The 72089-nt window shown below is 42.2% G+C and overlaps 1 protein-coding gene across 1 annotated transcript; it reads left to right on the forward strand.

Moving 5' to 3' along the window:
* The first annotated feature begins 15356 nt into the window (after nt 1–15356).
* aldh1a2 (aldehyde dehydrogenase 1 family, member A2) lies at nt 15357–41540 on the forward strand. Its single transcript, XM_061244839.1, has 13 exons — nt 15357–15514; nt 26403–26507; nt 27957–28097; nt 29063–29192; nt 30995–31056; nt 32059–32187; nt 32402–32515; nt 36610–36712; nt 38302–38486; nt 38717–38881; nt 39366–39523; nt 40008–40082; nt 40725–41540. The coding sequence occupies exons 1-13, from the start codon at nt 15395–15397 to the stop codon at nt 40795–40797; spliced, it is 1560 nt and encodes a 519-aa protein (XP_061100823.1). The 5' UTR covers nt 15357–15394; the 3' UTR covers nt 40798–41540.
* Nucleotides 41541–72089: the final 30549 nt, after the last annotated feature.

Below are 72089 nucleotides of genomic sequence, written 5' to 3' on the forward strand. Positions count from 1 at the left end.
GCTTGATTAGATATAGCCCTAAATTAAGAAGAAATGTATCCATATTTGCTAGAAACATTCATTTAAATTACATTTTCTGCAACTCCTAGCATTAGGGTGCAGCCATCTTGGACAAGCTAGATTTTAATGTTACTCGGTTGGTTCATCTCAACTGCTAAATATATTGCTATTACATGACTGCTGGTTTTCTAAATGCTTAACAATGAATTGTGAGGAAAAAAAACAAACAAAAAGAAAACCAAGGAGGGCAATTTTGTATCACCGTGGGAAGCTCAAATGAGCATTACTTTGAAGGCAGGGCCATATCTTATCTGAGGTAAAAACCAAATAAACCAATCACATTACTGAGTGCTTTACATCCCCTTTAAAGTTCAGTACGGCATCAGTATCAGTATCATCATTAGTATCAGTTAGCCTTTTAATTCAGTCTTGAAAAGTAATTTCATAATAAGGTTTTGTGTTAATAAGATTTTCAGTTAATTTTGGATTATAAAACTATCATTTTTATTGATTTATTACATAAAGCAGAGATATATACAATATACACAAATAACATACAGTACTGTGCAAAAGTTTTAGGCAGGTGTGAAAAAATGCTATAAAGTAAGAATGCTTTCAAAAATAGAAATGTTAATAGTTTATTTTTATCAATTAACAAAATGCAAAGGGAGTGAACAGAAGAAACATCAAAATCAAATTTTCAAACCAGCATCAATTCTTGTAGGTACACTTGCCAGGGATCAGGGATCTTGTGCGCATATAGTCAGGTGTGTGATTAACCAATTATACCAAACAGGAACTAATGATCATCAATTTAATATGTAGGTTGAAACACAATCATTAACTGAAACAGAAACAGCTGTGTAGGAGGGTTAAAACTGGGCGAGGAACAGCCAAACTCTGCTTCCAAGGTGAGGTTGCTGAAGACAGTTTAATGTCAGAAGTCATACACCATGGCAAGACTGAGCACAGCAACAAGACACAATGTAGTTGTACTGGATCAACAAGGTCTCTCCCAGGCAGGAATTTCAAGGCAGACAGGGGTTTCCAGATGTCCTGTCCAAGCTCTGTTGAAGAAGCACAAACTAACGAGCAACTTTGAGGACCGTAGACACAGTGGTCGGCCAAGGAAACGTAGTTCAGCAGATGAAGGATATATCATCCTTACTTCCCTTCACAATCCGAAAACGTCCAGCAGTGCCATCAGCTAAGAATTGGCAGAAACCAGTGGGACCCAGGTACACCCATCTACTGTGAAGTCAGAAGTCGTAGCCAAAAAGCCATAGTTCCGATGTGGAAACAAGGCCAAGCGACTCAACTATACACGAAAACACAGGAACTGGGGTGCCGAAAAATGGCAGCAGGTTCTCTGGACTGATGAGTCAAAATGGCAATATTTGGCTGTAGCAGAAGGCAGTTTGTTCGTTGAAGGGCTGGAGAGTGGTACAAGAATGAGTGTCTGTCCTTGCAGGCTTGGGGCTGCATTTCTGCAAATGGAGTCGGGGATTTGGTCCAAATTAATGGTCTCCTCAATGCTAAGAAGTACAGGCAGATACTTATCCATCATGCAATACCATCAGGGAGGCATCTGATTGGCCCCAAATTATTATGTAGACTACGACATCACACAACTTTAAAATTACAAATATATCAGTGATATTTTGATATACCCATAGGTACCGGAATGGCTGTAATCATGTTGAAACAATTACAGAATATTTCATTTTCAAAATGGGCTACATTTTTGAAAATGACTGTAAATAGATTATGAAAATGATCGGAAATGTTGTATTAAAAACTATGAAAAACAAATGCATGTTAAATTCTTATGGTCTAATGGATTTACAATTTGTTTTCAAAGGTTCTGGAAAACAATTGATTATGAAGTAGTTACACAATGTACCACATGGGGGCAGTGCAGAACAGTGTTTATTGTGGAGTGTGGCTTTCCTCTTCCAGTGTCACCCACTCACACATCTCTGAGTCAGTCAGAACAGAACTCTTTGTTCCGTATCCAGATGATGCTGAACTCTCTGGGTTTCTACTTTTCAGTCACCATGACACCTTCTCCCTGGACTCCCACACAGAGCTGCCTGCTTCAGAGGGGACTGGAGTCCCTCCACTAACTGTAATGCAACACGACCAACACTCAAACTCACCTGCGTTATATTCTGTTACATTTTTATTTTCAGTGACTGCTGCATCATAAATATTTTTCTGATCTTTTTAATTCATATAATTGAGATTTGAGTTCATGATGTGATGGAAGATCATTATGTGGTATATGGGTATGTTTCTCATTCGTATTCATACTGTATGTTAAATTGATCCAAATGAGAAAACTTATGTTTCTATGTGTCTCCAGATGGTTACTAAATACTTTGTTTTTAAAGGAGTACTTTAGGTTGCAAAATATAAAGCTAAGTATTAATTTGTGTTTTAACTGTTTGAAAGGGTGTAGAAGCTTTTTAACATAGAATTGTTAACTGGAAAATACATGACCTGTCATTGTTAACTCATTGTATTGTGTATGGGAGTGTTTGTTTGTGGACTTGAAGCTAAACTGTATTTGATGATTAATTAATTCTGTAGGAAGATGATGAATAAAACTCACATGAAGGAGGAAAATATTCATAGCTGCTTCTCCTCTGTCTGAACGGCAGTGTGGATCCCTCTTTCTCCGACAACCACTGACATCCTCTCTATCAGCTCCTCCTCTCTTCTTCTCCATTCCTCCTCAAACCTCCTCTTTATTCCTTCCATGTCTTTTACCTCAGTAAATGAATTAGTAAATAATAATAAAATAATTGAAATGCCAAGAGGACCAGCCTATTAAAAAAAAGAAGAAGGCATTTTTGCGATGGGGCTGCTGCGTGGCTCATCCTGGTAAGACTCTGTTCCAGTGTGTGCACCCTACAGTCTGCTGTCAAACCCTGACTGTGCAGAGCATACTGTGGCTGGCAGCTCCACAGGGCAGTGTGTAACTGGCAGCTCCACAGGGCAGTGTGTAACTGGCAGCTCCACAGGGCAGTGTGTAACTGGCAGCTCCACAGGGCAGTGTGTAACTGGCAGCTCCACAGGGCAGTGTGTAACTGGCAGCTCCACAGGGCAGTGTGTAACTGGCAGCTCCACAGGGCAGTGTGTAACTGGCAGCTCCACAGGGCAGTGTGTAACTGGCAGCAGCAGGGAGAGTTCACTCAGCAGGATTTTCTGTGTCTCATCACGCACTAGCAACTGTCTCTGGTCAACTGAGTTTCTGCAACCTAAACACACTCATGAAATGAGCTGCTCCTACACAACAACTGTGGAAGTAAAAGACGTTGGCGGCTAGAAGAACACATTTTAAATGAGAGTGTGCGCTTCTCGGCACACTGTAATTAAGGTGGTGGCAGTTATGAGACTGGATTATGAATGCAGCTGGGCATTCCCAACTGGGAGAAAAAAATCTAAGTGAAAATGATGTTAAGTAATGAGAACATTTCCCTTGACTGGTGCTTCTACACACAATAATCACATCAAATATTGCACATTTTTGTGATCTACAATTTGGCCTCTAGGCAACCAATCACACCTCAGTGTACACCACAATACAAAGTTAGGAGAAAATAAGTAGTTTTTTCTTACAGTACTGGCACAAATTATGGAAACACTGCATTTAGGAAAAAAAAGTTTTGATAATGAATGCAATATTTTGCAAATATGTCTCTTTTTGTAATAAAAAATGTTTCATATATGTAATATAAATAAATAAATAAAGCATTTATGTGAAACAACAATCATACACCTTTCAATATGTATTAGTCCACATCCACATCCTCATAATTGAACAGTCTAATGTATCTTACTGTTGGAAATTTCACAATCAGCTTGAACATGTATTTCTATGTCCAGTTGTGTTTGTACATGAATGGTAATATTCATGCAAATAATGAACCAAATTATTTTGGTTGTTTGCTTTATTTGAAATTACTGCTGGTCAAAAATGCCATTACTACTCATGGTCAAGGAGATAACTGTTTTGAATAAATTGTTTTCCAGAAGAAAATGGCTTCAAGAAACATAAAGAGAAGAAAGAGCTCAGATAAAAGTTTTATCAGTTTATTCATTGAGCAGATTTCTTTCATACTTTGTGCCACTACTGTACGTCATTATGGAGTAACACTTTTCATTGGTAAAATGTACCTCAATAGAAAATTATTGAACACAGGTATGATTCATCTTAATAATCTATTGTAATGAATGTAAAATTGATTTTAATGAAAATAACCAACCCTCAAAAAGTGCTCTGAGAGTCTTCCTCTGGTTCTGAACCTTCATCATCCCGTTCTTCCACTGCCCTCCTCTTCTCTTCCACCTCCTGTAGGAGCATTCTGTCTATTTCATAGTGAGAGCCTCCATGCCCTGCCATCACCTCCTCCATCTTCTCCAGCAGCTCTGTGACCTGAGTCCCATCAGCCCTGTTCACATTGTTGAGAACATGATACCTGTTCCCACATTTCTCTATGAGCTCTTGGAGGGCCCTCCCTTCAGTCTCAATGTGCTGCTCTATGGTTGTGTCTCCCAGCCAGTCTCCCCTGGTGAACAGCACTATAGTATGTCTCCAGACTCTCTCACGGAGAAGCTCCAGATGTTCCACCACTGATGTCCTCTGTGTATCTCTGAATGATGAGCCCATATCAATGACCAGGAAGAAAGCACTGGGTCCCGGGGGACACAGAAACACACTGCGCACAATCTCCTGTTTTATCCAGCTCTGCAGTGTCCTTCACAGGATAAGTACTCCACCAGCCTGGTGTGTCGACCACAGTGACCCGTCTCCCAGCTAATTCACCCTGTCTCTTCTCAAACTCCTCTCTGCCCAAAAAGGTGCCACATTACAATAGACTTGTATTCCTCTATTGGACAAGATTGATTGATAGTTCACTTTCTTGGCTTTTTAGACATTTTTTCAGTTGTTGTACCATTTTAGTTATTTTACATAGAGAGAACCTGTGAGCTTTACAATGAGCTTTAGATGCATCAGCGGATGTGTGGCTTAAAGGAAGGAAATACACTTAACTATCCCCTGAATGTCAATGTTCAATGTTTTATCTTTGCTATTTAAGTATCACATAAGTTCCCCTCCAAGACAAGACTGTGATCAGGTAAATTGGGCCACCTGTTCAGCTAAAATATGCCAGTGAAACTGGACAGCAAAAACATAATTTGTGTGTGAGAGTGAATGATGTGGAGGTGGACCTGTGGGTGTTTAACAATAGAAAATATTGAAATAACATTAAAACACAACAGCAATTACATGAAAACACAGAAATTACATTCAAAAACTAAACTCATTGTTTAAACTCAATGAACGTGTGTGCCTGTGTGTGAGAGGAGAGCGAATTTGTGTGTACATCTGTGCATGTGTGCCTATTTGTGCATGTGCATGATTGTGTGTGTATATGCATATATCTGGGTGTATGCATGTGACTGTGTGTGTATGTGTGCATGTCATGTCTTCTGAAAGTCAATGCTGAAGGCGGCCCATTTTAACTAAAATTACTGGTTCATTTTATCTAACACATTAAGCCAAAATGGGCCAGTAACTAAAATGCATTTAATAAAAGTGTCAGGTTCTGTGTTTTTCATTGTCTAGTCTTTTGTCTAAGTGCTTAGCGTTGTGTTTTGTTACCCTCTGTGCACACTGTAGTCTGTCTGTCAGTTCAGTTCACTGTCAGTTCAACCTATGACTTCGCCATCTGGATACCGATTCTGTCTGATTTGCCATTTTGTTTTCAACCCTTCGCCTGTGACTATGATTACGTTTTGGATTTTCTGTAGTGTACCTGTTTGCTGGAGAGTTGACCCATTGTCTGGACTTTTACATGTGAACTGCCTTATCCCTGATGATTTTGTTTGCTGGCTACTGACCTCTCCCTGTTTCACCCTCCATTCTAAAAACTAGGCCTTGGTCTCACATCTGGGTCTGGTGTTCTGATAGAACAATCTGGCCAGAATGGATCCACTGAGCCCAACCCCGGCTCTGGAGGCACTGAGACTACAGGGGCAATGCCTGGGAGTTCATGAGAACAAACTCCACTCCCTAAGCCAGAACATGGACGCCTTACTCTGCTTTCTGAGACTCTGGCGCCCCCAAATGCTACAACAAATTCTCCAGACAAGCGGCTTCCTTTGAGCTGTTCTGTATCCGCCAGGGTTCCCGGATCAGAATCAGCTGACCTGTGACCTGCCAGACTCCCTTGACCCTTATTGACTTGGCCATCAGAGTGGACACTTGGCTGAGGGATCAAAGCGCTGCCAGGCGGGCCCAGGAACCCGACCACCCACAGCCTTCCCCGGTCCTCCGTGCCAGGCATCCCATCCCCAGAAATCCACCTGATCTTGAGCCTGAGCCCATGCAGGAGGGGCGATCGGGTGGTGAGAGACAGGTGCGGGTGCTTGAGTGCCTCTGCTTGTACTGTGGTGGACCTGGCCACCGCATCTGTAACTGTCTGTTAAAAGACAACCCCCGTCAAACCAAAGAGGGGGTCCTGATGGGCGCCACGATGGATGCAACCCCCTCAAGCTCCTGGGAGGGGGCTCACCACCAGGTATGAGTCCTAATCGAGTCCAGGGCCAACGCCAACCTGATCTGCCCTACTCTGGTTGGCTGGGAGTTCCCACCTCCACACTCGCCCAAGCTCTCCACACCAATGTGATCACTGGCACCCCCTTGTCTGCAGTCGACACCATCACCTCCCCAGTTCAGCTGCAGATCTCTGGAAACCACCAGGAGGAGATCTCCTTCTACATTATGAAGTCTCCCCTGGTTCCTGTGCTGTTGAGCAGACCATGGCTCCTCCAACACAATCCCCAAGTAGACTGGGTCCGGGGAACCATCACGGGCTGGAGCCCCAACTGTCAGCAGTCCTGCCTCCAGTCTGCCTCCAACCAGTCCATTCCCGATGCTCCTGAGACACCTCCTGACCTGTCCTCCATCCCACCTGCCTACCGCGACGTTGGACAAGTCTTCAGTAAATCCCAAGCCTGCTCCCTGCCTCCTCACCACTCCTGTGATTGTGCCATCAAGCTGCTTCCTGGCACCACTCCCCCAAGAGGTTGTCTCTTCTCCCTGTCAGTCATAGAGACCCTCTCCATGGAAAAGTACATTGGGGACTCCCTGGCTGCCAGTCTGATCCATCATCCCTCATCCTCTCCAGCCGGAGCCAGGTTCTTCTTTGTGGAGACGAAGGACAAGTCCCTATGGCCCTGTATTGACTACCATGGGCTCAACAACATCACCATTAAAAACCCCATCCCACTCATCTCCTCAGCCTTCTCATCTCTACAGAAATGCCAATTCTTCACCAAGCTGGATCTCCAAAATGCCTACCACCTGGTCCGCGATGAGTGGAAGACGGCTTTCAACACCCCGAGCGGCCACTACGAACACCTCATAATGCCATTCGGGCTCACCGATGCTCCGTCTTCCAGAACCTTACCAACAATGTCCTCCGGGACATGATCACCCACTTCATATTCGTTTACCTGGACAATATCCTCATCTTTTCTGCTACCCTGGAGGAACACGTCAATCATGTCCGCCAAGTACTCCATCGCCTCCAGCAGGGTCACCTTCTGCTGAACACCTGCCGCCATCTCCGCCTTCAGGGAGCTGAAGAAGCACTTCTCCTGCACTCCTGTCCTGACCATGCTCGACCCAGAGAAGCAGTTCACCCTCCAGGTGGACACTGTGCTGTCCCCGCGGTCCCTGGACAACAAGGTCCACCCTTGTGCCTTCTTCTCTCGCTGCCTATCTCCCACAGAGAGAAACTATAGCATTGGTGACTAGGAACTCCTGGCAGTAAAGTTGAGGGGGCCACCAATCCATTCATCCTCTGGGCCGACCACTGTAACCTGGAGTACCTGAGGTTGGCCAAACAACTCAACCCCCACCAGGCCCAATCGATTCTTCAATCACTTCAACTTCTCGCCACACAACTTACACTGATGATGACCAGCAATGGTTAAATGGAGACACGTCTTAAGATTTCTTAAAAGTGAACCTGTTTAAGTTTATGTTCATCAGTGCCTACATGTATGTTAATTAGTGCCAATTTGGCAGTAACAAATATTTTGAAATATAAGTGCTACTTAACAGTAAGTGTTATTTAAATAAACTTATTTTAAATTTATCTTAATCAATGCCAACATTTATATGGATTACTGACAATTCATGGTGTTTTGAGTGATGTTGACTTCACTCAATTGTAATTAATGAAGAGGGTGATCCTGACGAGAGTAAGAGAGTAGGTGGAGGTACTCACTGAGGCCCATTCTGGCCATTTTGGAGAAAGATGGATGCAGGAGAAAATCAGGTCATGCTTCTACTGCCGTGGCATTACGCAGGATACTCTGGACTGTTGTAAAACATTTTAATTATTTTGCATATATAATCTAGCCAATTTTTCCTAAAGTCACAGAATATAAGGTATTCTACATTGATATCTCGCACCTAACCACGTTCTGGAATTGGACAAGAACGGCGTGTGGATCTTCTGAGTTCTGGGTCCAGTGTTTGTTGCACAAACTGAGAAGGTGTCTGTGTTTATAGCAAACTTTGTTTAACTACGTGTTTTATGGAATTCATATTCAACTCCACTTAAGCTTAATCAGGATTACCGGAATGAAACATCACCCATTTTAATGTTGAATCCTGTTACGTTTATATATTAATAATTGAAGGAGTAACATAGTGGTTGGTCACACTTTGGTCACAGTAGGTTTTTATATGCAATTTGCACAAGAGAGCATTGAAGAAACACGATGAAAGTATTTAAAATGGCCGCACTTTAGTTTTGGAGAAGTAAGCGTTTTGAATGTATTGTCCTATGTTCTCCAGTAGAGCATCGCATGAGGATAACCACTACCCACACTGCATCTCCTATTATTCCTGACCCACAGCTGCTGGCCTAAAGGAAAGTACAGGCACATCATAGCTAGTTCTCATTACCACGCCCAGACAGTTCGGTTGAACTTTATAGTGGGAAATTTAGGCTTAGAAAAATATGTTTTAAAATACATTTAAATGACTGAATAAAAAAAGAGAAATATACACATTTGTTTTATTGTTGCTAAAGACAACTGGCAAGTGTCATATTCAACCACCATGTTATTCCTTTAAAGAACACTTAAATGCCTCACTGTGAAGTTAATTGTGGCATAATGTTGTGGAATAATGTTGATGAGGCAAAAATGATTTCACAGCAAACACATTTTCCAACACTAAACAGAATAACAAACATAACCAATAAACAAAAAAAACATGACAAATATAAGGCGTATGAAGGGAATTATGAGGAAAGATATCTGTTGAGGGAGGTCAGAGAGAGGGAGAGGGGGGCAAAGGGGCGCAGTGAAGGAGGAAGAAACAGAAAGAGAAAGAGAGAGATAGGTATGAGGGTGGGGAAAGGGGGTACGAGAACAAATAGGGAAATATAGATGGAGTAAGACTAAAGAGGAGCCCTACATACAGTACAGTACTACAGTACATACATACTAGGACTGCATGGGGAGTTGTGGGTGGGGAGGTGAGTGAATGTTGTGATAAAAGTAACATAAGTAATAGCAGAGTGTGGGGAAGGGCAAAATGGAGCTTTGGAATGTAGACCGCTGTGTGCACATGAACTCAACGATGAATTTCTCACAGAAAACGCACTTTGTCCACTTTTTGACTTCACAGCAGAGGTGGTCAAACTTACACAAGAAGTAAGTGCTAGTGAGTTGGTAACCTTTAATGGTCCCCGTATAGCATGATGTAGCTAGCGCAAGCGATTAATAATAACGCATAAAATGTGTTTCTTAACTGTACTTGGTCATTCGAACGATGAAAATGAAAGCATTCTGTTTCAGTCAACGGCACCGAACATTTCTGTCGCGTCGTCCATACGTGGCAAAAGTCCAACCATTTAAGTCTTTAAAAGTTATACATTTTCTGAATCGTCATTAATTTCTCTTGGCCTATGTAAATTACGTCAGAAGGATAAAGCGCCGTTATTTGCTACCTAAACATTGGCACACGCTCGAAAGCATCAACATGATTGGAGCCTGACATGTCTATTGTCAAAATCCGTTTAAACTATTCAAAAGTGACCAGGGACTTTGGACTTATAAGGCAGGACGTACCCACTGTCCAGAGAAAATATGCTATATTTGTCTAGAATCGAACGTTTAAGTTTAAGGCAATTTTAAAATGGAGAAATGACATTTATGAAATTGAAATTAGGTTCAATTCACTAACCGTCACAGACTGAACAGCTTGACGAAAGTAAAAGCAAAGGCGATCGACGTTGGAAAGCCAGTTATCTTTTTAGGCTATAAGCAAACAGGAGAAACCACTGTTTGTCTCGGAAATTATTTTAAATAATTTGGAGATTATTGCATTAGTATGAGAGCAGCCGTTTGGCCGCGGCTTTGCTAATTGGAGTGGCTACTATATTAATACATTTGGCTATGTAATATAATTATGTAGGTAGATTATATTTACATATATACTATTAATATATTGATATTGTTGAGAAAGCAGTGTTTTTATTAGGCCACTCAGCCCAGGAAAGCATTTTTTTTCTTCTGGCTATTGCCTCAGCAAGGTGTGTGAGTGAGCTGCGTGCTTTGTCGGCGTATGCAGCATGTTTACAGTTAGGAGGGGAAGGCTCGGCCTTACCCGGCATTCCAGCCGAAGGTGCTGTCTCGCTCCATTGTGGCAAGACCTTCGGCTTTGGGCCCCTTTCATCCTCCTCCACATGGGTCTCTGGAGGCCGCTAGGTTGCACCTAGTCTGCCAAATCCAGGCGCTGAGGAGTTACATTGCTCGCACCTGCTCAATTAGACGGACAGATCAGCTGTTTGGCTGTTTTAGGGAGTCGAGGCCAGGCTGTGTCTCAGCAGCCACAGGCTTGCTAGCTGGTCAGGGTGTGGCCTCTTGGGCGCTGTTCAGAGGTGCTTCCTTGGAGGATGGTTGGTTGGGCTTCCTCACTGACATTAGCCAGGCTCTATCACCTGAATGTCGCATCATTGGTGGCAGCCTCTGTTCTGCAAGCAGCAGAGCTCCCTTAATTGGTCCCCATTGCACCTTTCTGGGCTGTGGACGTCAGGCTGTTCTCATCTGGTGGCTATGTTATAGTATTTGAAACTTTGTTGGGGGAGTTTTTACATCAGTTCAGGATGTGATTTATTTGTTCCCAAGAAGGGTGGTCCTGGACTCCCTTGGGAGCTGTAGGAAAAATATATGACAGCTCTCATGAATGTTACAGGAAATAGAATAGGAATAATACCTTAATGTATTAACAGTCTATCAATATATCCATCCATCCATCCATCCATTATCTGAACCCGCTTATCCTGAACAGGGTCGCAGGGGGGCTGGAGCCTATCCCAGCATACATTGGGCGAAAGGCAGGAATACACCCTGGACAGGTCGCCAGTCCATCGCAGGGCTCTATCAATATAATTAAACATTTTTTAAACGTGCAAAGAAATGTATCACGTGTATGCAGTGTGTTTTCCCTGTTAAAATGAGGTTTCAATCAATCAATTTTGATTGGGAAATAAGAAGCAGCATAAACACTGCTAGAAGAGGCAAAAACACCCGTCTTCAATGAAAGGCAAAATACTCATCACCTCCCTGACCCTGGATCAGTTTTTGAGCCATAGGCACATATGTGACAAATAAGAGTGTGTTTAAGTAGTGCATGCATGCGTAAGTGTATGTGTTTTTTTAAATATAATACCCCATGTTACTATAATACCCCATGTTACTAAAATCAAACTGTAGCTCAGTAGTTCAGTTTGTCTCATTTATAAAAAAATATTAATAATACAGAATAAAATGATACAGAACATGAAAACATAAGGAATTTTGAAGCCCCAAATTCAGGGGGCTTATGTATCAAGCATGTCAGATTAGGAATGCTGATCTAGAATCTTATCATTACTTATAATGAAAGGTAAAAGGTCAGCACAACTCTATGCTGACATTTTGGTCCAGGTCTAGGCTTTTAATTTGTGTTTGGGATAAACATGTCAGTCATTCATTTTGACCATCTGCTCTGCTGGTTGCAAACAGTGCATGTTATGAACATTATGAGTGCGTGATTATGGAGGGTGGCGGTGTGGTAGTGTGGTAGCATCGAGGTGGGAACAGTATGTGTCCGTGGGGTGAATGGCCTTCTTCTTTTTTTTTGTTGCTTGAGCCCCTGCCCCCCAAAATGATAACTGATAAATGACGATAATGGAATGTTGATGACAATGTAGCGATATCCATCGTCCTATTTTACATGCCTAACTATAAACTGGCCTTACCGTGAAGCCACACATCCTGCGGTTAAATCGCATCCCATCGCTCTGCCCTCTTGGCCGTGGCGTACTGTCGAACGTAGAAAAAACATTCAATAACCAACACAGATGATTACACTCAATCTGTTTCCAATTACTTTTTGATTATCAGTCAAGCAATTAATGAACTGAATAACAAATATAAATTAATATAACCTACTAGACTATCGGTTTTCTTTGTCATAAAATTGTGTAACATTTCATATATTGGCCTATGTCTAGCCTTCAGTATACGTAGTGGCTGCCGGTGCGCAAAAATCTTAAAACAAAGTTACCTGCACTTAACCCGTTTTGTTTATTTTGCTGGATTAACAACTAAAACGCAAACAAATAATTAGGTACTTCATTTAAATTTTTTTTTTTCTACTTAACTAGGCACAGAGTGTTACCAATATTTAGCCTATTTTCATGTAGGCCTAGGGCTGAAAATATGTTTACATTCCGTTGTTTTCAAGAGAATGCCGTTTGCGCCCAGCGCCACGACAGAGATGTCTGATTGCACGCTGGCCAAATCCTTACCAGAAGTTGAGGAATTGTGTAAATATTACTCAACAGACAGGGAACAGTTTGCAGTGTAAATTCAAGCGTATATTATTAAAAAAATGTTTTTTAAATGTTATTCTCAGACCTAAAAAGGGACAGATTAAAAACGGATTGAAGAAATGTTTAATATCTATATCTGTAAAACGTGTGTATTTAAATGCATTTTGGGATGAAAATGGCTAGATCTGGAAATGACCAAAATATTATCTTCTGATGCTGAAAGAGTGCTATCAGATCCACGAACAGAAAGAGTCTTTAACGACTTGTTTTTCCGACAGAGGGAGCTCCATGAATATAGAATGAATTAAACACTCTTCTCGGCACGCACCCGCAAGGAAGACAGCTAAGCGCAGTGCAGTCTGAACAGGAAGGACAGGTATTGAATGAAATGTTTCGGTTGCATTAATCAGTGTCACTTTTTCAGGAGTGTCGTCTTTGATGTGAAACAGACACTATCCGAGAGTTATCCATGCTGTGAAGAAAGGAGTCGTGGTGATGGAGAAAATGCACCCTAGTGGGGTATTTCTTAAAATATCACACCCCGTGCACTTCATTATCTTGTCAGTGAATCTACATCTCTTACAGTTATCTTGGAATTAGTTTACCAGTCTCGTTTATTTTAAGTTTAGTGACACGCGTCCAGAATAGGCGATTTCATCTCATATTAAATAGGATGTTTTCCTTTGCACGTATGGATTATGTTACATTTACGGCAATAGTGTCAATAATAATAATAATAATTTATTAAATTATAGAATCAATTATATTATTAATTATATGACATTTTATTGAATTATTGCAAACTCAGATGTATTTATCTGAAAATAATCACACAGTTTGCTCTTATCGGTATAATATGTATACATATGCCACATGTTAGCATATTGTTACTGCGCAGTTCTAACTTCGATAGCCTGCGTACACATGTCCGAGAAGATCAATGCATGTCTTTATTGCACTGGAAAATATGTGAACTTCTAATCTAGTCTTTCCCGGTACTATAAAAACCCGCAATGTTACATTCTAAACACTATTAAAAACGGTGCAATGCAATTTTGCAGACGAGTGGGTTTGAAATAAACTAGCTAATTGTAAAACTAAATTTGCTCTCCAAAATGCACCTTCAAGTATTTAGGTGTTGTTCCTCTTGATTTTAAAATCCGAAGCCGTTTACAAGTCGGATAAGTCACCATTAAGGCCTAAAATGTGCGAATAGTTGCACTGCTCAAACACAATGTAAACCCGAATCGCTGAAGTGTGATTTTTAGTTGAATTCCAGAAGTCGAGGCGGCCGCTAAGTGCTGTAGTCGCCTCGCAAGCCTGAATGTTTATTGAAATTTCTTGGGTAAACGAAAAACGTAACACCGTGAGACGGATGTCTCTCTTCATCAAGCGATAAGAAATGTGAAGTGTGATCGCTTGATGTCAGCACTTGAATAACATCCTGAGGATGTATGGAGATGTTTCAGAGAAGTTATTGAAATGTGTAGCAAATGGATATCGGCAAAAGAAAATTCACACTTACAGAAGTGACGCCCACAGAGCAGGTTATCGGGCACAGTAAACAGATTAGTGACGTGGTGATATAAACAGGCATATAGCCTACTATAGAAATATGAATTATGGTAGCCTAATCTGTCGTTATCATCCGATAGTGACTTCCCATTTTAGTCCAAAGGGATATATCCTACAGACATTAGGGTGATGTATCAAAAGGTTACCCTTGGTATAGATTAGAACTTGAACCAACTGAAAAATGCACAGACCGAAAGTAACAAAATGAAACAACGAATGAAACGTGGTTTGCATCAAAAATATATTTGTAAGAAGTGTCTTATTGGCTGCACAAATGTTGCCTAAATGATTAGGCTACATGATAGAACCTCATATCTAACAGTGTGTATTAGCCTAGTGAGGGCCATGCGTGTGATTTTTTTAGCCTACAGTTTAAGCCTCAAGCACCTTGTTTTGATTAAAGGGCCAGACAGATTTGCGCTAGCGCTGTGGTGTTAGTTTTCTTGTAATTATAATGTGTAAATCCTACAGATTTCTCCACTTAAACACACATTCCAACACCTTTCACTTGTGTAGCATATCCTCTGCCAGTGATTTATGTACGCGGATGGATAGATAAATAAATAAATAAATAAATAAATAAATAAATAAATAAACATCTGGTTATAGGAATTTCTCGTGAAGGGTCCGTGGAAATAGTCTCGTCATTAGGCTATCTGTTCATTCCGTTTGTTTGGGATAGTGGGTGGGAGATTTGGGGTTCTCCTCTTTACGGTTGGCTAGAGCGGTGTATGTTAATGTTCAATTTTAATTATATCAGGAGGGCGGCCCTGTTCGCTGTCCAATAAAAACCGGCCTAAGCTGACACCTGGTTATAAACACAGGAAGGATTCCAAAGCCTAATCAGAAATCAGTAGGAAAAAAAAATCAACGGACACATCTGTAATAGACGAGACCCAAGCGAAATGACTTCAAGTGAAATTGAGCTCCCCGGTGAAGTGAAGACTGACGCCGCGACCGCACTCATGGCATCGCTCCATTTGATGCCCTCACCGGTCCCCAACCCGGAGATAAAATACACCAAGGTTTGTGAAGAAACTTGAAAGTTTAAAAATATATATATATTTCTCTTTGTGTTATTAACATATGTCGTTTCTTTAAATACTTGTGCATTTCACAGTTCTATTGTCAATATAATGTGAAGTAGTTATTTGAGTGCGCATCGATGCGCCTAAATGCTAAACTAAGCAAGGAACGCCAGAAAGAATTTGTTTAAACGGTCTGTTTTTGGACCGACTTCCACTTTTTTGTTTTAAGTTTGCTTTCGGTTTGTTTGACAAGCTCACATAACGTTCCCGTTACAATCTGTAAGTTAAACAGTTGGATTTCAATATTTATCTTTGCTATTTTTTTTTAAACTTTTTTTTTAATTCAAAAGTTTATATAAAGCAATATTTGATATTGTCACTTTAAGTAAATACAGAAGGCATTTTGAAATGTTTTTTTTAGATGACAATCCGCACAATTAATTGCATGAATAAAGTGCCTATAGGCTACATAATTCTTCAAAAGTGCGCACTGGCTAAAAATGTTTTATCGCTCATATACCATTGCTGAGTAGAACAATTAGCGGAATGCAGATGTAGCTATGCGGGCATTTATGTGTGTTTTTCATTTGAACCTCAATGGCTCCACATTTAGCAGAGGTAAGCAATCATTTGAGCAACTTGTATAACATGTTATACAATTTTAAACGGTGCATGTTATGCAATGCTGTTATCATTTTTTCTCCATGCTGTCACAAAGCCATCGATAATATTCCGCCCATTATCAAGGTTCCATACTGATAGTAGGCCAAATAGTTTCTTCTTTTCTGTTATATTTACCACTTGGTGTCATAAATATGTTTAGAAGTCGTAAAGCACCCATATTGATTTTTACATTTAGGCTACTCTCAGTTGGACAACAATATTGAGGTGGAGGCCGAGCCAGACTGAAACTGGGTATCATATTATTCCACAACTTTACTGTTCTATAGGCCTACCCAGTGAGAAGTGCGCAAATCAGTGATTCCGGGTAGCAATCTCCCCACATTGACAACGTAAAGTTTTAACCAGTTGGCGTTTCAGAAGTCTGAACCTTAAGACCAGATACAGCTTCAAATTTCATTCATGGCGCAATGTATAATCCCTTGGCATTTGAAGTCATATTTCTGTTCCTTATATTAAACTATGCGATTTTTGTTTCAAAACCTGCAAAAGCAGAACGATTCACCCTGGACCTCGATTGTTTTACTGTTTTACAAGAGAGGTTTTAGCACTCTATAAAAGCTTGCAGTAAACGTAGCTAATTGGAAGCTGATTTTTATTGTGATTGATTTATCACTCATGTAATTAGGTATGCAGATCTCTCGTAGTTTTCATTTTCATTTTAATTTCAGTAAACTTTAACGAACTCTGTATAACTTGCTGGATAAAATGCTACACATGCATTATAAAGTCTTGTAGAACTCTTTCCGATATGCATATTTTTTGTATGAAGCAAATCCAGTCATTGATTTAAGTTGGCTAATTCTTCGGTTTCTTTTTGAAAGGTCACCTGTGCAACTGCAGACCCTGTTGAAAATACCACTTTTTTTCTGGCTATATCATCAACATTCATTCATTGTATTTTGTATGAGCATACTATAGCTTTATTTTTGCTGTTGATTGATTGCCCTATTAATATGTATCCATATATATCCATAGTTATTACGTATTTATTAGAGATATTTTTCTCTCTCTTAATGGTCTTCTGCTGCTGTAGCCCTTTCAAGGTTGGATTTCTTGTGTGTTCAGAGATGCTCTTCTGCATACCACCGTTGTAACACGTGTTTATTCTCTGTAAAGTCTAGAGACTGTTGTGCATGAAAATCAGAGAGATCAGCTGTTTCTGAGATACTTAAACTACCCTGTATGGTGCCAACTGTCATTCCACACTTAAAGTCCCTTAGATCATATTTCGTCCCCATTCTGATGTTTGGTCTGAACAACAACTGAACCTCTTGGCCACGTACGTCTGCATGCTTTTATGCATTGCATTGCTGCCACAGGATTTGGCGGATTTATATTTGCATTAATTTACATTGCTGGTGTACAGGTCTACCCAATAAAGTGGGCACTGACTATATATACTTTATACAGTATATGATTACTGCCTTCAGTCTGCTTGTCATTGGTTCCATCAGCCTATGAAACATCTCATCTTCCATTTCATGATGATCTGTTGATGTTATGTGATGTTTGGCCTTCTCTCTCTTCAACTGCTCCCATAGATGTTCTGTTGGGTTCAGTTCTCAGATGGGGTACTGTCCTCAGACTTTCTGTATAAATATTGTGTGTGCATGTGTGTGAATGCATGTGTGTGCGCAAGTATATGTGCACATGTGTGCACATGTGCATTCGTGTGTGTGTGTGTGTGTGTGTGACTCATTGCATTAAAAAAGCAAAAAGCAAAAAAAAAGTGCTATGTATTTTAATGGAAAGCTGTTTCCAGGACAGTGCAAAGTACAAAGTTGCATTATTTTCCCATTATATTTAAAAAATAATCTATTCCCATATTACTACTAAGGTTCATTGGACACTAAGAACTTTGCCTTCGTGTGACTGTCTTTCAAGGGTTATTTGCAGTTCAAGAGCATTTATCTCATGGCTACAGGACTAAAGGGCATTTCAGTGAAGGAAAGCTTGAGTACAGTGCAGCAGAATACATATTGGGCAACCACTGCTTGTAGGCATTTATTTCATTGCTGAGGGACTAAAGGACACAGCATACAGATGTCTTGTCATCAAAGATTTAACAGGGAATCTAAGGAAAAATAACGTTTTGAATGTTTGTTATGTGCACTTTTCTGTGCTTTTCTGTGTACATTTCCCCATTTTTAAGCCCAGTATGTTCCCATTGTGCTTAAATGTTTTTATTTTTTGGGTGTCTGCTATGTTAGGGAGGACAGGACTTGGTGAATTAACCCCCAGGAATTTAGGCAATCTTCTCACAGTGGGGGGTGCAAGGTGGAGTGGGGGGGGGGGGGGGGGGGTTGATTTATTGGCAGCTCGAGTAGCCCTGATGTTGGCTCCTGCTCTTCTTCTGTGGTGCCCAGAAGAGGTAACAGGAACAGCAGGTAGTGTGGTAAAGCAGAACTCGCTTGCAGGAAGGCATGGTCACACACATGTTCACAAGCCGCCCAATTGATCCCTTCCATCGGGAGGCAGTTAAAGGGATCAATATGAGTTACAGAATTCATGTGCTTTTCTTCCCCTTTCCAGTGGAAAGCTTGCTGGTTGATGAATGTATTGATTTCTGAGACCCGCTCTTACACTATTTAAAAAAAAAAAAAAACTTAAAGTTAATGTCCATCCTGCATCCTGTACAAAACTTGTCTTATCAAGTTCACCTAACATTTTAAAGCAGCACGGACACTATCTTTTTGAAACAAGTTGAAACAAGAAGTGTATTATTGCCATGTTGGATGAACATTGTGTGAATGAATGAGCTTTTGTATAGCTAAAGATGCAGCATGTCTTTTGCATCTGAATTTTCATATAAAATCAGGAATGCCTGATGAGGCAATTGGTTATTGTATCTTGTTCAATATAGTCTGGGGTTATTGCTTAGCATAGAGTTAGAGAAGCAGAGGGTTGTGAAACAGGGGTGTTAAAAGTGTGAACACTGCTGTCTCCTGTTTCCCCTGGTCCCCATTCTCCTGTGACTTATCCAGCAGAGCTGCTCACTCCACAGTTTCCAACATGTAAAATCTCTCTGTTTAAAGCCCCTGAGTCCTTAGCTCCATTCAATTACCGTAGCCCGGGGAAGAGATGATCTGTTTTTGTGTGGGATACCTTCCTGGTCTACTCTTTTTGGGCTGCCTGAAGGACAGAGGGGGTCCTTTGTTGTCTACCCCCTGCCCCCTCCCCTCCATCTGTTTGTCTAAATGCTGTTTGGGGAGAGCTCAAACCACTGAACCTGGAATGAAAACATTGTGTTTGACTGGTCACAGGAGAGGCTGGGCGAGAGCTGTAGACCATCCCCGGCTGGGAGCCGCGTCCGCAGGGCCGATACCCCCACGGACGAGGCCGTAAATTACCCAGCGCCCAGAGCTGTTTACTGATAGTTTACACTTTCCCCCCAAAGAACAGAGAGAAAAGGATGCCGTTTGTTTGTTTGGGGTTTAATTCCTCATATGTTTATAGGTCAATAATACTGGCACAGGTTGCCACTGTCTTGGGGTCTAAGTGAGCCTGGTCTCTGGACAGGACAGTTACTGGCAATGTTTGGTGATTATGTCATTAAGAATACATCTGTCCCTATTAACCAGAGGGGTTGGGTTTGTGTTTCAAGAGTGGAGGCAACGGGAGTTTGGGTGCATTGTGCTTTCGACTAAGTGTTTGACTCACAAAATGGTGTCTCATAATTACTTTAATCAATGATATGTGTGCCCTTGGTAGTCATGACCTGGCGCCTGTCTCTGTCGTCCACAGAGCTTCCTCCTGTTAACATTGAACGCTAAACAACATGGCACCGCTGATGTTCACTGCATGATGAAGTCATCCTAGCCTGCGATTTTGGAAGGAGTTATCGGTTGTAAACTGAAAAGGGTTTAATTTTCAACTGTGGTATGTGAAGATTGGTGTGGGAGAGGGGACACCAGTGAACACCAGTCCCAACCTTTCCAATAGTCACCTGCTATCTAGAAAATATGTGTGTGTCCATTCATCTCACTTCATCCAACTTTTTTGTACCAGTTTCCCTTTCTTGAATAATTTATAATTTAGGACCAATTCGAAGAAGCCTGTCAGCTACTGTGAATTCGCTTAGTGCGTTATAAGAGATAAGTTCATGGAGGTTAAGCAAATGTGAAATGTGATGTCAACAACTAATTTTGTACCAGTTTCCCTTTTTTAAATAACTTCATATTTAGGACCAATTAGAAGGCTGTTGATTACTGTGAATTTTGTTAGTGAGTTATAACAGATATGTTCGTGGAGGTTGAGCAGATTGGGAAAAAGTGCTATCAATCCACCACTGATTGAGATAGTACAGGGGGAGCAGTCCCGAGGGTTTGGTGCCATCCACCGGGGTGTAAAATATGGCCCTCCTCAGCTGTGTGGGTCACTGGCCCTGCCATGCGAAAGCCTGACCTGCCATGATCTGGAGTTCTTCACTTCAAACCCCAGGGCTCTCACTGCAGCTAGATCAAACAGAGCCCAAGGTGCAGAACACTGTGAGCTAGGTGATTTATCACACCCTGTTTGAAGAGAGAGAGAGAGAAAGAGCCAGAGAGAAAGAGGGAAGGAAAGAGTAGGACAGAGAAGAGAGAAGATGGAGAGGAATACATTTGAAAATTCCACTCTATTTTTCTCTCTCTCTCTCCACCTCTCTCTCTCTCTCTCTCTCTCTCTCTCTCTCTCCACCTCTCTACCTCTCTCTCTCTCTCCACCTCTCTCTCTCTCTCTCCACCTCTCTCTCTGTCTCTCTCTCTCATACATATGCACACACACGCACACACAAGACTGCCTCCATAAATCCGATAATCTCCCGGTATCTTCCTGAAAAGGAATCCTTGCAGTGAGTCTTTTGGTGGGGGCTCTTTCGCTCCAGAGATCCCCTAATTACCCAAACAAATTAACCTGCTAATCCTCTCGTTTTAGTGACAATAACACACTGGGACCTGGGACGGTGTTTGTGCTACTTCCTGTTGTAGGTGGGGGGTGGGGGGCAGCCACCTCATCATGTCAAGCTGTGTGGGGGGTAAAGCAGAGGGCCCCACCTAGGGATTCTCACCAGTGACAAACAGTTCAGCAGTCTGTCAGCATTTCTGGGCTGCCTGATTGAGCAATGAAAACAATGTGTTTCCCTCCTCCTGCTCTGCCTTTACCTCTGTGTGTCGGCTGCTTGTGGAGGCTCCCATATCTCAGCCTTCTGCTTTCTTGGAAATAACAGTTGCAGCATGCTCTCCAGTATGCTATTTTAGTATACTCATTAATATTGGCTATAAAGATCCCAGAGCTTTACAGATCTGTCTCTGTTTTTTGTTTTGTTCATGAAAATAGCTGGAACGGAGTGTTGTAGGGTTGTGTTTGTAAGAATTCTGGTAACTTGTCCATGTTTGGCTGGGAAAGACCAAGCTCCTTCTCCTTCAGTTGTAAAGTGCATCTGCTGTGTTATCGCGGGAACCGTTAGGATGTGTTGCTTAGCGACTGTATGTTGTCTTACATCTTTTTAAAAACATAAGGGACAAGGGACAATGTCATCTGTCTCAGGACACAGATGCGAGGCCGGCATAGCAGTGTTTCCACCCCCTAGTCCTGATGGAATGTTGCATATTCATAACTTCTTCTAACTCAAGTTTTATTGAGCTGACTGCATACTAGTTTTAGTCCTCCTATTATGTTCAGATTGTATGACTGGCTTTACATTTGGGGTCAAATTGAGCCCAACAATTCATATAAACACAAAAATATTGTAATGGAAACATTTTCACACGTTGTGCCTTGCCTTATTGTCTCACAAATGACTTGCCTTTTAACCATAAATATGAAAAATCTGTGAGAACCATCTCATTTTAGAGCCTTAGGAACAATAAGTGAAAGTTGGGCACCTGTATGGGAAAGTGCCACCAGAATCACTCACAATGAAATCTGAGAAAAAAATGTAAAAGATTGTATGTTTTCATACAGTATTTCATACAGTTACAGGGGGTCAAAATAACACTGCCCAACACATTTGTATGCCAAGTTGGTACAGGACTTTGCATAGCATTATGTTTGTTGTATTTTTGCTATTTAATCCCACCAAATTAGTAAATTAGAAAAATCTGTATTGATATAAAAAAAGGGGTTTTAACTGGTTTTCCAGTCAAACAGTGAATGGGGTCAAATTGACCTCAAACATAATAGGAGGGTTAAATCACCCCGTTGTCTTTAAGGAAAATTTAATTAAATTGACGCTTTTAAAATCCTTATTAGCTACTGATCCAAGGGGCGAAAATGAACATAAATAAATTGACCAAACACCAACTATAACCAGTGTGTACTAGGTTAATAAAACATATCAAATGGAAAGTTTAGTTGTAATAAACCCCAGGATACAGTAAACTCCACAGGATTAGTGCTTGGGTAATGCTACCACAACATCCTTGGAAAGGAGGGAGAAGTTAAGCAAGGTGCTCTGGCCTTGCCTAAAGGTTCTCTTGGGTCCAGTGCATTGTGGGAAAAACAGGCACTGGCCCATTTCTCCAATCGCCACTCGCCTGTTGCAATAATAATTATCCTGAAATGAGCCCAGGAGTGCAGTGGAAGACAGGTTTCAGAGATCGGAAAGAATATGAAACTTCCTGTGCAGATGTGGGTCCAAGTGCCCAGTGTGAATTCTTGGCTGCCCTTTTTATACATGCGTATATGTTATTTATTTATTTATTTTTTTTAATGTTCGCATGCCCCCAAAGAAATTGATGTGAAATGAGTGCCATTAAGTGTTTGTTAACCTGTGTGTCAGTCATGAGGAGGCCCTTGGCGACAGAGCAGATGTTTTGCTCACTGTGGTGAGTGCTTTGGCATCTCCTACCCCTATCTCTCCGTCTCTGTGCAGTTGTAAGGCCCCTCTGATGGGAGAGGAATGGCAGATGAAAAATCTCTGTGAATGGCAAAGTGAATAGGTGGAACTTGGGGAACATTCTGCTTATTTTTTTAGATTTTATCTTGTGGGACAAAATGTTATTTTTCCTTTTCCTGTGTCTTCTTGGGGAAAACATTTACATGTGAGGCCTATTCGTTAACATGTGAGGCCTATTCGTTAAGGGTTTTTTTTGCTGTAGCCTACATTCCTCTCATTCCTGGCAATAGGCACAGTTTACAAAAGACTGATCTCATAAATGTATTTGTTAAACATGAATACTTTCAGTATTAATTGGACACTGCAGAACCAAGTTTCTAGTTTCTGGTTGTCATGGCGTTTAAGCCGAAAGACTTATCATACCTTATCATGTCCAGATCCCCTGAGTTCTAACGTCTATATTGAGGAGGATCGGATGCCGTGACTGCACAAGGAATACTTTCTCAGCCAACTTCTGTAATACCGAGCGACCTCTGTGTTTACAAAACAGCAGGAAGTCGTGCAGCTGTGAGCATTTTTGGCGTAAACTGAAATAGATCAGTTGCATTTTCGGCAAACGATTTTGGAGCTTTGTATCTGACCTGTATCTGCCAAGAATAAAGTTTGATTGGGGTTCCGGAGCTGTAAGAATCATTGTCAGACATGTCATTGATGATCTTCAGGTACACTTTAAACCGAATGCTTTGAAGTTTGCAAAAGAGTCCAGGCATATAGTGGTTTAAAGATAAATTCCAATTGGGTAGCTGACAAGTTGTATAAAATTATGATTTATACAACTGAGCAGTTAGTTGACTATTAGATAATTTCTCCTCAGGTAGGCTATGGGAAAACGATGAAGATGTTGGGATGATTTTAGAGAGGAGATGGGGAGGGGGGTGGGGCGGGCTGTTGGCCTTTTTCGAGGTTCTGCACTTTTGCACTTCTAGTTTCTTGGTCCTGTTTTTATAAGGTAAAAAATCATTTTAGAAAACATTGAGAGTTGATTTACTGTGCAGCCTTGTCGCCTTAATCAACTCTCTCAATGGGACTAAAGAAAAAAAGTTAATAGCCCTTTCAGCGGACTGGAGGGCAGACAAAGCCGAGGCTGATGGTTGTCCTTTTCTGGCCATGATTTAGATGGGAGTTCAGTTCGTAGATCTCCCTGCATTACGGCCTCTTGTTTGGCGGTGCTGTCTGAGCGGGGCAGCATGGAGCAGAAACCTAGCTACACGGACCGCATTCTTCTCTCAGACTGTCGACCTGGCAGGGGGCTCCCCTGATTTAAGGCGTTCCACTACAGTGGCCCCTATAAATTTAAAAACTAATTCTGTGCTCTATAGGGCTTTCTGTTTTTGTAGCGGGTCTTCAGTTGTTGTAGTCACTGACACTTTTATGAAGTGCCCTTAATGAGAGTCAGATTAAAGGCGGCTTGGAGCAGAGCGCCTGAGAAAAGTGAGCTCGACAGACTGATCGAGAGAGGGTCCGTAACGGACCGCGTCCGTTGTCCGTGGGGAAGCGAGCAACTAACGCAGATTAATTGGAGTGGAATCTGTCTTTGTGTGGTATGAATGTCCACAGAGTGGTACCGCCTGGTACAGGACACCTAATACTTTCACATGCGAATTATTTATGCGTAAGGTTTTCCTTGTAAAGCGGCCAATTCGAGGAGAGGGGAGTGGGTAGGATGGCAGGGGTGAGCCTTGAATCATTTCCAAATGAAGTTGTATTTTATACCTGCTTTCAAGAAAATGCCCTACAGTTTATTGCCAATTAAGTTGTGGTTAAGTCTGAGTTTATGTTCGTCAATATGTGGAAGAGTTACAGAGGTTTAGACAAAAGGAACACGCGAAGCCACATTCGGTGCGTCTGTACCCTCTGCGCTTATAATTATGGAAAGAACTCACATAGATTCGGGAAATAGCTTAGCTTGGTGTTGTGTCGCCCATTTGTCTACCGTCTTTAAATTCATCAGCTGCCATCGAAATATTTTATTATATGTAGCTATTATGCCACCTTCTTTATTTAATTTGAAATGCAATGCGCCCGTTAAACAGGCTGCTTTACACGACTACACGTGTTTTAAAAGAGCTGTGATATTGTAGAACGTGTGTGACAGAGGAAGGTGGAGGGGGAGTCTGATAAGAATTCTATCCCTGTCCCCCACCTCTTTGTCTCGCTGGTGGTGGAAAGGCTCCCCCGAGATTTTACCCGGACAGCCAGGCATGAGGCATATCAGCCCAGATTCGCACAACACTGGTGTCTCTTGTGCGCGGGGAGCACACCTTTAATCAACCTGGGCTTGGAGCGGGAAGAAATGCGGTCAATTAACACTGTCCCCTGAGTGGGGACATCAAATTATCTGCTCTTTTATCAAATAAAACGCTCCGAAATTACCACGATTCAGTCAAGAATGTTGGTTTAGACTCATTGCAGGGGTGTATAGGGACCTCTTAAATACAGTGGGCTATCTTTGCCAAACTGGCTAGGAGGAAAAGCGTATGATCATGAGAAGAAGTTTTAAATTTATATAAGTGAGCAATTTATTGAAAACTGAGCAACGGAACAGTTTCTGATTCATGAGTTCTGTGTGAGCGAATGACATTAGAATTCATATGTTGCATGTTACATGATGCTACTTAATTTTTTATTTCTTATATCGTCATAGTAATTATGTACAAAATCTTTTTTCTTGATATAGCAAGCATTTTTAAGCCGGAGGGGGAGCGGGATAATTTTGACTATTGGAGTGAAGGAAATCATGGCCTTTCAGACAACATTTAAAAAATACAGAATCGTGCTCTCAATTCTGTTTCACCCCTGGGCCCGTCCAGCTTTTTCGTCCGCGCTCACCGAGTTGTTGATATTTCCATAATGAAGGGCGCTGAGAGAAGTAAAAAAATAAAAAATAAACCCTGCAATTTAGCATTTTAATACACACAAGGATAGTGTCTGGGCTATCAGTGTTCTTTTTTCATGATTGATGTTCTGAAGAATGAAAAAGCAAATTGTACTTTTTACAAAAATTGTTTTAAAAAATATATATTATTTAATCTTTTTTACTTTTCACAGAGCTCAGTTTTGCTCTGTGGTGTGCATGTCTCCTTAACATTTTGGGTGGGCCATTTTAGAGGTGTTGCAAAAGTCTGATATGCTTATCTGTTTAGGTTGAGTTTTTTTAAAAGCTGACAAAGCAAGACGCAATTTCAAAGCAGCCCTGCATTGGATTGTTTATTGAAATGTACCTGAACAATATCTGTTCATTATGAATGACTTTGTGCTGATATTCCCCTTCCGTGAAAACACCTCCTCATATTGTACTGAAAACTTTATCTCTTTTCATTGTAGATCTTCATTAACAATGAGTGGCAGAACTCTGTGAGTGGAAAGACCTTCTCAGTTCACAATCCGTCCACTGGGGAGAAGATCTGTGATGTTCAGGAAGCAGATAAGGTAAGGTTTAAAGGGAGAAGATTCCAGACAGGTGATGTAGTGGCCATTGGAGTGGAACTGGGGTCTGTTCCACAAAGCAGGATTACAGAGTTAGCCGGATAGGTGCACTGAGTAAGACCCAGATGCTGCCCTAATATGGAACATGAACTGAGATAAAAAAAGAGCTGTTCCATGTTGTGCAGTTATCCAGCTAACTCAGCAATCCTGCTTTGTGGAACAGCCTGGTTTTTATTTTGATGCACTGCACTGGCAGGTTGTCAATGATGAAGTTACATATTCTGAATTTCAGTAAATTGAGTAAATTGTTGACCTGTAAGAAGAAATGCTACATAGAATTCTGCCATTCTGCAGGGGACCTTTTCAAACTCTACCTTAGTCCTCCCTCCTGATTTCCCCTGCCCCTCCTTTCTGATATCCCTATCCCCCCCCACAAAAAAAAAAACAGCATTTCATGTGTATTTTGCTAGTTCTGGATGTGATGCTTTGACTTATGGTAGAACCTATGCACTTGTAAATCGCTTTGGATTAAAAGCGTCTGCCAAATGACAAAAATGTAAATGTAAAATGTAATTTATACTATATAATAACTTGGTCTTTACATGGGTATCTGCTACGCAATTCAATAATATAAAATAATTTGGATGGCTTTCATCATTTTCTCAGGTGCTATCTTAAAAAGAAAGACACACGGAAGGTTTACCACATACCCGAGTCTTGCACATCTGTCCATCTGTCCGAGGGGGTGCCAGGCAGGAAATCGTGGAAAACACGTGTTAGATTCCACGGCATTCCAATGAGGAATGCAAAACTTTTTTCCACAGTTTTCTGCCTGGCACTTGCTCGTCGGCTGATGTCCAATTATAAATGAACAAATGGCCAAGTAGTAGTAAGGAAAACAAGAAGACAAGTTTAGTCTAATGCGGCCAGGCAGGCAGGAGCGGGCAGCTCCTTGGAAAACCCTGGCACGGAAAATCTGCACAGTTTGGTGGAAGCTGAAGATGCTCCAAAAGGATCGAGGTTTAACCTGAAAAAGACACCTGTTAAAAGAATAGCTCCTTCACTGCAAAAACTATTGTATTGAGACTTAAAGTCTTATTTATTTAACTTTTTTGGTTAATAAGATGCAAATATTGCCAATGAGGAAAGACTTAATTTCAAGATTTGCCGAAGATTTCACTTGTCAAGCAAACATTAACCGAAAACAACCTAGTATTTTCTACCTGAGAGAAAAAAAAGAAAATCATTACAATACTAAAAACACTTGTTAACACAGTCATTTTTATGCAGTGTTCTAACTCCCTTTCCCCCATCTCAACCCTTCTCCCGCGGCTCCCTCTCCGCCCCATCTCAACCCTTCTCCCTCCCTCCCTCCCCGCGCCAACCCTTCTCCCTCCCTCCCTCCCCGCGCCAACCCTTCTCCCTCCCTCCCTCCCTCCCTCCGCCCCGCAGGCGGATGTTGACAAGGCCGTGCAGGCGGCCCGGCTGGCCTTCTCGCTGGGCTCAGTGTGGCGGCGGACGGACGCCTCCGAGCGGGGGAGGCTGCTGTTCAAACTGGCCGACCTGGTGGAGCGGGACTGTGCCTACCTCTCAGTGAGTACCCCCCCCCCCCCCCAAACTCACTCCAACTGACAGTATTCCTCACAGATTTGCTTACCATGTATAACAATAGCTTGCCAGGACATGTAGTCGAGGCAGGAGGGGTTTTTTTTGGGCCAGGCTTGATACAGTTCGAGATGCTGTCTAGCTTTTAGGTAAACTAATCATCAGGTACACTTTAGTGGTAGGAACAGGCAAGCATTGCTAGGCTCAATGGCCTGTTGTCGTCCTTATGTCATGTTATGCTAACTTCTTTGTTCAAGTCTCAACAACAAGTCCATACATCTACCTACCATATAGCATTGAGATTTATTCAGAGTTAAAAAAAAAGGTGTTATACCATAATGTAAAGCTGGCAATTGAAGACAGTTTTATGACAAGGGCCAGAGTGAAGCTATTTGAAATAATGGCCACCGTTATTGCTGGAAACTTTAAGTTTAATGATTGTGGGCTGGTACTGATATAGTAATAACTGCTGTAATAACTCCTCTGATAGAAATGTCAGTAGAAGATTGCATCATGGTCGATACTGTATGAAGCACTTGCCAACTCCTTTATTTCTACTTCAAATTATTTAAATATTTTGAACATTATATAGAAAACCATATTTTTCCATCTATAATTACAACTGACATTAGGATGGATTGCAGTCATAATGGAATTGCAGTATGTCTGGATCCAGGATCCAGGTGGTTGCGATGGTACTTGATAAAACCCTAATCCCCCACTCAGGAGGATTTGGTTCAAGGGCATATATCTTGCAGGGATCAGATTTCCTCCTGGGTAGGACATAAACCAACTGTTGCTTCAGCAACATAAAATTAGACATGTCAGAGTATGCAGGGATCCAGATGTTTCTGATAACTTAGAGTAGGCCTATCAGTCATCCCCTGAGTAATCCAGGCCTGTCATGTAGTTATTGCATCCCCCCAAACTAATTTCCACACCTTTTCTCTCAGACGTTGGAATGCCTGGACAGTGGGAAACCTTTCCTTACGACCTTCTACGTGGACCTGCAGGGAACCATAAAGACGCTTCGATACTTTGCCGGCTGGGCGGACAAGCTGCACGGATTAACCATTCCGATGGGTACGTCCGATATGACAGGGGTCAGGCTCTTCCACTCTGGGGAAAAAAGAAGCTGGAGTGGGGTGGGCTAATGGCTTCCTTGCAGAGCTGGGACTCTGTGATGGAGAGGAGGGACTGTTGAGAAAGTATGGAGACTCTTGCTGTCATGCTGGTTTGTCAGTTGTTGTTTTGTGGTAACTGCGTGGAAATAGGGACTCTAAAACTTAAACTTTGTATCTGTTATCCTCATTTGCCATCTAGTCTATACAGGGAAAGCCGGATATGGACTTAATAGATGTAATGCATACGAAAATCATTTGAAATGTAGAAAGCAGGGTTATGAAAGGAGGGTTCTCCCCACAGCATGGAAAGGGAGATGGTTAAGTTGCTAACAACAAGGAACCTGTTAGCTAGCTGACTATCTCGTTGAGCGTCTAGTTGGTTGAATATATGAGGACAATCTTTAAAATGCCTGGGATTTCAAATTCCCATGAGGGTGTGAGTCTATGGTAGGGCTGGAAAGAGTGGGTAGAGCTGTAAAGGTGTTGTGGGTGGGGCAGTTGGGGAAGAATGGGTGTAACTGTGGAGGAGAATAGTGGGGGTGGGCGTTTCAGAGTGAACGGTGGTATGGAGAAGAGCTGTTGTCAGGGCAGAGGTGCTCGGAAAGTAAACAGACGCAGTCCCCAACCGGTTATAAATCTGAGTGCTAATGGCCATCCTCCTGTCGAGACTGCCACCAGCGGAGCACAGTGACTGGGCCGGTGGGGGGGGGGGGGGGCTGTTCTGGCTAATTTAGCCGTTTGAAAGGGACGCAGTGGGGAGCCCGAGGGCTGAAGATACTCGGCTCTGATGTCACAAAGCGGCCGTTAACGGGGGTTTTTGGGGGTTGGGGGTGGGGGGTGAAGCGGGAGGGGCAGGCACTCAGGGGCCCACATGAGGGCCAGATGGAGTCTGGTGGGCATCTGGTGCTCCCTGTCTCTCCTCTCACATTCCAGAGCAATCTTTTAAATTCATTTTCAGTTTCGGCCTGTAGTTACCAGCATATTTACTACCCATAGCTACTACCTATACCCACAGTTAGTTACTACCCATAGCCAGCAATGTAAAAACAACTTTTTTGGAAGCCAAACTGAGATTTTCCTAGATGGCCCTGTGCCCTGTTTGTAGTGAAGGTGGTCCAAAGAGAAGCACACAGCTCTGTTGGGGTTTCTTGGCTCATCATGGCTCTTAATGGGAAATCTGCCAGCTGATTTAGTTTCCTGGGCTTTGTTTGAATCCGTTCCTCGTCTGTAACTGTACAAATAAACAATGGCAGGTGGGTCTGGTAAGGATATGAAGATGGTGGGGATGTTCTTATCTGGCCACCAGGGTAGATGTCCTGGAGTGGCTCTGTTTGATCAGCTGAGACCTGCGTGATCTTGCTGTTCTGCCACTCCCGATCGCACAAAAGGAATAATAATAAAAAAATGTTTTCACTCTCATTTATGTTCTCTGAATATCCTGAAAGAAAGTGTTTATTTGTCATCAGCTTCAACTTTTTTTTTCTTTTTTTTTGAGTGAAAAAAAAATAAATCTGGATTGTCTTTTCAGAGGGACTGCGTATATTTAACAATTGTTTCCCTATTAAAAACGTTGGGGAAAATGTGTTTGAGCAGACAGTATCAAATAGTGTTTATGTTGATGTTTCTTTGAGAGAAAAAGTGCCATAGATGAGTGTTCTTCTCTTGACTCTAGCGCATTTTCTTTTCATATGCTGCCAAACCCAACTGGACCACTGAATAATAATAATTCTGTGATCACTCTCTCTCCGCCTTTTGCTGCAGATGGAGATTATTTTACATTCACCAGGAACGAGCCCATTGGCGTGTGTGGACAGATCATACCGGTAAGTGTCTGTTTATTTTCTATCCAAATCAATTATATCAGAATAAAGAATTCACTTTAAAAACAGTAAATTTCTCTCCAGCAAGGAAAGTGGGGAGTGGATGTGAGATTGGGAGGTGGGGTGTGGGTGTGTGTGTGGGGGGGTGTTGTTTGGAGGGATTGGAGGTTGGTGGTCTATGGTCTATGGTGGGACATTGATGATCTGGGATTGAGAACAGAGCCAAACCTTTGTTGAAACACATTGAACAGGTTCCTGGAATGCCCTGACAGGCTTATCAGTCAGTGTATATTTGGATAAAGATGCTCGTAGTCTGTGCAAGTAGATTTTGTTTGGTGTGTGTGCTGTTTAGGGCCACAATGTGAAAGCTGACCTTCAACACTCTAACTATAAGAGGACCTTTGTAATGTCAGGAATGAGGAATCAGTGGCATGTAGTAGGGATTGTCAAATCTGAACCCCCATCAAATCCAGCTCTGGTTTTCTTTTATGTTGGGTAATTAACTGAACAGTTTGTTCTATTGATTGGCCAGACTGGCGTCACACCGGACTCCCAGGTAAAGGGAGAGTGGGATAGCAGCCCTTGAAGATCATGATTTGATGATCCCTGGCATGTAGTGTGCACCAGGAGTGTACACCAAGAGGAGTTTTTTAAACGGCAGCCTATGGCCTAGTGGCTAAGGTGCTTGACTGGGACCTGGAAGGTTGGTGGTTCAAGCCCCAGTGTCGCCACAATAAAAACAGTGCAGCTGTTGACCCCCTGAGCAAGGCCCTTAACCCCACATTGCTCCCGGGGGGGATTGGCCCCTGCTCAGTCTAATCAACTGCTAGTCACTTTGGATGAAAGTGTTGGCGAAATAACTCTAATGTGATGTAACTGGAAAAAGGCATGTGAAGAATTAAGGGCGTGAGAAAGTGAATGAGAGAGGGTGTCTGTGAGGAAACAAAGGATAGTTAATGCCAGAAATGTGCCAACCGTGTCGCGCCCTCTCTGCCCCCTGTCCAGTGGAACTTCCCCCTGCTGATGACTGCGTGGAAGCTGGCCCCCGCTCTTTGCTGTGGGAACACCGTGGTCCTCAAACCGGCCGAGCAGACCCCCCTCACCTGCCTCTATATGGGGGCGCTCATCCAAGAGGTAACAGGCCGACTGCCTTACCTCCGCCACGCTCTCTTGCCCTCTGCAGCCTTTGGCCTTTTTGCGAGACACCACACATTTTCTCCCTCCTGGCTACTTTTTAAAGAAGGGCTGGGTCCCGGATTCTCTGATTCTCCCTTTCTCTGTCTGCGGTTTAGCTTGGCTCCGGAACCTTCTCTTGTGAAGCTTGTTTCCTCTCGTATTGTTTTGACAGGCCGGGTTTCCACCGGGAGTCGTCAATATTTTGCCAGGATTCGGTCCAACCGCAGGAGCGGCCATAGCCTCGCATATGGGCATAGACAAAGTGGCTTTCACAGGATCAACTGAGGTAATTTTTCTGAACAAAGATGCAGTTGGAAAATATGCACCCATGACACTGCAAAAAAACCCCAAAATAAGTCTTAACAACTGTATATCTGCCAATGAGGTGAGAAGGTTTGACTCATTTCAAGATTTGCCTGTGGGGTGAGAATTTCACCTTTCAGGCAAACAGTAACTTAACACTAGCTAATATTGTCTACTTGAGAGAAGAAGAAAAAAAAGATCTTATGTCTTATTACAAGACTAAAAACGCTTGTTAAGACAGCCATTTTGACAGTAGAAAGGACATTAAAAAGGTGCTCTAACCCATGCGGGCAGACCAGTTCTGAACCCAGAGGTCGCTGTGGCCCAGGACAGAGACATAAATGTTGTAAATTAATAAACAAATTTATATGAGCCATTAAGCCCTGTCATCATTCTTTAGTGCAGACTATAACAGTCTCTGCCTTTTGCCTAAACATACAGTAATGTTTACTGTAGCATTGATTTAGCAATGTGGTCTTCTGGCACAATTTTATATATCTGTGCTGCTGTTAGTTATCCCAATTATATGCACTGAACTGTGAGTTACTCTGGATTAGCGTAAATGCTACACTACTGCAGACTGCCCTACCTGTCTAGCCTTACAGAGGCCAGACGTCTGGACTCTCTCAATTATAGGGGAGACTCACCCTGTCTCCACCAAGCCCGGTCCCAAACACTGTGCTTCATGGCTGTTAGCATCCTCATTGCAAAACAGTCTTGCAATAAGACTTATTTTTTCTCTCAAGTAGAAAATATTTGCTTTTTTTTTGTTAATATTTGCTTAACAAGTGAAATGTTCTTATTTGTTCTTAAATCAGTTAATACATACATTTTTTTCTTATTCCATTGGCTAATCTTGAAATAAGTCAAACTGTCTTCATTGGCAATATTTGTGTCTTATTTAGCAGAAAAGTAAAAGAAATAAGATTTTGGGCCAGTTTCACAGACATAGATTGAACGAGACAAACATTGAATGAGTCTTGTATGGAGAATCTCCATTAAAAATCGAATTTAGCCTAGGATAACCCTTAATCTGTGACTGAAACGGGCTCAATATAAGACTAAAATATGTGTTCTTTTTTGTGCTGTGTGATGAGCACCTGAACTTCCCACTCTACCTGTTAGACACAGAGCTGTCTAGCTGACCCGGACATACCTGGGGCATTTTTTAACAGTCCTGAAAAGTTAATGTAAAACCATGAACAAGGGCAAACGAGGATAGAGGAAGAAGACTAGTGACGTTAGGGGTAAAATATTACTTCAGCCTCTAGAGTTACAGTCGAAAGGATAGCAAGCTGCAATTTACCTTTGCCTGATTCATAAACAGCTAATTTTACACAATATTTATTTTATGCAATTTGCAGGCCATCTCTGTCACTGGACCATGTTTAACTGACTGTGATTCATGTTAATGTGTGCCCCTCGTAAATCTCCTTTCTGCTGTCCTGAGTGTATGGTCTGTCTGTCTGGCAGCAGGACAAGTGTACGAGCTCTGGGAATGTGTTTATTCTTACTTTTGGACAGGCAGGGAGAAGGGGCACTGCAGGAGGGGCTGTTTGTGTGTGGTAATCTCCAAACTCCAACAGTGTTTCGTGCTCATAGACATAGCAGACTGCCATTACCCATCAGGGCAAAACAGACCGTGTAACCAAAGCAAAGTCAGCTCTATACAGGAGGCTTTTGAGTAAATAATGCAAGCAGTTACATGGCTTTCTTTTACAGCGTAAAGTTGTTGTTTTGCAGCATTGCTGCTGTGTCAAGTCATATGGTGTATGTCCGGGATCTTCAGAGCTGGCCTTTGAATCCAAATGCAGCTATGGTTTTCATTTCTGCCTGGCAATTAACTCAACAATACTGATTGCCACTGATTGGCTAGACTGGCTTAACACCCGATTCCTAGGTGAAGAGAGGGTGGAAAACCTGCAGTTCTCAGCCCTCAAGGACCGCGATTTCAGGAACGGGTGTATGTGAACAGACATAGAGGGATGGCAGAGACCATTAGCAATAGCCTGGTCCATTCATCACTTTTTACATTAGCAGCAAGCTCGAGGGCTTCTTCTTTCAATCAGAAGCCACGACACAAGCACAAGTTTCCTAAATAAAATCCGGCCTTTGTTTTTCTCTCTGTGACTGATGTTGTCCCTGTTTTCCTGTAATCTGGAGTCAATTAAGATGGAGCTGGGTAAACTTGCTGAAGAATTGTGTAAATACACAGACAGTGAGTCACATCGGCATTGGTGGTGAATGAAAGGGGAACAGGGAGGAGGGCGGCTCTGAGGTGCACAGGACGCATGCTGCAGTCTGAGGGCGGGTGTCCGATCGGGGAATCATCATGGTCAGACGCTCACGCCTCTGACTCTTCCTGCCGGCGGACAAAACGTCAGGTGGCCCGCAAGTGTTTTCTTAACTGCTAAATGAACACAGGCCCGTGATCTCAGCCTTAGTAACTGAACGCAAGCGAGGAGGAGGACCATCAAAGTGAGCTACGGGAGAGTTTGGCCGGGGGATGATTCACGCCAGACAAACGTTCGCAGTCCCAGCAGCTGTTCCGCCACTTGGCCCAGCGTTTTCAGTAGGCCACCCCGGTTAATTTCCTAAACGACATTAATCCTAAATCTGCTGCAGGTTATTGTCGAAGGCAGAAGTGTCAGGATGGCCTCAAAGTGACTTGCAAAGAGAGCAGCGTGACTCTTTCTACGGTGCTATGGGGGAGGGTCTTTGGTCTGATATTGAGTTAAAATCTTATTTCTTAACTTTTGTGCTAAATCCAACAAAAATATTACCAATGAGGTACAACGGTTTGACTCATTTCAATATGTGGCAATGGAATAAGAAAATTTGACTTCTCAAGCAAACATGAACTTAAAAGAAGCTAATATTTTCTGCTTGAGAGAAAATAAATAAGGTCCTGAACAAGACTTACGACGCTTGTTATTTTTTCAATGTACGCATCCATCCTCCCTTGGCTCAATATCTCCTGGGGAAATGAGCCAGGAAATATTTTATGTTGGCAATTATTTTATTTTATGTCCTCTGTAGACACAGGGTGTGCAAAACTTTTGTTTATGATTGTGAGAGTTGGTATTTGGTGGTCTCCCTGAGGAGCACATCTCATATGATGGTGAAAAAGTGGGACTCTAAGACTGACCGTGTGTCATCTGATATATAGGAGTGCTCAGGCAGACCTAGCTGAAGGGACTCAGCAGTGGTAGCTTTGTTCCTATTGATACTGTATTTACCAGACCTGGGTCAAATACGTCATTGTTCTGGATTTAAATAATTTTCTACGCTTTACTGAGCTTGTCTGGTGTGTTGGAACCTGTGAAATACTCTCAGAAAATGCAAACCCTGCCTTCTGGTCTTCTTGGTTAGGTCAATTAATCCAGGCTTGATCAGCTCGTTGTATTGGTCTCGGAAATCTCTGAAGTTATCCAGGGAGGAGGCATGGAAAAATGTGGAAATCAGAAGTGATGGAGAGGCTCGGACACGGATACAGACAGAGCAGGGCTTAAAAGGAAGTGAATTACAGAGCAGAACATGCCCCAGTGTACTCTGGGAAACATTCAGACATCTTTTTAAAATTTTCCCTGCTGACCACAGTCACAGCGACTCTTGACTCTTGACACAGCGAGGTAGAGCCCTCGCCATCAGCTTCTTGTTTCAGCTACTGTGTCTGTTTACGTTAGCTGTGACAGATCTTGATCACTTTAACACGTCTCCCCTCATTTTCACTTGTAAATCAAAGCAGCTACCCACACAATCTGTGGCCTTTGCTTCCTGTACTTGAGTAAACCACTGATACCTTTTCAGTTGTGAAATATCAGTCCATCAAACCCCCTTCCCCCAATCCTCCAAAAACAGCAAACAAACAGTTGTAATAGATATTCCGGATGTTTTGCGTTTGGCGCGCTCTGATTTTCGGAAGTCCTCCTTGTCTCTGTCCTGCCTGCATGCGTGTGCCTGACCTGCTAAGTCATTTAATGGCAGTAGCCCACTGATTTACTGATCTGGCTGCTGCAGCTCGCTCCAGGCCTACGTCTCTGTGAACGAGAACCCAAGTCCGCTTTTCCTTCCCAGATCGGGAAGCTGATCCAAGAAGCAGCTGGCAGAAGTAATCTAAAGAGGGTGACGCTGGAGCTCGGAGGGAAGAATCCCAACATCATTTTCGCAGACGCAGATTGTAAGTTTACGTACCCGGTTTTTATTAGTTCTTTGTCTTTTTCCCGTTAAAGCTAAGAGGTGGTCTTTACACACACGCATACAGGTGCTTTCAAAGCCTGCTTGCTCCTTGCTCTGCAACTGGTTTGCTTCAAAAGATAACTAGGGAGGGTTGATTAAAAAAGAAACTTGAGGAAATAATTTGGTAGACTGTAAAAAGGTTTATAAATCAATGTGGTAATGTTTATTGTGTGCTTGTTATGATATGCTATGACTGTTCATTTGGGACAGATGACAAATGAAATAAAAAAGTAAAATAGTAAATAGTGATTTGTCCCATATTAAAATATTTTTTTTCCCGAATTATATTTAAGTATACTTTTATATTTAAATATAATTTCTTACATATGAGGTCCAATGAGGAGGTATGAAACAAGTTAATAAAGCACGGTTATAGTTTCTCTTCAAATTCTTGTTTTTTTTAGATTTATGTCTTTCCATAACAATATTCACCTCAGACGGGCGCAGATGAAAGAGCTGATCTCCATGTGCTGGCTCCAGAGTTCCAGCTGGGATGATGAAAGTGAATGAAGGCGTAACGCAGAGATTTGCCAGTGTCAATAGAGCCTGTGCGTCTATGTTTCCAGCAGTCATACAAGCCGGTGAATTAATGGCTCTCGCCTAGGTACTAAGTGGCTTTCCAAATTGGGGAATCGGTGCTTTCAGATGCTTTCAGCAGCTGCAGGCCCGGCTCCCAGAGGCCCGTAAATTAGCGAAATGGAGCCTGCCCTGGCCGTAAGCATCAGGCGAGGTCCATAAATTACCAGGCCCCGTTAACCCCTCCCATGCCACTGGACTGGAGGGGCCTGGGTCTCGGATTTCGGATGTCAGCGGTATGAAGGGAATTTTTTTTAACAGGGCAGAGAAAATTGTGGTAATATCAATTGTACCGCAAGTAATATTGATCCCTGCACCCAGTTTTTTTTACTTGATTTGTGACAAATGGCTTTCACAAAAGTCCACAGGGAAAAATACATTTAGCTGCTCTGCTATGCGTGAAGCAACCCCTGTGGTTTTGTCCAGGTACTGTCTTTCCATATCCAGATGGAATGCTTCTTCTTTCATGTGAGGTGCATTTATGTGCATGGCAGTATGTTTGAAGATGTGTTAATGTCTCTCACGCACACTGCAAAAACCAAATCCAACAAGTATTTTATACTCATATTGAGACTTTATTTATTTTACTTTTTTGCTAAATAAGATGACAATATTGGGAAGACGCTTTCACTCATCTCAAGATTTGCCACTTGTCAAACAGAAATAAACTTAAATTCTTAATTCCCAAAGCAGTTAAGACAGACACGTTTTGAAATGTGTGCCAAATGACACTCCTGCAGTGCCTCCTGTCTGTGGGGCTTTGTAAGACAGGGAGTTAAAAAAGGAGGGAACACAGCTCCCGGGTGGTAAAATGGTGCGAGCCCTCATTTCTGCTCCTTTTCCCCTGTTTCTCCTCGCACCCTTCCTCCACCCCACAACCTCAGATTGAGATGCAGCGCCGGGTTTAATTAGCGTGGTTCAGCAGCCTTTCTTCCTCTCCCTCCTCTTCCTCAGTGAGTGTGGCGGTGGAGCAGGCGCACCACGGCGTCTTCTTCAACAGCGGCCAGTGCTGCACCTCCGGCTCCCGCATCTACGTGGAGGAGCCCGTCTACGAGGAGTTTGTGCGGCGGAGCGTGGAGAGGGCCAAGAGGAGGGTCTTAGGGAGCCCCTTCGACCCCACCACCGAGCAGGGCCCGCAGGTGAGGAGTGAGCAGGGCTGGGAGCGCAATGCAGATTGCATGTATTCATTTGACCCAGGTATGGGTGTAGTGTTGGCTTAGTGTGTGAATTAGCCCCTCTCTCTCTCTCTCCTCCTGATCCCAGATCAGTCAGGAGCAGCAGAGCCGTGTATGTATTAATTTTACCCAGGTCTGGGTTATGTGTTGGCTTGTGTGTAAATGAGCCCCCCCCTCTCTCTCCCTGATTCCAGATCAGTCAGGAGCAGCAGAGCCGTATTCTGGAGTACATCCAGATTGGGATCAGCGAGGGGGCCAGGCTGGAGTGTGGGGGCAAAGCCCTGGGCCTCAAGGGCTTCTTCATCGAACCCACCGTCTTCTCCAACGTCAGCGATGACATGCGCATCGCCAAGGAGGAGGTAAAATGGCAGCGCGGCTAAGCGGGAGAATCTGAGATGTTGAGCCAATGGGAAACTGCTTGTATGACTTGGTGTTGTGAACCTTATCTACACTGCAAAAAGAAAAAAATAACAAGTATTTTAGTGTTATATTGTATACTTAATATATTACTTATTTTTTGCTAAATAAGATGAAAAATATTGCCAATGAGGTAAGACTCATTTGATTCCTTTCAAGATTTGTCAGTGGATTAAGAACATCTCACCTGTCAAGCAAATCTCATCTCAATAGAAAGCATCTTTTGCAGTGCAGGACTTGCGCCTCAGTGACTTCCATTCATTCCGCCCAACAGCTGTGTGCAGTAACGCAGCTGGTCTACTATATATGCCCAACATGCACCAAGGACTGTGCCAGGGGCTTTCTGTGCCAGTTGTGGACTTTCTGGATTCCAGTTGTGGCTCCAGTTTTCTTACTTTTTTTTCTCACTGTGTTTACCTCCTGCAGATTTTTGGCCCCGTCCAGCAGATCATGAAGTTCAAAACCATAGAGGAAGTGATTGAAAGGGCCAACAACTCTGACTATGGGCTGACCGCTGGTGTGTTCACCAATGACCTCAACACAGCCTTGACCATGTCATCTGCCCTGCAGGCTGGCACTGTTTGGTGAGGACCTCTCAATCATTTGCACTGTCAGATCAGTTTAATGAATCCTTTTTACACAGATTTAAGGAAGTCAGTCTTTGGGGGTTTTGTTTCAATTGTTGGTCAACTGCCCGTTTTCCTGTGGCTTCCTCTAAAACAGTGGTCCCCAACCCTGTAGGTTTTCACTCCCACCCTAACGCAGTACACTTCATTCAACAGCTAGAGATGTCATTGAACAGCTAATGAGTAGAATCAGGTGTGCCAAATTAGGGTTGAAATGAAATCCAAGGAACAGGGTTGATCTCCAGGAACAGGGTTAGGGATTTTGCTACAGGATTTGGAGCACTAGAACCACACACATGGACATTCAAATTGGAGTGTTCTTTTTCTGAATGTAACCCCCCCTCCAAAAGCAGCTGTCAGTATTGCAGGAAGAAGTGAATGGGAGAATAATAGAGAAGAGAGGACCCATGGAGTGATAATGAATGCTCTGTGTGTTCCATAGGATAAACTGTTTCAACGCACTGAGCTGTCAGTGTCCTTTTGGAGGATTCAAAATGTCTGGAAATGGGCGAGAATTGTAAGTACCCCACTACTCCCCTGTCCCTGCTCACCCTCCACCCCCCCCCAATTCTGGCTCGGAGTCAGAGAGCGTGAATAGGAGCCAAGCAGCTAATACACTGGAACATGTTCCCCACAGCCGTGGAATAATCCAGAGAAAAGTTTGCAGCGGAAATCTCGTACTCTTCTTTACACTTGACTGCATGCAATGTTCCGTATCAAAACAAGGAGTGCCTATTGAATGCCTTGAAATGGCCTAAGATCGCTGAATCGCAAATCAGCACGCTCACACATACATACAAAAGCCTGTTAAACCACACACTTTAACTTCTTATGTAACATTGGTTTATCAGCACTATAATTAGATTTAGTTTTCATTTGTATGTATTTTGTTTATTTATTGTTTGGTTGGTCTTTTCTGTTGTCGGCGAGTTTGACATTTTGTTTTATCATTTTTATTTTTCCTACTTGTGTATCAGGCTTTAATATCTTTGTTGTAATGTGTCAATTCATGTGCCCAAATACAGATTTACAGAGATACATATAGTACATAGAACACACACATTGTACTGCCCACCAGTAATAATCTGCTCATTTCCAGTGGTGATTGTGAGGTTCTAGCAGTGATGTGACAGGAGCTGTGTCCCTGTGTGTGTTTTAGGGGCGAGTACGGCCTGAGAGAATACTCTGAGATGAAGACGGTGACTATGAAGCTGCAGCAGAAGAACTCTTAAAGAAGCGGACAACCATAGGGGGTCTCTACCTGCGGAGTACACCACTAACCGTTCGTCTCCACTAACTGTACTAAAGCACTGGGAGAGGTGATCTACTGACCAGTCCCCCCCTGCAGTGGAAACGCATGCGTGCGCACACACGTGCACGCACACACACACACACACACACACACACACATGCACACACACAGACTGCTGTCGTACCTCGCTCTGACCACCACATCGCCCCCTGCTGTTAACTTATTGTAATGCGCAGAGAGGGGGGTGGTGGAGGTTTTTTGTAAGCAATGCCCATCATCTAAAACCCCAAAGTCATTGCCTTAATTCATCCATCTGCCAATTAATTTTTGTTTTAGTTCCCAACTAAAACTACTGAAACTTCTTCTGAACGAAAACATTAGGAGGAAATAGAATTGACTGCTATGTTTTAATGTTTGTTTTAATTTGCTTGTGATTTTACTTATTTTTACTACTTAACGCTGTGTATCACCTTTTTCCAATGTTTTAAAAATAGTTTTGACCAATGTTAAAATAGAAAGCAAATGGTTAACCTAAAAATATCTTCCTTTACTATCTGCTGAAAGAGAAGTTGATCCATGTCATGCATAAATGATTCTGTGTTGGTGTTTGTTTGTTATCATGTTTATACAATTATGTACTATGAAAAAAAATAAGAACTAAGAAAATATAAGAATTACTATAGATTTTTTTTTCATTAAAACCTTTTTTCCAAAAAGAAACAAGGATTAATTGTGTTTCCTCATTCGCATCTGAGTTATCTCAGCCCTGACATTAGTGTTCATGAGATCACACAATTTACTGTTCTGTCTTGGAGGGAGATCTAAGAGACGGGGATAGCTGTGGCCGTTTCATATTTAACCATTGAAGAACACAACATCGCTCCCACTCTTGAAGAAGAAAGCCAAGCTGAATTTACTATCTCAGGGCTGCTAATTCAAACTTGTGAGGAGCAGGTTTAACTGTTACAGTTTGCTTCGTCATTTATTTCTGTTGAACTCCGGTTCCAGTGTATCTTTTGGTGCAGTTGTGCTTGGAAATCCCTGAAAGTACAGACAATTTAGATTTTCGCTTACATGGGGTCATGTATACCAGTTAATTTACATGGGTCATTTCTATGTGAAGAATAAAAACTGCAGAATTTTGCAATATTAACAAAAAGCCCTACTTGGATCACATATGTAATTGTTTGGAATTTTCTCAGCTTTACTGAGCTAGTTTGGTGCGTATTGGGACTGATTCAAAAAGTGCAAATCCTGCCTCTTGGTCTTCTTGGGTGGCTCGATTGCATGAGGCAAGATAAGCAGCTCACGAGGCGAGCTAAAGCAATTAAATCCAATGCAATAATGTACAGTACTTGACTCACTTAGTAAATGTGGCAGAAAGATAAAGTGGGCACACTGAAATATATTCCTCAACAAGCTGGACAAAATGGCGGCCTGCTTGTGTGGTTCATATGCCGGCGTGTACGTGACTGTGTATTAGGACACTATGAACAAGGAGGACTGGAGCAGATGTGTGCACCCTTCTCCAGAGCTCTCCCTTGGCAATTGCTTTTCAGGGTCAAGAATGATTTTCCCACAATTCCCCAGACAGTGACTATACCCAAAAGGACAAGCTCCTTGACAGAGAACATGAGAGATAGCTAGGGAATTAATGAACAACCCCCAGGGTACAGACATGGGGAGTACACCAGCTGCTAGGACATCAAGTTTTCCAAGGTGACGCTCTTAATCAGTACGCCGTACGCTGTGAAATCTAGCTATGCCAGCATGACCAGCTCAAAAATTGAGCTGGTCTAGCTGGTGATACTTCTGATGACAACTATGTTTAGAACAGCATTTCCTGTGTATTTTGCTAGTTTCTGGATGTGATGCTCTGACTTATGGTAGAACCTATGCACTTGTAAGTCGCTTTGGATTAAAAGCGTCTGCCAAATGACTAAAATGTAAAAATGTAAATGTAAATGTGATAAGCTGGTCTAGCTGGTTATGAGCTTGTCAACCAGCATCGCCAAGCTGGCAATAAAGCTGGTATAGCTGGTTATAAGCTGGTCAATCTGAGCTGGTAGCTTGGTTGAGCAGGTAGCTAGTCAGCCAGACACATAGCTTGCACTGGTCAAACCATCTCAAGTTGGGAGCTGGTCTGAACTGGTCAACCAGCTGCCAGACATTTCAAAACCTTGCTCGAGCAGTTTTCTTCAGCAGGAAACCCTGTGGCCCTAGCTGCTCTTCTTCTTCAATATTGCCGCACGGTAGGAGGATGCCAATCGCCTTGTGTTCATGCTCGCAGGCTATGACCCGCTCCCTTGAATGATCTTTTCCTTACGTTGTGCCTAATTCTTTCATCATGGGAGTTTGTTTTCGTTTGATGGCTCGGGCCTGTGTTTCACAGCAGCCTGTGTTTGAGTGAGATGAATTGCAGCGAAGTGTATAAAGAAATGAGCACAGTGATAAGAGGGAGGCTGGACGGCTCTGGGGCCAGGAGGGGAGGCTCAGATCCCTCACATTACGGAGTTGCACAATAGCGTTTCCAAGCACTGCCTCCTCGCAGGATGTGAGTCAAGAGTTTCATTAAAGCCTACAGCACAATCCATTCTTCAACTACGGGGTCGGGAAAATGTTCATATCTTCAGTTTCTCAGCACAGATCCAAGATTTTGGCAACTTGGGTATTTTTCTATTATCAAAAGCCTTCCAACGTTTAAACATTCATTATTTATTTAAGGGCAAATTGTGAGAGCACAGGGAGCACATTTCTCTTCCCAGTCACAAAGAAAGCGTTCAAAATCTACTGAAATTCCCCCGCGTGACACAAAGACTGAATGTGTTCTGAAGACCACACAAAGAAATGTGGTCACAGTCACAGTGCTTCCAACTGATATTTTCATTTCAATGCATCCTCGGTTTATTTAGTCCTCCGCAGTTGAGGTTGAATATATTTGATTAAACAAGAGTGCGTATTGTGGAAAATTCCATCCGGAGCTGTGCTATAGCTGTTCTCACAGGCCACAGTCATTCGCTTCAACAAATACTATTAGATTAGATTATTTGTGAGAGGTGGAGAGCTGTTTACTCAGTCCAAATTCACTGACGGCAACAATCAGTTTCTTGTCCATGTTTGCTATGTAGCGTGAGCTAGTATTAGTTTGAAGGCTAGAAGATCAGTCTTGATGACAGTTGTTTGAATCGCACATACTGTAATTGACTGATATTGTGACTGCGTGTTGTTGCGTCAAGCGACCAAGCAGTGAAAGTTTAAAACAGTTCAGGCAGCAGCGTGACTGATAAGGCTGTGGTACATTTCAAAATTCTTGGTCAAAATTCCATTGAAAAGAGTAAAGACAGTTGCAATGACTGTTGTCAGTGAGAATGGCTTCTTGTGAGTCATGCAAAGAACCTAATTTAATCACACCACAGTATAGCTAACTCAGTGTCCCTCCCTCTGCATCTTAGGTAATTTGTGGTGAAACAAATACATGATATATAAATGCAAAATATAAAAACAATCTATATTTTTGTTTTGCAAATATAAAAAGACATGACTGGCAAAAACAACAAAAAACTTGTCTGTAAGTACACTCTAATTGGTCAATATACAATATACACAATATACAGGTATGTGGCTTCTGAATATTTAGACAGATGACCACTTTTACTACATATACACAGCATTCACTTAAACATAGGACCATGTACAGAGGATTTTGATTACTGCTTTTAAAGTGTAGAAATAAATGATGAATGAATTTGTGACACACAGTGTAATGAGATACATAAAGAATCTAGTGCACTGTGAAATGTCATCCTCAAACATTGGTCAAGCTTTTATAGGATATGTGATGAATGAGTTGATTTAAGCTGCAACTTTGAAGGGCTCCAAGGTTAAGTGGCAATCCTACATCTAACAGGATTTGAGATGCAATATGTATGTGCCGTGTACATCCTTTATTGGGCAGAGCACTTACAGTCCCTCACACGTACCACACACTATCCATTACCCTATGCTCCTCCTGGTGATTTATACAGCTTTATATCTACTGGATGTGATGAAAGAGTCCATTTGTCTGTAAAATGACTCAAATCAATCTATGGGGCTGTCTTCCCACAGACTAATTCTGCTAGGATGATGCATGAACGTTTCACACTTTCCTGGGCCGATATAGGAATTAATGCATGTAAGTCTTGTTTAAAGTCTTGAGAACTTTAAGGAGACTATGTCCTTTGTCTCCCAAATATATAGAAAGTTCTATATGACCAGCTGGCAAAGAGGTGCCCTTGGCTTGTATGGTCTCACAAGATCATTGTCTCATTAAACAGAGAGGAGAGAAACAAACCTGATAACCTAGATTAGAGAAGGTCCTGGAGGGCCTGTGTGTATGCAGAATTTTGCTGCCACCAGTTACCCTGGCTCAATCAGCTAATTAGCCATACGCACCATGATTGATTTACTTGTAAATTAGACCACAATAAAATGCCACAAGACAAGACAGCTATCAGCTGCTGTTTGATATCTCATGTAAATTATTGGGTTAATTATGTAATTAAGAGCAGAAGTTGGTCAGAAATCCAGAAACAGATATGGCCTGCCTTGCCCATCCCTGACCTAGATCATATTGTTTAAATCTGCAGTTACCACTCTCTGCCACTAGGGAGAGGGACCCTTATCTCTGTTATTCAGACTGCTATGATTCAGACCCTGCATTCATTTTGGGCTTACTGAAAAACAAGCACATTTATGTACAGCTCATTCTGAGATGTAGAACATGCCTTCATGGTCACATGGTCTCATGAGATGCCCTCACATTGAACACAAAGTGAGAACAGAATTTTTTTGGGGGACAGACTGACACAATAAAATAATTTACAGACTTTAAATTATTCACACCATTATAAAAACAATAACTGCAACATGAGTTTCCATTGGCATCATATGCACAAAGTTGCATAATACTTCACAATGATACAATATTCCCCGTGGAAATGATCAAAAATATTAATCTAAATCCATGAATCCTAAATCCATGCAGTCCTTAATCCTATAAAGAAAATATTTTGCAACATGCCAACATCCTTGTTGAACCATCCTTTGTAATTTAAAACGAGTGACTTTAACTTTGAAGTTGTCGAGTATATTTTGTCCTTTAATTAAATGGTTAGTCATGGCAGCGGGGTCTTTTTGGCGCTGTGCCATGTTTGACAGAGGTAACGTATTGCAGAGCCAGGCGCACATCCCAGTGAGTTCAGCTTTAATCTGCTGTGAGTGCACCGAGGATCTATATGCCGTTTGTTATGTTTTGTCCGTGGGAAATTGCTGCATCATATAACCAACCAAGACAAATTATCCATGAGCCTACAACTTTTAACCATTCACCCTGCTTGCAAGGGGCTGAATATTTCTTTTATTTGTGTGAAAACACTTCCCGGTCGCGCTTCCTGCACACAACGATAACCTTGTAATGTAAAGACCAGTCTGTCAGGGGAAGGCTAGCAAGGACGGATTGTGTTCTTAAAGTTCTCAGCCCAGTTCCTTAAAAAGTCAAACCAAAACTCAGATTTTGACTTTTGGGTAAGGTGAGCCAAAAAGTCAAGGTGACTAAAAGGTTTATCTCATTTTCATTCAAAAGCTAGGCCTAAGCTTTCATTCAAAGGTTTTCAGCATGTTCTTGCCCTTGTTCCTATAATTTTTGTCAGATTTTGGAAACTTTTTCTCAGCAATGGCATATTTGGACAAGTATTCGCATTCATGCACAAAAATACACACGCACACACACATGCCCGCACACACATGGCCAACATTTCCTGTCTCTTCAGTTCCACCAATTTTCCTTGTTTTAATAATGCATAATTATTTCTCTAACCTGCTGAGAAGGAAAGGGAACATGCTTTTTATTTCTGCAAGAACAGGAACACAATCACAGACAGTTAATCTAAGAGTGGCCTCCCACAGTATAATAGTACAAATATTGGTCAGTGACACTTTAATTAGTGCACAATTATGTCTTTATTATTATTTATCTATTACTTTAAGCTGGCTAATGAGTCAACTGAAGCCACTTCTTTACACATCTGTACATGATCAGTTCAGCTATCATGTTAGCAAGAGGGACACTCCTGGGATATTTCTCAGGGAGGATAAAATACCCAAAGTAGGAACCCGATGCCATGTTAAATTCCCACCAATTTTCCCTTGAAGACCATCGCAGTTTAACCTCTAGGGTGCATCACATACTTGTCATCCTCACATGTCAAATCCATTAAGCAGCCTTATTTCAGTCAGTGTTTTCTCGGTTTTTTTTGAAGATAAGTGCATACACGCGTATACAGTAGGTATCGTGGCTTGTCAGTTAAACACCACCTGTGTGTGCAGTGTTGGACCACAGCTGCTTTTGTGCTTCACTTACAAGGCCCAGGTAGCCATAGCCGGATGGTCGTAAATCAATCTAATGCTGAAAGCTTGGAACAACGCGTTGATTCTGTGCTGGCCACTGTCTTTCTTTCTTCTTTTTTTATCTCCGGTTACCATATAGGCATGACAAATTGGTGACAGCAATGAAAAATAAAACTTGAGCCTGAGAAGACGCTGAAATGTCACACTTTTATGGAATCTTGTGCAGTGAAGACAAAATCAGATTAGTGTGTTTTCTTGTACCTTTGCATTGTAGTACTGAAATATGTGAGCGATTTGCAGATAACGTGTAAAGTTAAGTGTCCAGTGAAATCATTAGGCTAGTTTTCATTGGCTGTGCCTGAATTTTGGGCTCCGGCAGTCCCGTTATATACTATAAGCTTTAATAAACTGTAATGCTTACAATAGATATTCTTCCTAGTGTACTTAAGTACTTTGACAAATTATTTTTTGAGATACTCTTGACCCTGAGTGATTAGGCCTACTGCAGTTGAGCTAAGACGGATACTTTAGAGAAGAAAATAAATAAAGGGAAGCATAAATCAGAGCCATCCATTTGTCACTGTTTCAGCCATTAATAAAGCCGTCCTCGGACAGAGGATATTTTCACAGGATATTCCTTTTGATAAAGCAGAAATTCGAAACCCTCAGCTGAGCACCATTACTCAATGCTAATAAATTACAGCTAATAAGAAAATATACAACAGGAGGTGTACCTCTTTTTCTGATGTGGGTGTAACCCCTTTTTTTTAACAAAAGCACAGAAAAAAGAAAACAAGAGAGAAGGCTGCAGTCAATCTGGGCCCCGGCCAGTTTGAACCTTTACTCCCTTGGCTGGGAGTTAGCTAGTTTCCTCTTTCCTCTTACATCACTCTCAGGGATTCATACAAAAATAATATGGCCCCAATTGCATGACATTACAGCTTCCTTAAATGCACATGGGAGTATTCTGTTAAAAAATCTCCCCCATAACTGTGGGCTGACTGGAGTTCCCAGCAAGCACCAGCTGTGTGACTGCCGTCTCAGGGAGACACAGGAAAGATTCCCATCTATGGTGGCTGAAGAAAAGCCATTTCACAGATTCAGCAGCCATGAGGCATAATACCAGGTGACTGTGATAGAAGGCAGATACCAGGGAGTTTCACAGTTACATATTTACAATACAAAAATGACTGCCTTAACAAGCATTTTAGTCTGGTCATAAGACTTACGATCTTATTGTTTTACTCTCAAGTAGAATATATTAGCGTCATAGTCACATACTAGGCGGAGTCTTCCGAGGGGGAAAACATACCAACGTCTGCCATTGTTCATCAAAGATGATCGCTATTTTAGTGAATAGAAATGTCAGAAAATTGCACTCAGTCGTTATATTTCGGAGGAATTTTCGCAAAAATAAACCAAACAGAACTCGGGTGCTGTCCTTTTGCGGTTACACAGTGGATACACGATCCTATCTATGAACTCTATAGCATGAGGGCGGCCTGTAGCGTAGTGATTAAGGTAAATGAGTGGGACACGCAAGGTCGGTGGTTCTAATCCCGGTGTAGCCACAATAAGATCTGCACAGCTGTTGGGCCCTTGAGCAAGGCCCTTAACCCTGCATTGCTCCTGAGGATTGTCTCCTGCTTAGTCTAATCAACTGGGCGTCACTCTGGATAAGAGCATCTGCTAAACGCCATTAATGTAATGTAATGTAGCCCGAAGGTATCCCTTCCTGGCATATTCTTCTATCTTATTGAATCCCACAGCTGCTACATTGTGATCCATAGCCATGAAAAGTAGACTAACTAGCTAGTCTAACTAACCAGACTACCTAGTTGATCATTATTGTCTTCAAGAAAAGTGCAAATCCGGGTTTCAACCCTGTTTTCTATGTGGTAAGGCTGTAGCTTTATGGTATTTTGAAAATAGATATGATTTCAATATATGACTACATTTTGTGCTCATTTATAGACTTACAACAGACAGGTCTGTTCATTTCCTATGGAAACTCTGCCAAACTTTCCCTCGGAGGCTGAGCCTGAAGAGATTATGATGTTTTTGTAGGCGTGTCTGCTCTTGCTGACTGGATCTATAGTATTCATCATGGTTCCTACTTGAGCTGAAGAGAATCAAACTGACTAACTAATCCTGTGGTCTTGAGGGGAAAAATCGAAGGGTGCAAACCAATAAAGACATTACAAACAACCAGGATTTATCATTGTGATGCATAGCCAAGTAAACCTGAGACCTATCCTATGCACATTAGTGACTGGGTAAATAAATCAGTTCCACAAGTGGCAAAACAAAAGGAAGCTCTGACGTAGCCATTTTGATGCATTAAAAAACCCATGATCTTAGCGTCCATGTTGGAATCCACAGAACAACGAATTGCAGTGAACTCTTAATGTATAGTGTCCAGTAGACTGTTACCTCTCAGGAGTCTGCCTTGAAATTTTAAGTAAATTTCAGTTTGAAATCAGTACTTTTCTCTCAGATCCTAATTAGTTGTTGTAGCCTACTTCAGAAATACGAGCCAGGACTCACACAAAATGGCTGAAAAAAATGTGCACCTTGCTTCATTTTGAATGAAAACCAGATGTGCAGAAGGACGATGGAAACAGGTGATGATAGCATTATGCTGGCATTGCACACAGATGGAAAATGGCCTGAGCCTATCCCCGTCTCAGTGATGGAGTCATAAATAATTTTCTTCACAATGATGAAAACGGTTTCTAAGTGAACTGAGCTGGACTAACTCAGCATTGTGTAAACCCGGTGGGCTGAAAGGGCTGCTCACTGAGCTCTTTGTTCTTTTCTCAAAACAACAAATCATTAATTTACATGATAAAAATTGGCATTAGCGTTGCATTACATTACATTAGTAGCATTTGGCAGACGCTCTTATCCAGAGCGACGTACAGTCGATTAGACAATCCTCTCCTGGAGCAATGCAGGGTTAAGGGCCTTGCTCAAGGGCCCAACGGCTGTGCGGATCTTACTGTGGCTACACCGGGATTACAACCACGACCTTGCGGGTCCCAGTCATTTACCATAACCACTACGCTACAGGCCAACCTGCACAGAGGATCTTCATGCACACCGTGCCTTGCTGGAGGGGGCAGGGGTCCGGGCATTTCAAAACGTTCAGGCTGAAGTTTAGGCCGTCCAATGGAGTCCCAACAAATTCAATCTGACGTAATGGTCCAGCATTTTCCTGCTGTGTGTCTTGGTGAGATATGTGTGTATATGTGCAAATATGACTCTCAGTCCTGTTCAATATACATCTACCATGGGAGATGGGTATTCTAAAGAGTCTCTCAGTCATGTTAAGACCGCCGTTTGTGGGAGACACATCTGCTTCATGTCAGGTGAGATGGATCCAGAGAGACAGCCAGGAGCAATTAGAGAGCAAACTGTGGAGAACAGCGAGCTTGTCCGTCTGCAGAGACAGGAAAAGCCACTGTGCATGTTAGACGCTGGCCAAACAGAGAACAAACACAGTTCTGGGGTTGGACATCTGCACTGCAAAAAGCGACAAGCAAGCATTTCCATCTTGTAGCCTTAAGATATTCTTTTTTTCCCCTCTCAAGTAGAAAATATAAGCTTTTTTTAATGTAGTATTCTTTTACTTGTTAATCTTAAAATAATATTGCCAATGATATAAGACATTAATAAGGAAATTTCACTTGTCAAGCAAACATTAAGCTAAAACAAGCTAATATTTTCAATTTTCTATGAGATCTTATCTTATTGTCTTATTACAAGTGTAAAATGCTTGTTAAGACAGACAAACTGGCCTGATAGGGGGGAGCACAGCTGGCCAGCCTCCGCATCTCCCTCACACCTCCCTCCTCCCGGGGGCTGCTAGGGTAGGGGCCGCCTCCGCACCCCGCCGCGCAGGTGTAAAAGAGCCCGCTTTTTGCACACAGCCGGACAGGCAGGGTCCAAACGGGGGCCGCTTATCGTTTGGCGGGATTGCAGCACCGCCATTTGGAAGGTGTAGCGGGGGTGTTTGAAAGTGGCGGGTCCCTGGTTATGGGAGCTGCGTGGGAGAGCAGGATGCTCGCAATGTGGTGTGTTGCAGCTGGACAGCATTACAGGTTACCCTGCTGTAAAACCCAGCTATGCCAACTACATTTTCAAGTTGGTCATAAGCTGGTCTAGCTGGGTATGAGCTGGTCAACCAGTATGGCTAAGCTGGTCATAAGCTGGTTTAACTGGGTATGAGCTGGTAAATCAGCTAGTACTAGCTTGTCTGTGCTGGTAGCTGGTCAACTAGCTGACTCGGCTATTCCAAAACATCACTTGGGCTGGTCAAACCATGTCCAGCTGGGAGCTGGTCTGAACTAGTCATCCAGCGACCAGCTGTTTCAAAAGTGCTTTTCAGCAGGGTAGAGCTCCCCCCAGACCGCGCTATGATCAGACGGACCTCTACCCCATCATCTTCACCATCAGAGTTGCAGTGTTGTAGCAGTAGCTCTGCTGCTATCTTTATCTTCAAAAAGCTCCTTTCATACATCACTGAGCTAACAGGATTACAACTTACCTATTGAGTACCACACAACTACAGCTCAACACTGCAGAATAATCCGCTGAATTGACTATTTAAATGAACAGAGATTCATTAAGTCGAGCATGCATCACCATGCACTTTTTCTAGGGCTAATAAATGATTTTAATACTTGCTTTTTGAAAAGTCGCAAACCCCCATCCTGCAGTCAGCTCTCTGTGTTTACATGGACAGCGGCGAAAGTCTAGCTTAATCAGACATAATACAACAGTGAAGAAATGGGAAGCAAAATTACCAGTAAATAACAACAAACTAGCTCACTAATTTAGAAGATCAATTGGGTTCTCAAAAGGTGGCAAAGGCTTTTAAAGAGGCAGACTATGTGGGCACAGAGGTTTATATATAGTAACATCATCCGATAATAATGCAAAACATACTTCTCATCACACGGAAAATCATTTTACAAAGAACTTTGGGGTGGCCTGTAGTGGAGTGGTTTAGGTAAACGACTGGGACCCGCAAGGTCGGTGGTTCAATCCCCGGTGTAGCCACAATAAGATCCGCACAGCCGTTGGGCCCTTGAGCAAGGCCCTTAACCCTGCATTGCTCCAGGAGAGGATTGTCTCCTGCTTAGTCTAATCAACTGTACATTGCTCTGGATAAGAGCGTCTGCCAAATGCCGGTAATGTAATATAATGTAACTTGGAAGAAGAGCAGTTAGGCTACATCCTAAAATAAGTCTGTATACCTTGACTTTCACTGTAATCAGTATGGAACACAAATCGAAAGCTCCAGAATGATGAATGATGAAACACGAAAAACATGCATTTGGGCTTATAATGTCATCTACTATAAGAGCAGTCTACCACCTCACAGGAATCCATCCCCTGTGACAGTCTGTCTACCCGTGTAGTTTAACAATGAACATGTTACAATGCTGAACAGAATTCGTATGGAAATTAGCATGTTATCGGGGAATCACTCACAGCCAGACTGAACCACTGTCATCGTCTATCTCTACACCTGTTGGGACACCAGCAATAGGTACATTAATAGATGTCCCTTCATTGTCAGGCTATAACAGCTAGGGGTCAAATATACATGAAGATAAGCTCAGTTCCTGAAATATATAGGAGAGACTGAGCGAGAGAGAGAGAGAGAGAGAGAGAGAGAGGCACACAGAACTCATTTCATTTCAGTCAATGGCCCTTCTCCCTACAGTCCAGCAGTGCAGTGACTCAGAGCAGTAATTGAGGATGTTGGGTGGCGTGTGATTGGAGACAGCAGACCACCTGACGTCCTGCAGCTCAGGGACCTGCACAGCTGCCTCAGACCCACTAATTGCCTCTCGTTCTGATGACAGCGAATGCACGTGCATGATCGTAAGTTCCCCAACTGTTTTACAAATGTCTTTTTTTTTTTCCAGACATTTTTTTTAAACAAACACAAATGATTTATTTGTATTTAATATACAGTACATGTGTAAGTGTTGTGTAAAACAAAAATAAATCATTTTGTGTTTGCTTACGATTAACATTCCTCTGTATGTACATCTTTATTGAATTAGAAAGAATTTCATTCACCATGATTAAATATAATCCTCCTCATTATATCTCCTCAGAATAAAAATGCATCACCCTGTAAAAACCAAACATTCACAACGATATCCAAGGGATTTGAAACAAGCTAATGCCATATGAATTTTATGAGAATATCCTGGCAACCTTATGGATTTTCAAACTAAACTGTTTATATATTCGGTCTGCCTGATTTACAGTTCTGTACTTTCTTCCATTCTTCTGAAAATACAGCTGTGGCACAATAAAAAAACTGAAAGACGGAAATTAGTTCTGACAGAGTTCTTCCATTCTTCATCCTCAAAATAACACCACCTCCAATTTTTCATTTATCTTACAGCCGATGGAAACAGAGGAGGAAGACACAAACGTTGGTGTTTATAGAGACGGAGGATCTCAGGCAGGAGTGGTGGCCAAGACAAGGAGGAGATGGCGGAGAAAACAAACAGTCCCCAGCCGCCTGGGTCTTCTGCGAGAGCAGGAATGCCCTGCTGCTCTGGCCACTGCAGTGATGAGGCCCGTCTGGAGCGCTGACACCTCTGAGTCAGCCACAGCCCAGCTTTGACAAAACCCAGATACTCCACTGATTAGACAGAACCGCACTGCTGTGCTCTATATCACTTCTCTTTCTCTCTCTCCCTCTCTCTCTATCTCTCCATCTTTATCTCTCTCCATTTCTATCTCTCTCTCTATCTCTCTCTCTCCCTCTCTATCGCCCACCAACTATCTCTCTCCATCTCTATCTCTCTCTTACATACTCTATATATATCTCTCACTCTATCTCTCTCTCTCTCTCATCTCTATCTCTCCATCTCTATATCACTTCTCTCCCTCTCTCACACTCTCTATCTCTCATCTCTATCTCTCTCACTTATTCTCTCTATATCTCTTTCACTCTATCTCTATCTCTTCTCCCTTCTCTCTCTCTTTCTCACTCACTCACTCACTCACTCACAGGGTGGCCACACTGGGCCATTTGTTTAGTTAACAATGTGTTAAATGCTACAAGGTGACAATCTGCTCCCAAGTAGAGGTGCGTTCCCACCCCCCTTCCCCCCTAGCGCTGAAGGAACACTGTGGGCTGCTGTGGTCCTTCCTGCATTAACTTCAGCTCCTGGCCTCAGATTCCTGCTTGGGGGAAGCAGCAGAGATCAGGGGTTCCATCCCAGACCTTCCTCCACAACCCTCTGCTTCAGGAGAAACCAAATCTTGTTCAACAGTTAGAGATCCTGTTGAGCTGCTAATTAGGAGTCAGGTGTGCCAAATTACGGCTGCAATGAAAACCTTAAGGATGGTAGATCTCCAGAAACAGGGCTGGTAACCACTGCTCTACTTGATAGCGTGTGTTTCACAGAGTGTGAAAATCTCAAGCCAAGGACATAAATAAAACATTGAAATGGGACCCATCATGACAAAACAAGACCACCTTTCATCATTAATATCAATATTAATATTAATTTAAAAAAAGTCACCCTGAATAGAGCAATTATTCATTTACAAAAACTTTTATCATGACTTTTATATTGCTTCAGTGGCGCAAATTCATGGCAAGACAATATGGATACAAATTTGTATGTCATTTGTATTTATTCTAATGATGAGAATGGTTTGCACTGCAGCTTTTGGTCTATCATAGAGGGATCTTCAACCAAAAACTGTGGCTCTATAGCTTTCAGTGGCCTGGAGGTTTATTCCTTTGTCTTCCATATGGTGATGCACAATACAGTACAGGTGTGCCAGGTCTGATTGTAGAAGAGACCCATCTGTCAATAATCAGAATAGCAAAGAAATTGTACTCAACATCATCATCATAATATTATCAAAGATAATTTTTCTGTGCATTACCATTTTTACAAGATTTTTTTCACAAGGTTAATCGGTAAAATTACCATTCATTCACACCACTACTGAAACTCCTTTAGCATACCAATAGTGTTCTTAATATAAATCACACAGGTCAATGGTCTGATGTTTACTTTGGTGACCACCAGATAAATAATTAAAATACTTCCTCAATGGCAGAAAAGTAGGATTAAATACTGTCTCGTCCTCTCTTGCATCATCTGTGAATGCATTAGCGAGCATGAAGTTGTGCTTTAGATTGTGAAACACCAGTCTTGGAGAACGCCAAACTGCTCAATTCCAGGATGCCATTTTGTGTTAATGTTTTTCTTGTGTCGTCCAAGAGACTGATTTTACACTGTCCATACGCATTACTCTTCAAATTGAAGGCTAATCTTGTCACCCCGCATTTTGCCTGTTACAGGCCACCCAGAACAGGCGTTGTCCTCTCATATGTCATCCCCCGTGTGGTCCTCAAACGGGAACCCAAAAGATGAAGAAATACAAGAAAGTGCTGATGACTAAACGTACTCCCAAATCTGAGATTGTAATTTCTGGGAATAGGAAAAAAGCAGTAAAACAAGTAGAAAGAGCAGTCGTGCCTTGGGATGAAAGCAAGAGCTGGGTTTGACTGTGGAGAGGCAGGCCTGCCCCACAGTGAGCTCAGATATTTCCCAGGTACACACAAAGATGGGGAAATTACATCCTTAAGGACCTCACAAATGGGGCAGCCAGGCATCTGTGGATGCTTATTTCGGAGAGAGAGACTTGTCCTGAAACATGGCCTGTTGGGTGTGTAGTGTCTGGACAGCTCAGAATCTATAGGGGTTGTATATGTGTCTGTGTATGTCTGTGTGTGTGTGTAAGTGTTTGTTTGATACTTGTCATTACATGAGAGTAATTTTTGCGCGAAAGGACAATTTAACTAATAGATGTGACCTAGTTATCATTATTATTACCTCTGCCAACAGAGTTGACGGGGTTTGTGTTTTTGCCCCATTCCTGTCTGTCTGTCTGTCTGTTAGCAGGAAATCTGAAAAAGTTAAGAACATATTTGCATGAACCCTTGTTGAAAGCTTGGTCACGGGCAATGTGTTCACACAACGCCACAAAACTTTGTGGAAATGTTGACCAGGGGGCAAGGAAGAACTGATTAAATTTTGAGAGCAATTAGTCAAAAGGTTGGGCATGGCTTCTCACAAAAAGTCATGTAACTTCTAAACGGAATCACTTAAAGTCACAAGATTTGGTTGGTTATGGAGGAAGAACAAAACTTTTCATATTGATTGCCCAAAGTGGATATAATCAGTGGATGTGGCTTTCCAGGAAAGGCATATAACGTCTGAACAAATTCACGTAACACCATGAAACTTTGTGTGCCTACCAGCAGGGGACACTGCAGAACTCATATCTGGCCACTGAACAAACATGGTGCTGACTGGCCACATGGTGTTACAATAACTGACGAAAATGCTGAAGAATGGCTAGAATTTAAACAGGCATATCTCATGCCCAATTTCAGATACAGTCATGAAAATGCATGCATCTCCTGTTGTGAATGGCATGGAAGACATTAACCTTTTGGTGAATATCTGACATGGAACTGGTATATCTTGACAATTGTACTCTTCTGAGTGCCATCTTCTAGTTATTGTCTATTATTTGGCAATTATTGTCATTGTTATTACTATTATGCACATATATTGTTATTGTTATTAACAAAAATTAAAATAACAAAACATGATAACTGAAAAAGGGAAACTGAAAACTCAGAAAGGGATGTGGTATAGAATTGCAGGATTATTAAAGCTAACATTGAAATGCCTATGATGTTATCCCCTGTATTATTTCTGGCTCTGTGGATTAGAAGGAGCGTTTCCGGAACATGCGCTGCAGCAGTAATGGCCTGGAGGTGTTGTGTGTCAGTAAAGCTAGCACAGCTGGGAGTGATTAATAAAGTTGTGCAGAGTCGTAAACACCGCAGCCGCGTCATGATTAATGCCGTATTGGACTGCTGGATGGGGGGGGGGGTTTGGGGAGACGAACAGTCTGTTCCAGCATAGGGCGCATCCTGATCTCCGTCCTCATACCTACGCTACGCCAACGAGCCTCCAGGTCCTTCAGAAACTGCGCAAGTGTTGACTGAACAAAATGTTCTCGCAATGTTGCTGGAATGTTTTGCCATTTCTCCTACTTTTTTCTTACCAAGGCCATCAGATTCAATAAATGCTCCTAACTTCAAAAAACTGTCCTAAATGACCACATAAACACAATCAATCCCCACCACTTCTTAAATGAGGCCTGGGCCCTGTTTCACAAAGCAGGACTTATGAGTTAGCTGGATAACTGTACTGAGTAAAACCCAGAACTCTCCTTGTGAAACATGGACTGAAATAAAAAGAGTTGTTCCGGGTTTTACTCAACGCAGTTATCTAGAAAACCTTTGTGAAATAACCCCCTGGTCAGGCATGGCCCAGCAGCAGATTCCAAAGATAATCATAACTAAGGCCAAGTAATGTTGAAATATGCATACCAGAATCATGTGAAAGCTTATCCTCACAGCTGAGATTCAGTGAAGGAGACTTTTTTTCTTTGCATATTATTGTTCCGACCTAATAGATAATTATTCCCTCCCAACACTAATACAATCATGATTAAATTTGAGATTAGCGGGTGTAAAATAACCCATTAAACACAAGATATGCTTCCATATCAGTACAATTTAATGTGCTATAAAGCAATATATTTTTCTAGTTTACAAAATACTCACCAATAAAGGATTTCCAAATTGTTTTTTCTTTGTAAATCTTGTATCACTTGATTTGGTAACATCATTAATTAATTTATCATTCTCATCAGTTCAGTGCCTATTGCAACTGCTTCTATTTGCCTTAATGTGCATTTAGATCATTCATCTTACACTGTCAAAAACAGCAAATAAGTAAAAATGCTTAGGCCAATGCTTCTGCCCTCCCTGTGGCAAGAATGGACCTTAACGGATAATCATCTTTATTTGTCATCGGCATAATTATTATTGCAAGAAATAATAATTAATTGTTTCTAAAATTAATTATTTAATTTATAAATGTAATGTATATATTACGTATAAACACTACTGTTAAGCTCACTGTTTGCCCAGTGCCAGCCAGAAGCAGATGGGCTCCCCCTCTGAGTTTGGTACTGCTCAAGGTTTCTTCCTGTTAGTCAGGGAGTTGTTTCTTGCCACTGTTGCCCTAGGCTTGCTCTGAAGCTGCTTTGTGACATCTTGCATTGTAATGGGGGATAATAAACTAAAGTTGCTCATGGAATGATGCAGATGCCTACTGATGCAGATGAATGAACATAACAAAATAAATGCTAAATATATCTGCAAGGAAGCCATAGGTGTACTACCAAATGGGCTGAGTATATTAAACACTACCTCTCTACATCTAACTGAAAATACTTCAGTCCTTTCCTAAAGGAACAATAATGTCCTTTAATCAGGAAAAATTATAAGAGAAAGACACTTGACTGCTTTGGAAACAACAGTAAAGATTTGCATGTACAGATTCCTAGTGGCAAAAGTACATGACCGGGACCAAAGCAAGCCCCTTAACCCCACTCTAAAAAGTGTCTAAGTAACTGTGCTGTGATGTAAGTTCATGATAATGTAAATAATGGAAGTGGATGCCACATCTAGGCATCATGCCTCAGATCAAATCCAGACTGTGCCTGTGCCAACTCTGGCAGCTCCATAGGGTGGTGCACAATTGCTTCACCCAGGCTTCAGTGAGTTAGAGGTTCATGTTCATCACTATCTAGTGACTCCTGCTGGTTGATCAGGTTTTTGCGGACTGCATGCTAGCTGCATATGAAAGGTCTTCCTCTGACTCCACTCTATACGAGCTTAGCTGTAGTCTGGTGGGTAAAGACGCAGCTGGCAACACCCCATGTTTCAGAGAACCATGGAGGTCCATACTCTCTGAAGTGTGGTTGTGCTTGACGATGATTGGCCACTGCAAATTGGAACTAGATATGTTCAGCCCCAAGTTTGGTTGGGTGCCAGTTTATACTTGCATGGCACACATTTCCATAATGATGACAAGCTGGAAAATATACCACACCACCCTGTCAGTGTTGACCATACAGTAGTTGCAGCAAGTGGTGTGCTGGGAGTGTGGACCACAAAAGAACTGACTATTCTATGAAAGCATATGTGCTGATTTGTAACTCTATGCCACACACGTCTGTGAAACTGATATTTGGATGTTGACAAATCCTCTTTATCCACCCAAACACACACAGATGTGTTTTTAGGTGAAGAGAGGCAATTCAGCCAGGGCAAGGGCTGAAATAAGACAGATCTCTTCATCATCAATGACTGTTAAAAGACCAGACGGCATGCAGAGCAGCACTTTTAAGTTTTTCAAAGGAAATGTCATGAAGCGTAAGAACATCACAGTGTCCTATTGAATTAAACAGGCAGTGTGATAGCAACACTTCTGTGCTCATTTTCACACGGAATAGCACAAGCATTATTCATAAAGGGAATGCCGTTTGACTGAGGGGCTTAAAACAGACCTTATTAGGGACGCCATCTGGAAATTATGTGAGTGATTCTGGGAGGTAAAATAAGATTGAATACGCAGTTTAAAGAGCACACAATGCAAATACACCTATTTTGTATATTTAAAATACTTATTGCCATTACAAATTAATTATTTGAAAAGCATGTAATCTCTATAAAGAGTTTGTTTGCTCTCCATTTTGTTCCCCAAAAGTTAACATCCTTGTTCTTTATAACACTTAATATCCTTGTTCTTAACCACAGTATCAGTTATTATTTTAATTTGATTTGTAGATATGCATATCTAGGACCATTTGCAGTTTTGTGTTCCAAGTCTGTTTGTACAATTGGACATCCAAAATCAAACACTTCAGGCTGAGAGCGTACAATAAGATAAGATATAATATACTTTATTGAACCCTGTGGGGTAATTTGTCCTCTGCATTTGACCCATGCTAGTTACTTAGGAGCAGTGGGGGAACATCGGGAAAACATGTAAACCCCATGCAGAGACAATTTGGCTGCCTGGGATTCAAACCCAGAAAAGTGCAAGGAAACAGTGCTAACCACTACGCCACCTAAACACTGTTAGCACTGTTCTTCCCACAATGGCAGAGCTCATTCCAGGGTTTGAACCAGCAACACTCTGCTCACCAGAGTTGAAGCTCCAGAGCATGCAACACAGGCATAGTGGATCAGGGAAGAGTTTGCTACATGAAACAGCTGAGAGTGAACACAGGGCAGGAACACTGGGACTCCTCTGTGATGTAATGACAGACAGCACACAGCAAAAATCTAACTGCCATAACAAGCATTTTAGTTTCAAGATTTAGACTTACGATAAAGTAGAAAATATTAGCTTGTTCTAATTTTGCTTGAAGAGTGAAATTGGCAAGTATTGAAATGAGACAAACCGTCTTACCTCATATTTTCATCTTATTTATAAAATAATTTTAAGGCTCAATATAAGACTATGTATTAGTATAAATATTCATACAGAAACTAAAACTAAAAGGCAACACATGAGTTAGTAGTTACATCAACTAAAGAACAAAACTAACTTCACGCATCATTAATTCATGATTAACAACTACAATACATTAGTAAATGCGTGAGAACTTCCCCTGTCCAGAGTCAGCTGGACCTCCATGCCTGCATAGAGCCCAAGTGTGGCTCTGGCTGCAGCCATCCAGCCTCTGTGATGTCACCCTAGGCCCATACTGGCCTGGTGCTCCTGCGCCAAGGTCCTGCACACAGCATGCATGGGGGGGATAGCGTATTCTTGGGTAGACTGCAAGGAGTCAGTTTAACTGCTGGGGATAGCTGCCCAAACTGAGCGCTGCGCAATGTGCCCCGCCTGCCTGTTCCCTGAGAAGTGGAGGTGTTAATTTTATGCTCCATGTGGTTTCGGTTTTGCCCCATCGCCGGCACACATTGGGCACCGCATAACAGACAGCGCCAGAGCACGTGTGCGCTTCACACCCCGAAAACGCAGGAGCAATTATGGGAGCGAAAACGCAATCCAATGACCAATTGGCCGGTCATTATGTTTACATAATGGTCCCCACTACCACTCTCAGGGGAGCAAGGAAAGAAAGAGTGAGCTTATTTAACAATGACATAGACCATTTCAACATCTTACACTCTGTTCACACAAAATGCATTTAATAAGAGGCATTTTAAAATTGAATTGCAGATAGTGCACTGAGGACAAAAAGAAGCCGTATGTAATTATTGGGTGGGGGGGCCGGGGTCAGTGTGGGGAGGGTGTTGGAGTGTTTCATACATAGCAATAGGCACCACAAGCTTGTGATTACTTCATAGTTTTAGCATTTTTCCCAAGTATGAAACTTTACTTGTTTTGCAAGCGTTTTCCCAGAAATCCTTTTTGGTTGTCTGGCAAGGTAAAAGGTAGAGGAGATAGCAAGTGTTTAAATGCATGGTTTTATTACTCAACATGGCTTGTGATGGATGGGGCTGCTCTTATTAAAGTGGACAGGGTGACAGTTTAATCCCCTCTTAATCCGCCACTCCCCATTGTGGCATTTTAAGAGCTCATAAATCAAAGCTCTCTGCCAACTTCACTTTCCCCGGCAAAAAAAGGAATAAACAAATAAACTACCACAAGTCAGAGATAGTATTCAGAAACATAGTGTACACATTAGGACATAAGAGACTGGATAAGCACGTCATTGAATCAAAGAGGATGGCGTGCATCCGTATGTAAAAAGTTGCACAGCTGAGCAAATTTCAACGGCTAAACGGTGTTGATTTGGTCTTTGGAGATCTTGCTAATGACTGTCCGGGTGGAATTCATTTCCGGTCTCCTGGCCTCTGTGCTATTCGCCGTCAAAAACAAACAAACACACATACATACATAGCACTCGGAAACTGGACTCTTTCAACCTTTCCATCGCGATGATGGAGGAGGCAGAGTTCTTGCTGGTTTTAGCGGGCAAAAACTTCAGACGTCCAGATATGTCCAAGCACTGCATTTCCCCGTCCGTCGTTCGCAAGGAAAACAGTTCCCCGGTCGCGCCCCACCCCGTGATCTCTCCGCTGTAAATCTGAATGAAATAGCTTGCAGGTGTCAGGATTAACGAATACTCGCCGGGGACCCCGAGCCCAGACCCCAGCTGGGTCCCTCCTCTGCCAGTTTCTGGTTGCTGTTTGGTTTGTTTCTCAAATGTGTCTAATAGCAGCGGTGAAAGGACGAGGCCCACGCCTGGCCTGACTTACGCAGTGTACGGGATGAGTAAGCCAACAGATGTTCCCTCAGCGCACTCCGAGTGTTTAGCATACCTGTCTCCTCCAGTTAGACAGCAAAACCTTCACACGTCTTGGGTTGGCCTGAACCAAAGCAGGCCCCTTGTCAAATATCCCGGGATCAATATCATCCCTTGTTAGGTTTGTGCACAGCTAAGGAAAAGAATACAAAGACGATGATAGTTTTATGGAAAAGGAGATGTTATGTATTGTAATGCGAGTGCGCTCTTTTCATCGTGAAGTACCTGCCATGTACTCTTGTGGAGAGGCCTCACAGGCACAGGCCTTCCCTGCTGTAAAATACAGCTAAGCCAGCTTGCCTGGTCATGTTGGTCATGAAGCTGGGTATGAGCTGGTCAAGCAGCATGGCCATGTTGGTCATGAAGCTGGCCTAGCTAGGTATGAGCAGGCCAACCAGCTAGTGCTGTTAGCTTGTCTGAGCTGGTTGCTGGTCCATGAAGTACCATGAAGTATCCTACCTGCCATGTACACTTGTGGAAAGACACTTGTGGAGTTCAGTTATTCAGTGGTCTGTAGGTCTTGAACCACTGTTTTTGTCACACTTTTTTTCAGCCCCCACAGCTCCATCTCACAGCCTGTGTCGTCAGAGACGGAGAGAGCGAGAGAAAATGATGGAGAAGAAAGCATAGCACTCTCCCTCGCTACAGCCTTGGGCGAGAGAGCAGCAATACACCAGGGGAGCCCTGAAAGAGAAGAAGGCAACAGTCACGGCAAACTGTGATTCCTCCACGGTTTAAAACGCTCCAGACGCATGTTCACTGAAATTCTCCCCTCGCGAATAACTCATCCCTCGGCATGCCTGCAACCCAAGCCGTCAAGAGATGGAGAGAAAGTTTGTTTTATGGGGAATGACAAGGAATCCATTACCTGCAACAGTGCGAGCCACTTCAGACACACCTCATCAGTCAAAGAAACGACTGTTGATCTTCTACACTGGTGGCAGAACGCTACAGTATATATCACAAAAAAGAAAAACATGTGTTTCAAAGAGTATAAGATGGATGCAAAAGTGGATTCCCCATGCCTTATTTTGATATTACATTTTAATTAATGTGTATGTGTCAAAAACCATTTCCTATAAAAGTGCATAGCATAGCCAGAATGTTTTTTTTGATGGTCAGTTGACAAGTATGTCAGCGAACGTGGACCCCATGGAGAGCAGGTATTATGTAGCTGGTGATATTTCACAGAACACAGACTCTCACAGTGCTTGTACTAAAGAGCTCAGTGGGTTAGGGAAGCAGAGGAAGAGCGCTCTCTCATAAGACCCATTTCAAAATGGTGGTACCACCTGTGGGAGTTGATTGATAGACGCTGTCAAAGAAACACAAGATCCCTCAAGAGCACTCTCAGACCTTTCTGTGTCAGGAGCAACCAAGAGGCATTCTGTATGACTCCTGCCAAAGGATGGACAACGGTTTCTGCCAACCGGCGAGTCTGCTCGGGCCGAGAGAATGAGTGTTTTTCATTCGCCACATTTATATCGGCAGCAGATGTCCATTCTAGAAGAATTGTCCCCAGTGGAAATATTAATCTGGCAGGGCTTGAATATTATGTTGTGTTATTAAAGGTTTTTCAATAACTGTCAATGTTGACGTATTTCCCTGAAAGGAAAAAAAAAATTGTCTTTGAAAAAAGCACACCCCACCCTTTTACCCTTTATCACTTCTAAGGAAGTCATTTTGAGGAAGTGTGTTCATTCACATACCACCAGCTTTCCCTGCTGTAAAATCCAGCTATGCCAGCTTGACCAGCCTGAAAATCGGGCCGGTCAAGCTGGTCATAAGCTGGTCATAAACTGGTCAATCAGCTAGCGCTGGTAGCTTGTCTGAGCTGGTCAAACCATGTCAAGCTGGCAGCTGGTTTGAACTGGTCAACCAGCTACCAGCTGTTTCAAAACCTAACTTGAGCTGTTTTTTCAGCAGGGTTGCTTTCAAATTTTTGACACTACATAGAAAAAAAAGACAAATGGCGATCCCAGCTATGGCATTTCTGTTACTTTGGAATCTTCCATGACTCCCCGAGTGCTTGCTTTCCTTATCCACAGGAAACGAGCGCGATACGAAGATTAATATCGCCCTGGACTGCACAGGCTGCCTTCCGCAGCATGCAGCGCACCGTGTGAAACATCGGAGGCACAAGTTTCCACTTAGAAACACTCTGTTTTCTATTACCCGGGCGCTGTGGCACCTGTAAAGAGGCGAGCAGGAAAGAAAAGGAACAAGCATTACAGTACACTCCTGAGGCCATGCGTGTTTGCCAAAAGGCCATACATTCTTTATTTGTCACGGTCATCGTTTTTTTTTTTTTTTTTTTTTTTTTTACTTTTGTGTTGTTTTGTGTCCAACAAAGCAGGGCAGGAAGACCGACAGCCTCTATCAGTTCAGCTAACAGAGCTGGCAAATGTCCCTGCTTCTTAAGTGTGAACTCCCCACCCCACCCACCCACATCATAAGGCCTGCACTCCTCTCTGTACCTCCACTTTCACAAAATATTGTGAGTTACTTTACATTACAGTTATTTAGCTGACACTTTTGTCCAAAACGACTTATAGTTGGTTAGACTAAGCAGGGGGCAATCTCAATGTGGGGTTAAGGGCCTTGATCAAGGGCCCAACAGCTGAACAGCATGAATCTTATTGTGGCTACAACGGGGCTTGAACCACCAACCACATTTCGAGGTCCTAGTCATCTACCTTAGCCAATAAGTTAGCACAGTGTGGCTTGAGGATGAAAATCTGTCTGGAATTCTGACCCACCAGAGAGCACATTCATGAGTCAGCAATTTTGTAAATTTACATATTTTCACAACAAACGCCCTTACTGGGAGTAATATTTTACATCAGCAGATGACACAACACACTTTTAAGTGATGCAAGTAAAGCTGAATAATATTCTCGAGGGTACAGTTGTGGTTGGTCCTGAAAACATTCACAGCTTTCAACAACAAGTTCAGGGCCCATATTCATGCAAACTGTGAGAAAGGACTGCATGTCTAGGATCAGATTTCCCCTGCCCATGTCCAGATCTCCTCCGTAAACTAAAAGGCAAAACTGATTCTATATCAGTACTTCAACTTTGAGACACTGTGTAGCCAGCCCCCATATTCATTCAGTTTCTGAGAGTAGTGGGTTTCGCCAGTTTGTATCCTAACCATATATATTATGGTTAGGTTTCCCAGACACACATTAGGCTTAGTCCTGGACTAAATTGAGTTCTGTATTTTGATATTTTGAATGCCCACTCAAAATTGAATTCAGTCCAGGACTAGGCTTAATCTACATCTGTGAAACTGGCCCTATGAGTTAAAAGGCCAAACTGGTTGTAGATTAGCACTCTCTTTATAAGACACTTCATGATTACAGGAGCAGACCTCCAGCCTCTATCCTGCACCACACCCTCATGTAAATTCAAAAGTATTCAATTCAATTCAATTGTATTTGTATAGCACTTTTCACAGCAGCGCCCTCTCAAACAGTGGTGAGAAAAAACTCCCAGATGGGAAGAAATCTCAAGAAGAACCTGGCTATAGGGGATGCCCATCCTCTGGTGGCCAATAGGTTGAAATGGTAACAGTTCACGTATTAAACTGGGCATGAACCAGGAGAGGAGCAGGGCTGCAGCAGTCAACAACATATGACAAACATGTGTTCCTTTGTTCTCTGTAACTAGGATGGGTCAAACGCAGGGGACAAATTACCCTACAGGGTTCAATCATTTCAGTTCTGTATGGAGAATCTCCATACAAAATTAAATGTAGGCGAGAACTAAGCTTAATCTGGGCTGACAAATTAAAAGACGATACAAAACTTCATAGATCAGCACTCCTACAATAAGACAGTTGCTTTCCTACAACATACACTTATTTTCCCATTTTTTAATCATTATACTACATGAAGAAGGTGAGCAATGTGCATTTACTCACAAACATCTCCACTGGCCAACACTGATTTTCCAAACAGTCCAACATAAGGGTTACAGGTGACTGGAGAAGAACTTCCCTCTCTCATTAGTTATTTAGCTGCTGCTTTTATCCAAAGTGACTCACAGTTGATTGGACTAAGCAGGGGACAATCCCCCCTGGAGCAATGTGGGGTTAAGGGCCTTGCTGAAGTGTCCAACAGCTGTGTGGATCTTACTGTAGCGACACTGAGCAAAGCAGTCATCGTCACTTCGGTGAGAGGGAGTGAAGCACTAAACCCACCCAGCCCCCGACTCATCACTCATACACATCACTCAGCATAACCAAAGCCTGAAGCTGCCATGCTTACGATATATAGGCTTGCTTGCATTTGTGATGGGCACCTTATAGACCCCACCTAGACATTTCTAAGACAGTATACTTTCTTCCCCTTGGGTGAACAGCTACCTGTCATCTGGTATCTGAATAACATATACAAAACATTCTTTAGATGTTTCATTTCAAGTACAGAGGACTGCATATAAATATAATTGAAAGTATTTGTACATGATGATTTGCAGCCTCGCAAAAAATACAAATAAAATCCCAGAGGAATGCATCACAGAATGTACTTTTAACAGGCAAATATTCCATTTCCCTCAACTTCAGACATTGCAACACAGATTTTGGATGCATTTAAATGTGTCTAGTCAAAAGGTACTCTATGCCACATCTAGTAACATACATGGATTTTGATACCATAAGGCAGAATATGATTGTTTAGGTTATATTTCGCAGCATTGTACTGAGAGAATATTATTGAGAGAGCAGATTACATAGACATGATATAGATATGGTTATCAGAGAAGTAAGCCATGGAATGTCAGGGAATTCAAGTGTGGTATATAGTGTGTGGGTGTAATGTAGGCTATGCATTAGCTTTTCCTAATGTTCTCAGTTTTCAGTAATACTGAACATCAAACTCTTGCCCACGGTCACTTCAAGACTAAATATTTACAATACTGATGGCCCCTTCTGAGACCCCACTTAAAGTGATTTTAGAGAAAGCCAGAGGAATTTGTAATGGCGGATCAGATAATACCAGTCACCTTTTGCATGTTTCTAAGACATCAGCAATATACATATCTACAATATCTCCAGAGCTAAAACTCTAAACTAGGAAACTTTCCAGAAATTCCTTGACAGAAATAGATTAACACTCTGATCCGACCACATGCAATGTCTTCCATGCAGAAACTCTCACCATGTGGCTGGCAAACCAACCAACTTCAGTAAACAGTCATTAAAATAACACCGAAATATAATGGCCGTTTACATTTCCTTATAGCACTAGTTACTCATATAATACAGCAGCATAAACAGCCTAAAGTACCATAAAGGCTTTTAATGCCTTGTGACAGGGAGCATTTAATGAGCTAAAGAAAGACCAAATGCTGGAGAAAACAAAGAATTGAATCCTAGCTGAAAATGTTTAAACAACTGCAATCCAAAAAAATGTGGACAATTAAGCATCATGTGTTGTAATTAAAGCTTACAGTTGTGATCTTATTAAGATAAAGTTTGGAATTAATTTTCATGGGAAAAAAATCTATCACTTAGGCTGAGAAAAAGCAGCGGTGAGCTGGCTACTTTTTTTCGGACAGGGTTTTGGAACAAACAATAAAACAAGCAACGCCCCGCCCCCACAGACACACGTCACGCGTCTCCCCCACCTCAGTTCGTCAGAGCGCGCCAGAATCGTGCCGTTAGGAGGCACGCTCCAGTACGCCGCTCCAGCTGCAATTAGAAAAACAACAAGAAGCCAAACGCGCAATGACGACTTGGCATGGACCAAACATTACCGCACACAAGCCTAAGCAATTCCACACTGAGGCCTAATCGGCATGAGCGCGACCAAAGACGACTGCCACTTTTCGACTGCGCAGTTTTCCGACTGATGTCAGACACACAGCGTAGCCCAATACTTCACAGATGACAAGAAACAGTATTTTAAGCAATAACTGCACAATTCTTTCTATTTATAATACCATCCTTCCACCCTAAAATTCCTCCTCCCCGCAAGCAGATACAATTGGATTTTAAGATGAGAAACAACCACAATAGTCGATTGTTCCTCAGGATTCCCCCCAAAGCCTTCACACCTGCAAAGTTATAGAATGTAAGCAATAATACTATTTGACATTGTGCCTATTGTATTTCATGGCCCTTTAAACAAAGTTAGTGCTTTCAATTTATAATGTCTGGCAAAATTCCCCGAGTAGCTGCTAAATTTATACCCCTGGAACTTGTCAGTTGGTACATTCAGAAAACAAGGGGCATGATTTCACTTGAAGAAAATGCTAATAATGAAAAACAGAATTTGTGTTTGTGCTGAGCTCCATCTCTCTATAAGTGACAGGTTTATCTTAACTTTGCATGAGCAACAGCTCAAGTCAAATATTTAAAAATATGTAGCTACAGTAGGCTATAGCACAAAGGTATTTGTCAAATAAAGGTCTTGCGTCTCGGGAGGCAAACTGAATTCCATTTAAATTGTCCCTCGTTCAGATATTTCCATAAATATTTATTAGATCAATTAAATCGCTATCTCGAGTATATCAGCTCACCTCAGCTCACCTCTACTACAAAAAGCTGTATTTTACATATTTCAAGAAAACGGCTTTCTGCATCTAGCTATCCATGGCAAGGAAGCCCTGAATCTTTCATCAAAAGAAATGACAATGCTTTAGGCTCAATGATTCCAACAAGTATGATAACACTGCTTAATCAAATCTCAGGGAAACACAGCAATGAATTCAAGACCTGTCACCACAATGCGGTATGGGAGCCAGCCTAGTGAGTCGAAAAAAAAGAATTTAAAAAACGGAGAGTAGAAAATTGGACAGCGACGTGATGTTGTTACATTATTCTGACTACAAGAATGGGAATTTCCCCCTCATTATAACACAAGTTGCTGGGCAAGAGATTGCTTTAACTCCCCTGCCGCGTCCTGGCAACATCGCCGTATCCCCACGGAGACGGTTTCCTTAAAGTGATGAGGTTTTGACAGGCATCGAAACGGGCCGCTTCATGCCCTGCCAGCCCAAAAATGCGGCGGGCGAAAATGGTGGCAGCTTCTTGGCTACCGACAGACCAAAGATCTCAGTCCATTTCTTCCTTTTTAAAGACACTTTTGTCTCATAATTATGCTAAGCTCTGAGAGCAACCGTTATTGTGGGAGCTTGATATAGCCTGCCGTAAGCGCAGTGATGATTTTGATGTTTAAGATTATTTTTTATTTGCAAAGTGCCGTTTGAGCAGGTGCGGGGTCTTGACCAAGTCGTCTACGACTATGGGAGCTGTATTGAAGATGCCCGGAAATTAGTCATCCATGAGCACACGCTTTCATACTACAATTATATGAATTACGATTAAGTTATTAATTAGGTTAAACCATTACTCACACAACTACAAAATGTGTAAATCAGGTTGGAATATTAAGAGTTTTTATTCCAAGGTGCACATTAATGCAATCAGTTTGGCTATGGCGAAGCTATACCTGAACCAATACAGTTTGTAATTTACCCTCACATTTTGGAGTAAAGACTACATTTTCACCCTCACACCACAACCAAGATAAAGAAGCTTTGGGGGGGGTCCAAACTGAACAACTGAACAGTAACAATGCTGCCCTCTGGTGAATATTGGTGGCTATTACATTGACAATATAGGACAGTCCACCTGTTGTTAAGAATCACTGAATGCAAATTAACACAGAAACAGAAAAAAACTACATTCAAAATTACAGCTTGCAGTTTTAATTTCTTGCATGCCTCCTGTAAAAATCTTATTTATTTCTTTAATCATTGCTCAGTCAGTGGTAATGTATTTATATATGATAATCAATCTGAATAAAATACAAAGAGCATTAACAGAACTTGCTCTCATGAATCAGAACTTCAGTGATGCTACACCAAATGGATTGGATTATTAATCTCAATTATTGTAATGGCTTCATATCGAATCGCTGCTTCAAAAAGATGTAGCCTACCCTCTACTTTGAGCCTTTCATGGAAAAGGGGTTGGGTGTCATGCTCAGGGACACTTTGACACACCTGGGGCGAGATCAAACCGGCAACCGTCCGACTACCAGACAACTGCTCTTACCGCCTGAGCCAATGTTGCAGTACCGCAGAAAAGTACAGCCAATATGAGTGGGTGATTTTTATCGGTATGCAAAACAGTAGCACAAGTTCTGTAAGACTCACTGGAAAGAATACTGCCAGTCTAACTTAAACACTGGTTTGCAACCTACTTTGAAATAAAGCCTAACATGCATGAAGAAATATTATGAAATATGCTCTCTCAAAAATACCACAAAACAGAAAAAAGTACATCACATTGAGCAAAAAAGTGAACACACCTATTGCGAAAGGAACGTTGATCCAAATTACAACATTGGGAAAAACACATTCTGGTTGTATCCAAAACAGAAAGAACAGAGCTTGTTTTAATGGAGAAGCAGAGATAAACTAAAACCCTGCCCTCCCAAGTAATGCTGAAATGCAAGCGTGCCAAATTATTTCATATCCTTTGCGGTTTGGAGAGAAATGACAAAAGCAATAGATAGAAACAAGAAAAGCAAATGATGTCACAGTTTAGCACCGGGCAAACGCGCTGGGGTAATTCTACAGAGAACCCAAACTTTACGCTAGTCTGTACATCATGCGTGCTTTCTACGACTTTCTTGGCAAGCCCATGGAGATGCAGTTTTTATCATACTTCATTTTGCCCGGCCTATGCCAAAATTATACAGCAGTGCCTTGGGGCTTGAGCGATCATGGAGCAAATCACTAACAGGTGACTACACAGGCAATTTTATCAACCTGAGGTAAGGGGGTGTGGGACTGACCCAAAGTATAAACAACCTTGCAAACTTCACAGCTTAAAGGCCCTGGCCATAGCCAGCGTGCTTGGTTCCAGCTTGGCCGTATCGATGCACTTGTGAATGATAGCATGAATAAGGATGACAGAGGATACCACGGATGAGAGCTCATAAATTTCCTTTTAAAATCCAGGGCTAAATTGGTAACAGTCCATTTATGTAAGCAAGGTAGACCTAATTAATACCAGTAACAGGACAATTAATTCTGGACATTTCTGACATATTTATTATTGGAAGTCGGGCAGCGTTGTCTGGAGCCCATCAGACGAAACGTCTAAACACAGCATCCAGATGTTTGTTTAAGCTGCCCCGAATGTCCTAGTGCCAATTACCAGGGGTTATCAGAGATCAACTGCTGAGTTCCACGTGCCTTTCCCTCATTCCTCCAGGGTGTTTCCTTTTCCGTCTCTTCTCTAAATTTCCTGACAGGTATTAAAAAATAATATATGTGTATACTTTAAAGAGGAGAGGAGAACAGTGGTTCTGAGAAATATGACGTTGGCCCACCCTTATCTGCACAATCAAACTGAAAGTGTAACGGCATTGGGTAATCTCTGGCAGCTGCCAGCTCAACGCGCTCTGCCAGTCGGTGGAAAAACATGGTCTGAATCTAATCCAGATGTAGGAACTTCCGGAGCTGACCCAGATACTTCAAGCTCTCGATATTTCACTGCCCACCTACAGACCTTGGATCCAAGCCATTGATTTAATTACTGATAACGTCACCGGTTAACAAAATGGCCGCCGTCGCCTTTGTTCGTCAAAGTTACAA

This window comes from Conger conger, chromosome 6 (genome assembly GCF_963514075.1).
Source record: "Conger conger chromosome 6, fConCon1.1, whole genome shotgun sequence".
NCBI lineage: Eukaryota > Metazoa > Chordata > Actinopteri > Anguilliformes > Congridae > Conger > Conger conger.

Excerpts from the sequence above, each read along its gene's own strand:
- aldh1a2 (XM_061244839.1), top strand. The coding sequence starts at position 15,395 with ATGACTTCAAGTGAAATTGAGCTCCCCGGTGAAGTGAAGACTGACGCC. Across the intron at positions 28,098-29,062 it reads GGGACTGTGCCTACCTCTCA|ACGTTGGAATGCCTGGACAG; the intron begins GTGAGTACCCCC and ends CTTTTCTCTCAG. Across the intron at positions 36,713-38,301 it reads CATTTTCGCAGACGCAGATT|TGAGTGTGGCGGTGGAGCAG; the intron begins GTAAGTTTACGT and ends CCTCTTCCTCAG.